Source organism: Serinus canaria, chromosome 2 (assembly GCF_022539315.1).
Source record: "Serinus canaria isolate serCan28SL12 chromosome 2, serCan2020, whole genome shotgun sequence".
In the NCBI taxonomy this organism is placed as follows: domain Eukaryota; kingdom Metazoa; phylum Chordata; class Aves; order Passeriformes; family Fringillidae; genus Serinus; species Serinus canaria.
In genome coordinates this window covers 100,352,468-100,424,556 of record NC_066315.1, presented here as the reverse complement: position 1 = coordinate 100,424,556, position 72,089 = coordinate 100,352,468, and the positions used below count along the sequence as shown (strand labels likewise).

Genomic DNA, 72,089 nt, shown 5'->3' with positions numbered 1-72,089 from the left:
GGTTTTGTATTTGTAAGACTGCACAGCAGACAAGCATGTAAGAAATGAGTTCTCTTGTCTGCATTTATCTGAAATTAAGATTTTACTTCAGGATCTAGAAAAGGCTGACTTTATCCTTCAAATCATACAAGAAGCTGGCAGATGGTAATTTACTATGATAGGGATTTAGTGTCAGAAATCAATACATTTGCTGAACTCTTCTTTATCTGTCTTTTAGTTAGTAACTTTAAGTACTATAGATAAACATGGGTGTTATAAGGACTTCTTTCTTTTTGGATGGCACCTTGGGAGAATAGTAACCAGTGCTTTTTAAACTCTTTCAGCTTTGCTGAGCCCTAACACAAGTTTGGGAAGTGTGTGATATGGCTGGCTGCTGCTGGACATGCTGAAATCTTTATGGCTCTGTCCAGCTGGAACAGAGTCCGTGGTACATGCTGAGCTCCAGGGTGGCTCACCACTGAGGGCCATGCAGCAGCCTCAAGCAGCCAAGTACCCCTGACCCCAAATGTGACACCTGGGGTGTCTTAGGAGGGGTCTGCAGGCCCCAAGTCTGTGGCAGGAGTGGAGAAATTTCAGGCTGAGGCTCCCACATCTTGAGCAACTCCATTTATAGCTACTTTGCATAGACCATTATTCTACATCCTGGGAACATAGAACAGCAGCCATTTCATTGATTTCACTATTGCTGAAAAGACTTTGGATGACTATCTGGTCTGGGACGGGGCAAATATAAACCCTGTTTAATATGTGTAAAAGAAATATATTGTGGGTGTTGTAAGTTGATTCTCTGAAGCTACCTACAGTCATTTTATTGGAGGAATTCAGGACACTAATGAAGATTGTGTGAATGTCACCCTGGAGCTGAAGGCAGTGAGTGGAGAAATGCTGACTTCGTAGCAGCTCATGTGGACTTTAAAGTAAGAGCAGTGAATAGGAGCATTTATGTTACAGAGGGTGCTCAGAAAAAAAGGGCTGGAAAGGTGTACATAGAAAAAGTATTTCTGTAAATCTCCCAGATGGCTGCATGTTGAGCTTTAGCTCTTAACTCAATGCACCTCAGGAAAACACCCCACAGCTCGAATGTGGTGGATGAGAGTAACCTGCCAGTGCATCTCCCTCTGTCCAGGAAGAATCGAGGAGAATCCTTGAGAGATGAAAGCAGAGGATCTGTGTTGGTTGATCTGAACCACTGCTGGCCAACAGCCCTGCTCTGAGGAGGAAGGAGGTTGGACTTGGTGACCTCCTGAGGGTCCTTCCACCTCTAAACACATGGTCTTCTGCAGACCACATGTGCTGACATGCTCTTAAAATGGATGTAGTCCTTTCCCACTCTGGAGCTTGTAACCAAATTGTAAGATATGTTTTTCAGCTAAATTCTGCAAGCAGGTTGAGGTCTGTCAGTACCTTAGCGAAATACAAAGAACATTTAACTGAGTAATTTAACTGCAACTGGTGAAGTTAGTGCAGATATATCCACAAAATTATCTTTCAAATGTAATAGAAATAATGTTTTTTTCTGGAGATGAGGATACCAGTGCCTTTTAACCACACATTTCTATCCTGCCGTGGAGCAGACTGGCTGCACTGTTCCCTGACACATTAAGGGCACGGATGACAGTAATTTTATGGCTGTGATTGCCCCGCTCACATAAGGTAAAGCCAGAAAGCAAGAAAACACAGTGCTATAAAACTAAAAATAGCTTATATAAGTTGAATCCATCAACAGTAGGAGAGAATTTCTGCTACAGACCCTTCTCTCCTGAAGTGAATTTGAAAGCTTCTATCATCTCCCAGAGGAGACACTGGCAGAGCAGAATATTGGTTTGGTTTATATTCACATTTTTCTCCCAGGAGTCCATCCTCCAAAAACAGTTTGTGAGCCAAGGCAATTTAACCTGGGAACCAGTGATTCCTGTTGCCTTGTTCAAAATCTGAAGAAAACCAAACAACAGCTCAGCCTGTTTTCTTTTTTGGTCACCACTGGCCACCGTTACACTGTGAGCAGAGGTGACTCCTTTGGCAAACCCCAGGAAGGTCCCTGTTCCTCTCCTGTAGTTCGCCCAGCTCTTTGACCACTGTGGTGCTGAACTACTGTAGCTCTGTGCAGCCCTTCTAATTGTGAAGGCTTTGCACCAGCTGTGAGGGTCTGGCCAGCTGGGCTGCTAAGGAATGTCCCACCTGATGGCCTTCTAGTCACTGAGGGTGTGCCCAAATGAAGGGGCTGAGGTAACCAGAAACTTTTTGCATCGAACCACGAGTGCAGCAGGGAGAGGTTGGGGTGGTGAGGGAGGAAGCAGAAACATCCCTTTCACAGCTGTGAGACACCAGCTGGCTCCAGCCCCTCACTGGATGTACTCTGAATCCATTGCTTTCTTGAGACCAGCATTTGAATCTAAGCCCACATAAACCTTTTTTTGCTGTGATACTATCTTTCACAACGTTATAAACTTCTTAGTGGAAGAATATGCCATGTATAAACTCCCTCAGTATGATTTTTTGCCCAAGTAATGGGCAAGAGAAAAAGCAAGTTCTGTTGTGAGGCAATTTGACTTAATTATGGAGTAATTTATGTTTAACAATTGACTGTATATTTTGCTCTTGCTTTTTTAGGTCAGCTGCTCTTGGCTCTTAATTACACTATCTGAGGCTTTGCAAATCACTCCCTTTCCATGTGTTTCAGGGAAAGATTATTTTCTAAAAACAGGCATTCAAAGAAAATAGGGAACAGAGACAGAGCACACTTGAGTCCAAACGGGATTAAGAACTCTCTAATAAAAAGCTCATTGGGTCATGACATAAACTAAAAAGCAATAAAACGAGCAGAGGACAGGATGAACATGTGTTCTATATTTTGATTATGTTAGGTGCACAGTGCACTATTTTTAATAGTGGGGTTGTGCTAGAAGGACTGGGCCCTTAAATAGCTGGAAGATTCCTTCCCATGATGGGTAGCTCCTTGCAGTTCTGCAGTGCCAAAGCCATAGTGACAACATTCCTCATCCTTCCAGGTGTTTTCTTTAAAGCCAATTTCTGAACTAATCCACAAAGCCACGTGTGCCAAAACAAGCCTGAATCTCTGGCTGAAAACTCAGTTCTTGTAGCTGGGGAGAAAATACCTTAGGATCTAAAAATTCCCACCAACATTTTTTCTTATCACTCTGTCCTGCTGTCTCAGCTGAAGTGGTAATAAGGCCAGAGAGCTCTGGAAGCTAAGCAAGGGGGATTCTAATTAAGAAAAAGCAAACAAGGATGAGATTCCTTCATCTTTTTCCCGATTGCTATGGATAGTCAGAAATATAAACCCTCCCAGCACAGTTTAATTTTCTCTTAAGTTCTGTGGAATTCTTTGGCTGCCTAAGACTAATTACCTGACATTGGCTATGCCACATAGCACGTGATTGGCTATGCCACATAGCTGTTGTACCCTGCATATCCTTGTTACAGGGAGAGATGAGATGAGAGACCAGACATCGATTTCCTCAGGCATGGGCTCAGGCTTGAACTGTGTGTGCAGTACAGATCTAACCAGAATCCTGGTGAGAATCCTGGGGTACCGTAATCCTGGTACCCCCACAAAAGCTGGGGTAAGAAATCCCTGCTATGTGAACGCACCTATTACCATGAGGGGAAGTGCTGAAAAAGAGGGGAAAGAAAAGCCACACTCAGCTGTGGAAAAGCCACACTCAGCTATGGAAAAGCCCCACTCAGCTATGGCCTTGCACACCTCCCGGATACCACGTGTCACGGGCAGGACTAGGTGGGACTGGAATGAGTCATGCCTGGTCAGGATGCTTTAAACCTCACCACCCAAGGAAACACAGTACCAGGTGTTAGTGTTAGTAACTAGTGCTCCCAGGATGAATATAAATAGAAATTCTTGGGAGAACATCAATTCAAGGAAATGCTTCCAGGTCAACAAAAAAAGCTGGATGGCTTTGCTTCACACTGCCAAGGAGCCAAGTCCACAGGAAGGACACATTTATGAATTGCTCAGGATAGTATCAGGCTCTCTCCTCCACCACTGTAGATAGCTGCAGACCAAGACAACACTTTAAAAAACGACCACAAATTCTCTCCAGTACAAAAGTGATAATTTGCAGGCTTTGCATGACCTCATATGAAGCTGAGTTGACTAATGTGCATTAGCCTGGCTCTGGGGAGTTGACAAGCACGGCTGACACAGTTATAACTCAGCCTGCCAAATGGAATGAAGAAAAACGAAGATTTAAAACTTTAATTAAAAATCTTGAGGCAAGTAAAATGCTGGAGAGAGCGGTAACTCCTTTGCAGACTTGTCAGATGGATATTTCTTTTGGTAGGGAACAGAGGTGCTGCAAGCAGGAAGGAGGGTGGAGATATGCTCAGATTTATCTGCAAATGTGTACCATATATTCTAAGATATTGAGGAATGGTTTTTATTAACTGCTCTTATGAAGGGAAAGATAGTGAAGGAATCTCAAGGCACTACCATTACACAGCTGTCTGATCTATGATCTTGATTCTGTTGCACAACCCTGCATAAAACTGAAATAAACAAACCCAATATGAAATGCAAAAGTCTTCTGGTTGTTCTTTTCTGGTATAAATGACTTTAGTGTGGGCAAAAGACAAGAACAAAGAGAAAACCAGACTTCTCAGATGAATGTGCTTGCATGACATCTGTCCCATTAAAATGATACTAAATTATGGTGACATGAATGTTTTATGAAGTATTAACAAAAAAAATTCCTGGAAAACCCGAAGGGACAGCTTGAATGTCCATTTTCAAGAATAAAGTATTCCCAAATAAAGCTGCCCTGTGTATTTATTATGCCCTTAAAAAGCATCCTATCTAGCCCTCTAAACCATGCAATATTACCACTGAGTCTTCCCTGCCCTTTTACAAAAGATGAAGCCACTGTGCTAAGATGCCAAAGGAAGGTGTCAGTAGTTTAGATACATATGCTGACTTGACCTGGAGGCCTGGGCTAGGCTAAAGAGTAGATGTCGATCCCTGGTGCTGCATTGGAGTTGTGGCAGGCTTTTTTTGCAGCTGCAGAGCAGACAGTGCTAAGTGCAGACGTGGCACCTTCAAAGGCGCAGGGCCACAGCCGACAGCGCTGCCGAGCACGGCACGGGCCAACCTCAGCTGAAAGCTGCTGGCTTCCTCATCTCTGTAGGGAACCACACACACTGTTATTGTTCATAAACCTGGAATTAACCCACTTGAGCTTTCTTCTGAATATTCCTACCTTGCTTGCTCTCATAATTTTCCTGACCAATAGCCCTTTTCAAGTAAAAATGGACAAAAGGCACCCTTCAAGTGTTGCCTTAATCTAGAAGTCTAGTGGCACTACTCGGGCAACAAAGCAGTTTTGTCTGCCAAAACTGTATTTTTTTTGGTTGAGTTTTGCATATTTCTCTGAGGCACTTCACATCTTTAACATCTATTTATTAACTTATGATTGCATTTCCCTGGGAGCTTCACTAGTACATAGCATTCCCCTAGAGATGAAGTCATTGTGTTTCAAAGAGATGAAGTCTCAAATTTTTGAAAAGCACAGAAAACCTTGCACACTTTGCTCTTTCTTGGCTAAAGGAAAGCCCAAGCACCAGTCTTTCTCCATACATTGAATCTGTATCAACTGCACACTCCAGGTGCTGCTGGAAGTCAGGTCCCAGAGGTAAATAAAGTTGTAATAGGGAATTGATTCATTAGAGTCACATTTTAAAGGGAAAACATCTTACTGAAAGAGTGTGTCCAGCAACAGATTGAGCATGACAGAGTGAAGGTTATCCTAGAGCACTTTTTAGGTTTCTTGTGATGTTCCAGGCCATGTCAGCCTTATTCCTAAGTAACGATCTAACCAGAATGACCGGTCATCACAGTCCTGCTCTGATATTTCCAGTTACTCTGTCACGTGGTAAAATAGCACAAGGAGTCCTTTGTTTACAAAGCAACACTGCTGAGGCAATTACATGTGAAATAAGTCTCCCAGTACTGCTATTATACACATTTTCTGTCGTTTAGAGAAGACATTTGTGAAGACATTTTCTGTCCTGCACAGAGAATGAATACTGCATTCAAGCCTTCCTTCATGCTACAAGTCCCTATATTATATTATATATTATATATTATATGATATTATAACTAACCAGGCAGCCTCCTTGGTGTTGTCCTAATTGGGAGCATTTTGTGATGATGGCCAAGCAGTTCCCCCATCCTGCCCTTCCCAGCCATGTGCTCTCTCACGCTGGCTGAAGAAGCTCCATGTGTGATAGCCTGAATCACTTGGTAAAACTTGCAATATCAAGAGACATCAAAGATGTTAATCTCCATTCATCAGCCAGTCCTAACGAGTATCTTGAGCCAGGTTAGAAAACAGCCAAGATAAATCTATATAGTGACCTATTCATCATCTGCACTCAAAAACTTCCATATATTTTACCAGAGGAATTTTTTTAAGGTATGTTCTTATCTAAGAGAATTCAAAAAGCCTTAAGAGATGACATATTATATGTTTTTATAAGCTCCCTGATTCTATATGAACACTTGAGATACAGTAATCTGTGAATTTATTCAGATTTGTAGCTCAGCATAAAGCTGTCTGGTTTTTGGACAGCCCTTTTGATTTACCATCCCGCGGTGAAATCGCTGCAGGAATTTGGAAAAGGTCCAATTCTATTTGTTTAAAGTCCTGATCATGTGGCTTTGGCATTCCTAACATATCCAGCAATCATTTGTTTTTAATTACTGTTCATTTCAAGCACATAAGTAATGAATGTGGCTACCACATCCAACTTACAGGCCGTGAAAACTCTTGGGCTGGGTGGAACTTTCTTCTATATAGAGGCTTAACTATAAATTTAACTCAAAATGTGAATCCTCTTAACTTATTTTAGGCAGGCCTTTATGAGTCTAAAATATAAATAAATAAAAAGGAAATGAAAAAAGCCTTAAATGAAAGATTCCACACAATACACCTGATTCACTTCAGAAGCAATTTCCTGGCCTCCCCAACCTCTTGGTATGACTGTAGAAACCTTAAAAAAACAAGTTGATTTAACGTTTCTATTTATTCATGGTGTCCAGTTTCCAGAGGAGTCTGTGACTTGTAGTTTTAAACTCAATTTAGCATTTAAACTCATTTTCAGCTGGGTCCCAGTGGAGCAACAATTAAAAAAGGAAAAGAGTTCAAAAAGGAAGGGTTATAACCTTTCAATGGTATGTTTGCCTGGACTTCAAGAAAAAAAAAGGAAAAAAAGCACTTCTGTTACTATTCTTCCTGCATTTGGCAAACAGTAGGTCAGAGTGCCTGTTGAGAACCTGTTGGTATAGGGATCTTCATGCTTAGGTGCAAACCAACAAACCCACATCCTGGAATCTGTCATGGCAGCTGAAGCAAAGGCTCATTTTTGATGGTATTGCTATTTATATCATGCTGAAAGCCTAGTAGCAGCCGGCCCAGCTTCTCTTAGCTAACCTGTCTCAAGAAACACACTTCTCTTATGCAGAATTTGGTCCCCTAAATTTGAACACTGTATTTTAGATTCACTACATTTTAAAGAGAAAAAGGGATGCTACGGTAGCAGAACACACAGGCAGAAAAATCATTACCTAAAATTACAGCAGGCCTGGACAACAATCTTAATGTTCTAAAGCTGTTTTAAAGTACATCTGACTGCTCTGACTGTAATGAAATTACTACAAGGTGGAAGTGTAGGCATTTACTATCTTATATATCAATCCAGAATAAAACACCTAGATTAGATCAGAAAAAAATACTCAGCTACAGTGATTTAAATCAAGATTTTGTCTCTGTTTCAAGCTGTTGGAAAAAGATCTACAACATTTTCTAGAACAGATACAATATAGCTGGTGTCTGATAATTTCTATCTACAGAAACCTGCAAGGAAGAAATCTAGCAAAGAACCCTCACAACCAAATCAGTAAAGTGAAAGCTGATGTAGTTAATTAAAGAAAAGCAAAATTTTGCAGAAGATTGTGCTGTGGTACATCTTCTGCTGCTGAAACTCTCTATTTTGGGAAGGTAAGTTTAAAAAGAAAACTCAAATTTGTCCTTGGTAATTTGAGACAGCATAAAAATGACAGAAATTACCACAGTTTTCATAAAGTTTTTCATAAAGCAAAACAGACTGTGGATTAAAATGATCCCTAGGCTAGGCTACAAAGCAATTAAAGGCAGATCACAAAATGCAGTGTTTCCTGCTGTTGCTGATAAGCTGTAAGTGATTTTTGAACCATTTGTGATGAGATGATTAAAAATGGTGCTAACCCATTAGCTGGAAGTGATGCTGTGGCAATGCCCAGCCGGAGCACACTGATGGCAGCAGCGCCTGGCAATGTGGTTCCAATTGCTGCCTGCCTTTGAAATGTCACCAGGAAAGAACTGTAACAGCCCTCCTGCTACAGGCCATCAGTGTCTGTGCTTCCTCTTTGAGTTTTATTTAGCTTACTACAGCTTGATTAATTCCCGATGAAGCTGAGGGCACCTTGAGGCCCCTTTGAAAATTGAATTATCAAATGGAATTAGAGCCCCATTCAAAATTCACCTGTTTTTCCTTTCATTAATGTGTGTGCCTATGTCTGCATCCGTGACCTGTGCAGTCCTTCAGCTTTTTTCCCTTTATGCTGCCCCTTCCATGTGTTTACCTTCCAATTTCCTTGTCTCCTCTTCAGGTTATGGATCACCCAACTTCCATATGCTGATATTCATATTTGATTTCCTCTCTCCTTGGTCCCCCCCACAGCTATAAAGTATCCACTCATGCTTGTTCCTCTTCTGCTGTCTCAGTTCTAGATGAAACTTTCCTCTCAACTGCTAGCCTACAGCCATGGTCCCAGCCAACCACTCCCACTTCTGCCTACAAGTCTCTGATTCCATCTTCAGAGTGGCCTTTATTTAGTTTAGTTCATGACTTTTTTTTGCATATTTGCAGTCACATAAACCACAGCAAAGTTACTGTTCTCACAAAGTAAGTTCTGTTATCTTCTGTTAATTAAGGCTGTAATCAACCCCCTGATTTTAGGTCACATCAGTGCACTTACTCAGAAGAACTGAGTGATTTGGGCTTTATCAGCACTATCTTAAAAAGAGGACACATGCAAACCCCCACACACGTACCTTGGCATTTTGAAGAGGAGGCTGGTAACTAGAGGGCCGATAGTACCTCCTCTGAGTAGCATCAGTGTGAATGTCTCCGAGGAATAGCTCCTCCACAAGGTGGTCTACATTGAGGGGCAGGTACTGCTTCTCCACACGGATCAGCTGGAGCTCGTGCATGGCAAAATTCAGAGCTTTGGTGCACTCACAGCCGTTCTCTTCTCTCAGCAAATCATAGCTCACATCCTGCTCCCAGGGACTATCTTCTGGGATAAATCCAGGACACGTCTGGTTCACCAGCTCACTTAATTTTTTGGCTACTGCTTCGTTGTGGCATATGATCTGTACGCTGCGGAGCTGATAGTCGGCCTCGGTGCCGCCGCGGATGATCCAGGACGCCTGCCGCAGGCGAATTTTGCCTCGTATGACTAAGGTGTAGATGGGGTTGGTGCAGCGATTGCCTCCGTAGTAGAACTGATAGGCCTTGAAGGTGTTGTTGTGGTAGAACCTGTAAGATCTTGTGATGAACTCTGGGCCCGCTCTAACCTCGCAGCTGTGGGAGGAAAGAAAGTGTGGAAACAAAATTTTAGCAAGGTGGCACATCGTGTGTACTATGGGCAACATGACCCACATGGGTCCACAGAGATACCTGGGTGCTTAAATCCCTCCAGCAGGAATAGGAATAAATAGGAACTAGGTGTCTGTGGCCTGCCAATTATCCAACAATTCCCTCTGCTGCTATTAATACACTGCTTCATGGTGATCTTATCTAAAGGCTTTATCTTGTAGGCTTAAATACTTTGAATCGTGTTTTGGTTTTGCCTTTTGTCTAGGGACCACCATGTGACTCAATTCTTTGTTGAAAATAGTAGCAGCTTATTAACATCTACTGCTCCCTTTTGCACGGTAGATTTAGCAGAATGACTGATAACATCAGAAAGTGAAATCTCATATGTCCAGGGAACAGCAAAAAGAACTGGCTTATAAGCTGCTCTAGAAGCTTCTCTGTGTAACTCCACAATCTCTGGTCTGCTATGGATATTCAGGATCATATCCTGAGCTTTTCCACTCAAAACTTCAACAGGGGTGGCAGCTATTGCAAACTTCTGATTTTTAATGCAAAACTTCCTCCCCACACTTTATTTTTTATGGAAGTGTAAATGGCAGTTAAGTTCCTTCCTGTAGGAAGCCCCTCTGTGCTTTCAAACTTGTTCCTCTTGTCCCCTCTACACTGCTTAATATAAACAGAACTGTAGAATTGTTAAGGTTGGAAAAGACCTCTAAGACCTTTGAGTCCAGCCATTAACCCAGCACCACAATACTCAGCACCAAGCCACATCCCAAGTGCCACATCCACACTTTTGAACACTTCCAGAGATGTTAACTCTTTTGAACACTTCCAGAGATGTTAACTCCACCACTTCCCCGGGCAGCCTATTCCAATGCCTGACCACTCTTACAGTGAAGAAATTTTTCTTAATACCTAATCTAAACCTCCCCTGGTGTAACTTGAGACCATTTCCTCTCATCCTGAAATACACTCCTTTCTGTTAAAAAAACCCGAGTCTTTCCTACTTCAAGTCACTTCCAATGAGCTTGTGAATATTGCCTGCTGAGACACAGAAAGCAAAACAGCTCTCTGAAACACAAGTCATCAGGTATAAAGAGTAACAGAACTAGTGAAATACAGCTTCTTAATTTCTTTTGCTAATAAAACCTGTGCTAGACCCCTGCTCTGAAAACAAGGACCCATTCAACGGATCTAATGCATGGAGACAAATATAGTACAATGTTATGTTTGAAGGAGCATCCATTTTGGCAGCTTGGTAGGCTCCTTCCTATTCAGAGAGATTTAAAGATATTTCACAGCATGCTGTTAAAAATCCAGACAATAAATTGATTCATCAAGACAGCTTTATGGCCCGCTATTTTAATGTACATAATGCTGCTCCTTCTCCTTTTATGCATAAACATATAGAGAGCATCTGGAATCTAGAGCATCACCATATTAAAGAAAATATTTCTGCTGTTGAAAGTGGGAATATACATTCTTCCCTCTTGCCTTTTTTACCATCTTCTCTTCCCCATCCCAAGCATCTTGTTTTATCTTTCCTTACCCAGTAGAGACCCAGTGGCCCTCAATATTGGGAGGCATCTGTACGGTGATCCGGGCTCCATTGTGAAGGTGTTTCAGCATATGATGGCACTGTGACTCCTTGAAAGCCCACCAGGTACTCTTCTCCAAGGACCGAGGGTGGGTCCTGCTGTCCGGGTGCAGAAGAGCAGAACTTTCTCCCAGCCCTGTGACAGAAAGTGTAAATTATATCATGAGACCCTGATGAGTAGGGCTTCCATGTGGTAAAGGACATTGTGACCATCTTGTGTTGAATGACACTTGTTCATATTGCTGTGTGTCTGGGCAAGTACTGTTTACCTTTATTTTCTCATATGAAAACAAACAAACAAACAAATAACGGGAAGCTCTTCCTTTCTGTCACACCACCCATAATCCACTAAATAAATTTATGAAATAAACTGGGGATAAGAGCTCGAACTGAAGTGCTGTGTTTCCACACCCAGGAGATGTGGCTCTGAAACTGAACTTTATAGACACCTCTGTAATCTCTGGTCAGGACAATCAAAAACCTAGACTTTCAAACTTTCAGAAAGTTGCGTCCAGATCCGGACACAAACTTTGCGGTTTCAGCCCACCTCTAATTTGAATGCTTCTATAATAAACTTGCAAATAAAGACTACTCTTTAAAGTCAAGGGAAAACAGATATTAAAAGCAAAGCCTCTGCACACAGGAAGCCTCTGTGATGACTGAGGTGGTCAATTAAAGGCAGATCCTTCTATTTTTATTTTAAAGGGGAAAAGGAATTTCAAAAGCTAACTTTATCTCCAGCACTCAGTAATTTTGGTTTCTAGTAATGTATACATACAAAATCTACCAGCATGCTCTCTACCAATATTAATTGAAGAAAATGAATACATAGCTTCAAAAGGAATGTGCCTTTACTCTTTTAGACACAGCCTGCTCTTAGATATGTTGGAAAACACGGATCAAAAGAAAACCCCACATCTAGGGGTTAAAAGGTGACAAACATGAACCTCACATAACATGTTGGAAACTGTATTACATTGCCAGAAGGAATTTAAGCACTAGAGGGCTACAAAATGGATAAGGGGTGGGGTGAAGGGGCTGTTTGAGTGCCTAGGAATTTGGGGCAGCCATCTCAGGAAAGGGATGTCTCACTGTAAGATGCTTCCAGGGCCAGGGTCTGGGATTCATCCCCCCTATTTTCTGCTGCCTTCTCAGCTGACCTGGATAAGAAATGGGGCTGTTGGGGATCACCAGTGGGAACCACCCACTACAGGATCCTATGCTTTATGCCCCAGGCCCCATCTGACATTTGGGCACATGCCTAGTGTTAGGTAGACACTTTCTTAAGTCTTTCCCATTTCCTATTAAAAAGGAAAAAGAAAGAAAAAAAATAAAAAAGAAAAAGAAAAAAAAAGAATAGAGAAAAAGGTGATTCATTATGTTGGCTAGGTCTTAGATCTTCTGGAATAAACTTGGGTAACTCCTGGGAAAATGGCATTGCCAAAATTATAAATACATGTCAACCACTTAAAAACAGCAATTCCTCAGCTAAACAGAAGCAAAGACTTGTCCAGGAGACAGGGTAAAAAATGATCAGAAAGAATACAATAAATACTTTAACCTAAACAGTGCTCACCATTGGACAACATTAGGATTTAATGAGATTAATGAACACAACCTCACAAAATCTTTTCTGGAAAATCTGATAGCTTTGTTATGTTGCAGGTTACAAACAATTCTTCAATGTGAATGAGAATTTATGGCCTTGCTTTCTTTAAGGCAATAAATACAAGAGATACTTTGATATTTGAGCACACTGCCTGAGATACCCTTACAGAAGCCTGATTTTCAGGGGATCAGTATTTCCTCCCTTTCTGGAAGTCAGAGATTTCTCAGGTATTTCAGCATTGCTGAGCAGAGTCACTCATGCTAGCACCAAACAACTCCCACTCTGCAGCCAGAAATGGTAGAGCCATGACAGGGTGATGCTCTGCTTGAACTGACTACATCTTTGGAGAGGCAGATTGACTAGGTTGGATCTGTCCTTCATGTCCATGCAAGGTGCATGGCAGAGGTTGTAGCCACCAGTGCTATCTTTCAACATGGTGTCTCCTGCAGACAAATTATCTCACTTTGAAAATTTGCATTTCCTTTTGAAGTTGTTAAGCACTGGAAATTTGCCACCAGAAGAAGGTTTTGAAGTTGTTCAACAGGCTATTTTCAATGCATATTTGTTGTACCACTTGCTTTTATGCAGCTGTATTTTGCCTAGTTCATGTCATATGACTCACAAATACAGATGCATTTAGAAATGATATTTATTCCTTTAGACATACTTGGGGATTTAATTTCTTCAAGCAAAAATCCTTCTTTGGGAGGACACCATCTTGTATGTGCACATATCAAAGAAAAAAACGCAATAACCACATCAGACATTCCCAATTATTCCCTGAAGGAAATAATGGAAAGAAGTTTTTGAAAAGGAGTCAAACTTTATGCAGTATTATACAGTGTCTTCTTTGATACCGCTCAGAAGCAACTGTGTCTCAGCTCTCCATGTCACATGAATGTAGTTCTGTCTGCAACTTGCAAATTATACAAACTGCAGCGAGGGAATGGAAGGGAGATTTGTATCGACAGGCCTAGAGGAAAGAGGGTATTTGTTTGGGACTCTATCCATCCAACTGTGACAAATGAAGGCAAGAACAAATTCAGGTAATCAAGAGAGGTATGAGAACATAATGATGGCTGCAGAGACATAGGGAGAGATGTAGAAAACACACACATAGAATGGTTTGGGCTGGAAGAGATATTAAAAATTATCCAGTTCCACTTCCCCCTGACCATGGGCAGGGACACCTTCTACAGGACCAGATTGGTCAAGGCCCCATCCAGTCTGGCCTTGAACACTTCCAGGGATGGGACATCCACAACTTTCCTACTGCCTCCTCACCCTCACAGTAAAGACTTTCTTCCTAAAGAAAGAAAGGATTAGCTTTAGATCTAATCTAAACCTGCCCTCTTTCAGTTTAAAGCTGTTCCCCTTGTCCTACCACTAAATGCCTCTGTAAAAAGTCCCTTTCCAGCTCTCTTGCAGGATCTCTTTAGGTTAAGGAAGTTGCTCTAATGTTTTCCCAGAGCCTTCTCTTCTGCAGGCTGAACAACCCCAGCTCTATCAGCCTGTTGCCACAGGAGAGGTTCTCCAGCCCTCTGAGTATCTTCCTGCCCTCCTTTGGACTTGTTCCAGCATGCCCATGTAATTCTTATGCTGGGGACCCCAGAACTGGACACAGTACTTGAAGTGGGATCTCCCCAGAGCAGAGGGACAGAATCCCCTGCCTTGCCCTGCTGCTCACTCTGTTTGAGATGCAGCCTGGAATGTTTGGCTTTCTGGGCTCCAAGTGCAAATACTGAGCTTCTCATCAACCAACACCTCCAAGTCTTTGTCCTTGGGGCTGTTCTCAATAATGCTAAACACCATCACAGAACCAGAATATCAGAATATAAAATACAGTATAAAACTGAAAGAGAGCAATGGGACCTTTACCTATGTTTGACTTGCTGGAGCAAGGAAATACTTAATTTAGTGCAAACTTCTTCCTTACAAAGAAGTCACTTCAACACTTTTGTAGTTCCTGACGTATGCCTGTAGATACAACTGCCACACAAAGGAGATGTAACTTCCCCCTGTACCATCTGCAGGTCAAACACTGAGACCAGTGACATGCTTCCCACACAGAGCAGTAAATCAAACACCATCTTCTGTGTTTTTCCTCGCAGCAGGTGCTCAGAGGCAGCGCAGTGCCCCCTGCTCCACCCTTGGCAGTGCACACGAGGTGTTCTGCAAAGCTGAGGAACTGCAGGGATGACTCACTTATTTTAAAAGGTCCATTTGGCCATGTTAAATGAGACATTGCTGGAAAGGCTCAAGGTTAAAACATGCATTCACAAAACTGGGAAAATATTTTCATGACTCTTTAGAAGCCCACTTTGGATAGTAGATGCAGTTGCAACATAGTTGGAGCCATTACTTTCATTCAGAGAGATCCAAGTCTGCTATTCTCTATAGCACTGACAGATGGTAGGTTTCAGTATCTCCACGACTGAGTATCTTAGACTCAGCTGAGAATACTTCAGACTCTCTCTCTGACTGACTGACTAAATTTTTGTGCGTTATGAAAGAATATTACCCACTTGTTAAAAAATAGAAACCCAAAATCCACCCACTTTGTTACTACTCAAAAGTCTGACAGAAGTCAAACAAACAAACAAAAAAATCTTTGCATGAATAATTCTGTGAAGCCTCTGGTTGGCTCTCACTTTAGCTACACCACAACTAGAGATTGGTGTGATTGTATTCCCCACCCCACAGCATTTGTTTTCACAAAGGAGCAAGTCCAAAAGGAAAAGGAAAATTCCAGAATGCACTTGAAATACCAGGTGGCAAAACAAAAGCATGTTATGCTTTTGTTTCAAAATCAAGCCCTAGCAGTGACACAGCTTTAGCATGAAACTAACTGAATACAGCATAAAAGAGGTGCTACAGCTCACTGGGGATCCCTGCCCAGACCCTCAGAGATGACACAGACCTTTGAGGGCCTGTGATCTCAGCTCCCACTTTACAGGGGCAGGGTCCAACATCCATCTGAGAGGGAAAGTGGAGGCCTGTACAGCTGCCATGCCAGTGAGACCTGGATAGGAGCATGCACCACACCAGACAGAGGGCTTCAGGCTCTCACGTTGACCTATAAACCTGTATCTGATGTGAACAACCATTCAAGATAAAAATAATTGTTAAGGGAAGATAGGTTACTTTCAAGTTCTTCAAAGATTTCTGCACATCGCTGCGAGTAAAATACAGATCTTGAAAGGGCAATCTGTTGGCAGCCCATTACCCAAACGTGTTTCAAAAATGGTTATGACAAAGCTCTCTGCCAACATTTCTGAAAAAAACTGCAAGCTGCAAGAATGAATGTTTTGGTTTTCTGAAAAATAGCATGCAAATCCTGTACAACTGCAACAAATATAATATGTAGAGTTGTGCTTGGACACAGATAGTTTTAATTTAATTTGTGCCTCAACACCCAGGCCAAATTCTGTTCAGAGCTACGCCAGACAGCAGTAGAGTAAAGCACAAAGTGAATATCTTAAACTATTTAGATTTTATCAGTTTAATGAACGCCTCTACCAGAATCTAAACCACGGCTTCGAACACGTCCAAGAGCAGCTCTTTAAACCAGTCTGAAAGCTACCAGGTGTTCAGCAGGTTCATCCTTTGCTAGATCATTGAAGAGATGTTACCTCAGAGTAGGATTCAAACCTGGCTTTAGACTGGGATTGCTCAGCAGGAACCACCTTTTTTTTTTTTTTCCTAATTTCTAGAGATGTAAATACAGAAGAACAAAATTTTATTACGAAATAAAACAAACTGGAGTGATAGCATAAGTTCAAAATAAGCAATGGCCTAATCTCTGACAGAAATATTTTAACATTCATGCTTTACTCCTGCAGCAACCTCTTTTCAAGTTAGAACTTGTCTGAAACTGGAGAAACCTTACAACAGATAAGGAATAATTGGCTGGATTAACTTTATAGCTCTCCTTATCTGGGCAGTTGCCCTGCACAATTAAATAAATAGACATTTGGATCATGCTCTTTCTTGATGTGGGATAGTGTCAGATAATGCCTATGACAGGCTTTTAGCTCCAGTGCAAGCTTACATAATTGCCATGGACATAATATAATGTCCTGTTACCAAGCCACGAGCTGTGTTTACCAGTGTTTTCCCTGCACTTGAAACTTCAAAGAGTCCTCGCAAGACTGGGGCCCAAATTAGCTACTGCAAACAAAAGGGTTGGGAAAGGAAAGCTGGGTTTTATGGCCAGGGAAGCAGACAGGACAATGACTTCCTTTCACATGTATCTGTTGCCTCTCTTGTGCACACAGTTTCCAAGTGCAGCTTTCGAAGAGGCAAAATGAATGCTTCAGAGCATGGAAGATCCTGAGGAGGGATCCAAAGTATGTCTGCATGAGACAGCTCAAAAGTAACCCCCTGAAAGCTGACAGGCCCAGCATGGAGGTCCCCTGCTACCCTATAGCTTGGTCCTTATTCAATGCCCTCTCTTGGAAGGGGTCAGAGAACCAAGAGCTAAGCAGTCACAGAGCCCATAACCTCTGCTTAGCTGGAGTTCTTAATTGGGATGGCTGCTGCTACGTGTGCAAGGTGAAATGGCACTGCCCAGAGTGAGGGTTTCTTTATGAAACCCTGAAGGGTTAAAGCCCATCTTCCTTCAGGGCAGTGGGAACTCTGTCCCTGACAGGAATGGGTGCAGCGCTGGGATGTCTGTGCAGTTCAGTATCAATGGCGGTTTGGTCTTGCCCTCCTTGCAAGAAACATCTGCTCTCTGTCAGAGCATCTGCTCCATCCTGCACCCACACCTTGGCACTGGGGTTATTCTTGCAGAACTGCCCCCAGCTCCCCTGGACTCATCATGTCTAGGTGAAGAGAGAGCTAAACAAACTCAGTACATCTAATCCTGCCCTCTATCAGCCCTAAATAATCACCTCAGTAATGAAATACTCTTATCTTGAATAGCTGAAGGTATTTGCCTCCAGTGTGGTTGAGGCAACTTTTGGGCCCCATTGTCTGCCAGTCTACTTTCTACAGACACCCTACAGAGCACAAAAAAGTTGCCCTCTCTGTTGATGACATCAACATCTTACCACTGTGTTAGCCCTCAGTCAAGCTACAAAAATGAGTGAAATGGAATTTATGCTGACAAAATTGTAAATAAAATTTAGTCCATCTTCTAACTCTCCCTGCGAATTCTCCAAGTTCTACACTAAGCACTGCGTCCTCCTATTTTTTTATTGTCTTCCAAATTTTGAAATGCATTATTTAACTGAGGAAACAAATGACATATGTCTCTAGCACAGAGCACAATATATGTTCATTTTATGGCTATGGGTATTTATATCTCCCGATACTTATTATTTTCCTGAAAAAGTTTTGAAATAAAACACTCCTATATAACTAATTTAAGCAACACTGCCAGAGAACTTTTAAGAGCATAAACAATTTTGCTCTGAAAAGCCTATCAGTCTTGTTTTTGTCATCTTTATTAGTTCCATTTCCATGATGTTATCGACTAATTGTTTTAAAGTTTCTAACTCATTACTCTAGCAGTAGCATAATCAGAAATACGCTAAAGTGTTTTTTAAGCATCTCTATTTATAAAAAGAAAAGGTTATGTTTACAAAATAAATTAGCCAAATTTGTTTTGAATCCACTTGAACGTAGCTCTTATTATTCAGGTTTTCTGGACTTGAATGATCTTAGTGTTTGACATCTGAAACTTCTGTGGCTTTTTGTCTAAGCAAAGAAAACAGTGATAATGGACAACTTCCAGCTGCAAACCTGTTTTTTTTTTTTTTTTTTTTTTTTTTTGTGACACTGTACATGCACAGGTTTTATTTTGATTAATGAAAACTAGTTTTTCCAAATTTCAACTCAGTGATGTTAAAGCAGGCATTTCTTAATGTAATGAAAGCAGGAGCTCTAGCCTTACAGGACATTTTAACTTGTGTCACAAAGCTTTAAGCCCTAAAAAGCCTCAACCACCCACCCACACTCACTCACTTTTAACCCTCGAATTGCCATATGCAATAGAAATCCAGAAAGAAAACACTGCATGCTGCAAAGAGGCTTAACACTGCAACCCCCTGGGATTGCTGGTTATTCTTACACATAAGCAATTTGGGATAGCTGCGGATCCAAGGATGCTTCTACTGACTTTATGGCATGGATGGAAAAGCTCTAGACCATGTTAAAGCCAACAAGGTAAATACATTTCCATGGGCTACATTTCAGTGCCATTGATATAATTTTCAAGTTTGTAAGAGGGCAGTAGTTTCCAAACTCTTGAAACTCTGATCCAAACTGTGAACTGCTACATTACCAAGGTACTTGTCTTCATATACAAGGCAGTGAGTTGTATCTTTCTACAAGAACTTTGGTTTATGTTATTTGGTGAAATATAACTGCAGATGGAAGAAATGGATGACTTTTCTTCATCATCCTCTTTTGGCAGTTGCTGTTTTGATCTGATCACTGGCCCTGATTTGTTTCCTGCTCCAGCCAGCATTCAGCTCTGCTCTGTAATTCCAAGCAGATGAGCCAGGGAGTCCAACCCTGCAATTACACCTCCTCTCTTTACCCTCTAACTTCAAGTCTCCCATTTCAACTTTTACATCTCAGATCACAGAGTTTAAAGAACACCTCTGGCGTCCTGTCAGGTCTGGCTCAGCTAAACATGTTTCTATGCTCTCCGGATCTCATAGCTGAGCTGTGAGAAGAGTATAAACCCCCTCCTGGGGATCAGAGCCTCCTACTCTTTCTTTCTCTAAACAAAATATACCATCAGAAGCCCATGCTCTTTATTATTTATTAAATACCATAGTGTGTGCTTAGCACTTGTACAAACACAGAGAGAGACAATCCCTGCTTCACAAAATCAACCCCAGGAATAGCTTTGAAATCCTTAACCCCAGCTCACAGATCTCCCACTGAATCCATGTAGGTCACTTGCATTTTAACAGTTAAAAAAATTCCTCTTTTTACAATTAAGCTTGGGGTCCTAAGAAATTTAACTGACGGACACTGGATGCTACAAAGGACTTCAGAATTAGGAACACTCTCCAAAATGATGCTGTAACCGAGTAGCTGGGGTCGCACTTTCAGAAGGACATCAAACCCAGATTTTTCAAATCTGGCTGCCAAATGTTAGACATACCTAAGCAGCCCATTAAACTGCCTCCTTTTCAGAAGTTTCTCTTGAAGAACACTGGCTTTCTGGAAAGATGGGTTATCTCTTTAGAGGCCTAAAAATGAATTTACAAGCTAAACTCTCAAGTTTAAATACGCTGACTTTTCTCACTAAAATTTTGTCTACTCTGCAGTTTCAGAGAGATGTCAGTCCAGGGTTAAACTGAGAGGCTGTCAAAGCAGGACTGTGTGTAATAACACCGAGAATTTTTGTTCTCTGCAGCAAAACAATTTTAGTTGCGCACAAGATCCGGTGCTGGCACACTTTGCTACCGAAGGCTTCCCAGGTAACATCTCCACGCCAAAAAACGCTTCCCGATAAGAGGAAGAACGCGGGCCCCGCAGGGCGTCTCGGCCAAACGTGCCGGAGTTCGGCAGCGCCAGCTCTTGCCGGAGGCGAGTAAAGAAACTTTGTGTGAGGTGTCCGGACCAACTGCTCCATCCAAGGAGTCCCAGGCTGCAACGCAATCCGCCGACACACGCTCGGGAGCGGGTCGCTTTCGGCATGGTTTTACCCACGCCGGCAGTGCCGCTCCCATGCGTGCTGCGCAGGGGTGCCGCTAACACGGGGGTCCGGCAGAGCCAGCGGGGGCTGCCCGCTTCCCATCCTCTGTCCCGGGCAGGCGGGACCCAGTGCCCGCGGCCACGACGGGAAAGCGCACCCACCCTCGCCCCTCTGCCGCTAGAGCGGCTCCGGGTCCCCTCGCAGCCCAGCCGCTTTCGGGGGCACCCCGCGGACCGAGACCCGCCGGCAGCCGCGCCGGCAGCGCACTCACCGTGCAGCAGCAGGGCTGGGAACAGGTACCGCATGAGGCTGCCGTACGGGACGGACATCTCCGCGGCTCGCAGCGCTCCTCGCCCGCTCCTGCGCTCCGGCCGCCGCCACTCCCGCCGCGCCGCCCGCGCCTCAGCGCCGCCGCGGGCAGCCCACGGCCCGGCGCTGGGGGGCAGGCGGCTGGCGGGCCGGGGGCCACGGGCACCCTCCGGGGTCGGCGCCGCCGCTGCCGTAGCTCCTCAGGGCTCCCGCCCCGCACGCCGCCGACCCGGCAGGGCTCCGGCTCGGCCGCCGCCGCTCGGTGCCCGAGGATGTCCGCGCCTCCGCTGCCGCTCCCGCGTCCCTACTCGTCTCCGCGCAGCGCGGGGACGGCTCCGCTTCATATTTCCCCTTACAGCAGGAGGAGGAGGAGTGGTCGGGAGGTGGGGACTCCCCCCGGGGCGGGGAGGGGGCGGCCCCGCCGCTGGGCTGGCGGCAGCGGCGGAGAGCGCACCCGCGGCGGGGGAAGGGGCGCTCGGGACCCGCCGGGCGGATCCGCGGGGGCGGCACGGAGCGGACACCGCGCCGTGTGGGCACCGGGCACCTCGGGGCTTTGCCATCGGGCGGCGGCTGGGATGTGCACGTGGCGGGCTGGGCATCCCGTGGGAGAGAGCGAGCGGCTGCTCCGTCCTCCCGCGGCTGCGGGCACGGAGGTGCCGGCTGTTCTGTGGCTCCCGGGGCCGGCCGGAATCTCTCTTCCCTGGGGGTGCGAAGCGGCACTTCGCCGTCGCGACCATAAGCTGAATAGAAAGAAAGTTGATGTGCGTCCTCTCTGCGAAAGGAAACCTCTTTGTAGTTACTGCTTTCCATGTAAATCCGGCATTTTATAAGCTACAAATGCATGTCAGGGATGCTTTTGGTGCTGCGCTCTCCTGCACGCATTCACCCCATGTCTCCTGTTGGTTAGTTTTGCTTTTTTCTCTAGTCTTAGGCCCTGGTCATGGAAACACGCATGGACTTGATGTACCTGTGAGTGACTCCTGCCTGAGTTTAATCAGGGGACTTTTCGTCTGTGATGTCCTCTGGATAGGGATGTCATATTTTCCAGTTTGTGTTTGGTCTTGTGGGCTCAGCAGTAGGGCCTCATGGCAAAGAATGTGTAACAAATTGGAAGAAATATTGGGAAAATCAACATAACTACGTTTTGAACAGCTTAACTGAGCTAAAGAGTTTACATGCTGCATGCTTAAAAAGAAATACAAGCAATGTTGATTCCTTCCAAGTCCCTTGAGAGGGAAGAATAAACTTAATCTTCCTCACTTATACAGGGAGGAAACTGTGACAGAAGCAAGTAAGTGGTGAGTCAGAGTCAGTGCACCAGTGCCTTGGATTCCCAGGGTTACACTTGCACCTTCAGACAAATGTCTTTCCAGCCAGAAAGGGTGGTTTCCAGAGCACTGGGTGTTGGTCTGTACAAGCCTGTGGTGATCAGATATCCTCTCAATGACCTGGACAGACATGGACAGAGAAAGGCAACATCCTCCAAGAAAGAGGTGTCCATGAACACGATCAACTAACACTGGGTAAGGCTGTAAAAATGCCTTTACCCCACGTTGGTTGCTCATCGTCTTCTCCTGTAGTTGCGACAGAGATGTTTGTCAGGTGAGCGTGTGAAGGGAGGTGATTCATGCTGCAGACGCAGTGCATTGGGAAAAATGTTGTGTATCCAGGTCAAAATTCTGATTTTACCACTTGTAACAATCCTACAATAGCAGAGACACCCAAGTAATTTTTCTTTATCTGCAAGTTCAGTAAATGAGTCAGATACAACGAGCAAGGAAAACAACAATATCCACCCAAAATACAGTACAAACATCTGAATCTTGAGGACCTGTGATATACTTCAGATCTGTGTCTGCTGGTTGCCTCCCCTAAGAGAAGTCACTGTCAGGGTTATCAGTAACATAATGATGGGTGTGCAAATGGGTGTTAGAAGGAGAAAAGAAAGGTGATGTGTGTGGGAAAGTGGAATGTTGGTTGAGCAGGTTATTACTAAGGGATCCTGCCTGGTGGAAGAAGCCAATCTGAAGAATCTCATGTGTTTGGCACACACATGGGTAATATGACATGTAGGAAGTCTCCTAATGTAACTTCTGCTATTTAACTGAATATAAAAGGTAGGCCAGTATCGCTGTGAGCAGTAATGAAGGATTAGGAGTTTGAATGTAATTGCATAAAAGCAGCAACATCCAAAAGGAGAGGCTTCTTATAGGCACAATCTGTTTTACCATCCCCAGATCGAGCAACATAAAAATTTGCAAAAAGATGAGGCTGAGAATCACCTGAAAAAAATTATTTCTTGCAAAAGGCAGTTATCCCAGAAGGTCATGGTTTCTCTCCTGGGAAGTGACAGCCCCCCATGGCAGCAAACAGCTTTTCATAAGAGGAAAGGGCAATGCCTTCACTGCTCCACTGGACGACTTTGTTAATTGGGCTCTGCTTGCGATTTACCATCAGCGCAGCTTCAGATGTGGTAATGAAATAAAATGAAATCAATACCCAGTGAGTTCAGATATGGGAGAACTTGCAAAAGACAACACAAACTATACTTTGTTTTTTTCTTGTCTTCTTTTTTTCCCTTAGTTTTTTGTCATTTTAAGGCTATGTATTTTATCAGCCTTCTGCATGTTATTTTTCTTTAAATATGCCCAGTCCTACTTGTTTCATTGCCGTGTCCCTCTTCAAAATGTGCTGTAATGAGAAGCAGTGACAAATAACAGCTCTCTGCACTTTGATCTAGGCAGCATGTCACATCAGTGCTCATTAAAAATGGCATTAACCAATCCAACCATGACTTTCTGAACTGGAGTTCCTGGCGTGTATACCTAATTTAGGTATAATGTAATATTCACAAAGGCATTTCTCATGCATATTCCCAAAAATACCATGGAGGTCAAAGCATTTCAAAAAGGAAGTCGTCATCAGAAGTTTGCACAGAAAGGAGCTGTTTTGAAAGAAAAAAATCAAACCCCAAAACTGATGGGAAATGTACTTTGTGGCTGAGGCCCTCTGCAAAAAGTATTAAAATAGGAGGGAAACTAACTTGTTGGACTTGTTGTGTGACACTTCAAAGATCTAGGCATATCAGCATAGCACTTGTCTAGGTAAAGTGCTGACTGGTTGGCTGGCTGCCAATGCCAATCTGGTGGTGAAAAATACTTAAAAGAGGGAGAGGATGGGAAAGAATGGAGGCAGCGAGTGTGTGGGACACTTTCTGCTGTGGGGAAGAATAGGATGGGCCAGCACAGCTAGGATTTACTAATGGCTATATTATGTTTTTAAACAGAAGGGACATAAAGATTTATTGAAAAGGAGTGGAGTGACTAATTCACAAAGAATCAAGTGTCTGTCAGATTCTGGTGAATTGCCTATGGCAAATTAATCAAAATAAGTAGAGAGAAGTTTTTTTACACATCCACCTTGAGTTAGAAGCCACAAGATGAGTCTGGAGACTGTTTGATACAGAGAAATATCCTCTATGTGGTTTCTTATTTTGGCTTCGGCTGCTTGAGGAAGAAGTTAATTTGTTTAATGATTTAAAAGAAATGGTGATTGGTTTGTTTCTTCTTTCAATCTGAACTGAAAATGCCATACTTTATGGGGTATAGCAGAAATAGGGTTTATCCATTACTTCCTCTATTTTTTTTAAGTATTTAGAGTAAGGTGTTTAAGCTGCTGATTTCTTTCTTATTCTTTGTTAAAAGAGTAATTGAAGGAACCTCTGGCAATATTTCCTAAATGTTTGGCTCCCAAGTTGTGCAGACTACTTGACCTTCCCCTACCAGAGATTTTTTTCTTCAGTGGAGCTACTGAAGACAGTGGATTTTATGGTTGCTTTAAGGGATGCTGAATCTGGGTTTAGTTTTGTCAAACGTGTACCTGTGGTAAGGCTGTCCTGGCAATTAAGGCTCTGAGGTGGAGCAGGTTACCACAGAGGTCTATCCTTTATTGCGATAACTAGTCTGATAAGTGTGTTTTGGAAATGAATTTATTTTAGTCACACAAGACACAATGCACATGTTAAAGTCCTGTTACCTGGAAACAAACATAGAAAGTATAGACCAAGCATTGTAAAATGAAGTTATTGTGGCCATTGTCTATAGGCTCTTTTCTCTTTTTTTTCAAATACACAAAGAGATATGCACATTAAAACACAAAGCCCATCTGCTAGAATAGACTTGATGGTTTCACAGAAATGAGGTGGTTATCTGAATAAGGGTTTTTTTGGTTTTTCTAGAATGGTTTAAGAAGTAGATGGAAATAAGGGTATAAAATGATGTAAGAGTAGACCCTACAGAGCTTGGGCCATCCCAGACAGAAAAAATCAAAGAAAGATGTAAAAAGCTCAAACTTAGCCAATGGTTTTTCATAAAATAAGCTCTCTCCTTCTTGTTTCTTCACTCGCTCCCAGCATTTAAAATGTGATTTTGATTTGACGATTCAGAGGCAAAGAGGAGCTTCTCTATGTAGAATTAATTTACTACAACCACAAATTTCATGGTGCTGTTGCTGTAACCAGAGCTTGAGAGCCAGGTCCAGCTCTCAGAGAGCTTGGCTGGGGTATTGCCACTGACCAGAGCGAGGCGTGGATCAGGCCTTGGGCGAGGCTGTTGGAAACACCAACTGGAACAGCCAGTGCTTATATGTTGGTGACATTCATCTGGAAGCACAGCAAACAGGGGCCAAAGATATTTCTTCACCCAGCCATCCTAAACCTCTGCAGCACTGCCATCCATTCATGGCACTCAAATACCATGAAAATGGGTGTGGTAAAAATGTCTTCATAAATGTTGTTTGAACCTCCTGTTGTTTGCACAACGGCTTAGTGATACTGTGACTTAAGGAAAAGAAAAGTACCTCAAACAGCTAAACCAGCAGATTCAAAATCTGTTGCAATCTGGACAAAAAATGCCCTTCTTATATCTTGTTGCTCTGAAGAGCCATGAAACGGGTCAGAGAAATAATGGTTTTGATTGCTGAAGACAAAGGAAAACTTCTGGAAAAATTTAAATGCATGTATAGTGCTATTCATTACTGCTTATATTTTGTCAGACTGAAATTGAACTTTGATTTTGATTATTTTCTTTGAGAAAATGGAAGTTTTGGCAATTATGTATAAACTATCTAGAGAAGCAGATTTCATTTCCAAACTGAAAAATGGAGTAATGTGATCTGACAAGCTTGTGTTTAAAAGTCTCAAGTCAAGTAGCATCTAATGCACCTGGGAGCTACTTTCCTAGTTTTTATTCTTCTTGTAGCTCTTTTGGGGCCAATGCTTCTCCAGGTTAATAACATCCTTTGGGAAATGGGATTTTCATCCCTTACAGAGCACTGCTTGCGGTCTTCATTTCACTTGGCAAACTTGCAACAGCGGATGGACAAAGAGTAGGAAACTGAACTTGTTCCAGGCAGCACTGTTAAAAATAGAGCTGTTCCCTAGCGGGGGGAGGAGGAAGCCCTCCTGCCCTTCTGACCACATCTGAGCCAAGTGGCCAGCTGGACTGGGTAGAACTTGAGTATTGCCTTGAGGGAGCAGGTGGGAAATTTTCTTTCATGGTTTTGTTCAGTGTTTGTATTTGGTGATGGGTCGCTTGCAATGTGCCTCAGATACACAAATGGCCAAACAGAAATTAAAAGTATGGCCCTGTTTTACAGTGCCCCTGGGTTTTTGTAACAGACTTTTGGTCCACTTGTATCCAGTCTCATTCTTGTGCTAAGGTTGGTTATTTCTCATGTCATGTTGCAGCAGCCACTTTCAATCTTGATCTTGCATCGCAGGTCTGACAGTCCTGGTGTTCTGCAGATATCTCAAACATACCCAGGCTGCAGGCAATTTTTCTTTTTTCATTACAAAGTCGACTTTTGTTCAAAGCAGTCACTGAATTTTGGACTCAGGCTTCAAATTCACTCGTATGTTCAAGCACAAGTGCATTTTATCAAAGCTCCTTCCCAAAGGGGGCTAACCAACACTTTCAGCAATGGCATACTGATGATGTCAGCGTGGCCACCAAGGGAACTATTGACTCCAAAGAAATGTAAAAGCATTTGTTTTCCCAAGTAATTTGCAAGTAAGGAGGAGGAAAAGAAGTAAGCAACAAGAAGTCTGGAAGAGATGATTTCTAGTTTTGGCAGCTGATGAGGAACAGAAGCCTGGGGCAAGCCTCTGCTCTGGTTTGATGTGCAAAGCCGGTGCAAGCCACTTGGTTTCTCAGGGCCTCAGTTTCCCTAACAGTGGGAAAAAGTAACTAATCTGTGAATAATGTCACCAACTAAAAGGAATATTTTTACAGTAAGAACTGTAACTTGGGGTGAGAGCTCACATTCAGATAGAATGACATTAATATGGCTTTCAATAAGAAACACCACAGAATGATGGAGGTTGGAAAGGACCTCTACTCTTCATCTGGTCCAGCTTCTCTGCTCAAGCAGGGACACCCAGAGCCAGTTGCCCAAGACTGTGGCCAGATGGCTTTTGCATATCTCCAAGGTGGGAGACTCTGTAACTTATACAGGACAGCCTGTATATACATTCTCTCAGGGTATTCCCAATCAACTGCAGTAAGTTCTGAATTCCTTCCATCATTTCCATCTACTTACCAATGTAAAAGATGTGTTATATACATATATTTGTGTGGGTGATGTATGTACATATACAGTATGTATATATGTATAAAATATGTCTATTTTCTATGTGCATAAAGTCTTTGAAACATCTGGATAATACATTATCCATGCATATGTGCTTCAAGTCCATATGCAGCCAGCCAGCTTGCTGGCTGCCTGAATTAAACTGCAGCCTTCCCAGACAGTTCTGTCTGCAGCTGTAAGGTGTTCTGTAGGTTACCTAAAAGCTGCCTGGTTCTGTAGAAAAACTCTTTATCTACTAAGAAAATGTTACCAGCATCTTCTTGGAGAGAAGCTCCAAGTTTCTCAGACCAGTGGCTAAATTACAGGTATTTTAGGAAATAAAAGGAGTAGAGAAGAAGGAAAGGAAAGGCACCAAACAGATGAATTCTAGCTGATTTCTTTCCTCTCCTATGTCTGTGCTTGGTACAAGAAATAGGAATATAACAGGCAGGATTTTGTAAGACAGGTCTGTGTTTTCTGTGGCTGATGCTATTTAGGGTCCAGATAATAGTGAGTGAGTAACTGCTCAGAGTAGCAAAGGGCTGCTCTGTCCCCTTTTGTGTCTTTGCCTCTCACAGGCAACTGTGCCATTCAGTTGCATGGCCTCTGTGTCCAGAGGATCACAGAGTCACAGAATCAGTTAGGTTGGAAAAGACTTCTGAGATCATCGAGTCCAACTTTTGGCCCATCACTGCCTTCTCAATCACACCATGTCACTGAATGCCACGTCCAGTTTTTCCTTAAATACTTCCAGGGATGATGACTCTGTCACCTCCCATTCCAATGCTTAACAACTTTCTTCATCAGGAATGTCTTCCTGATGTCTGACCTGAAGCTTCCCTGGTGCAGGATGAGGCTGTGTATGCCCCCTCATTCTGTTGCTGGTGGCCTGAGAGAAGAGGCTGATCCCCACCTGGCTACATCCTCTTTTCAGATGACTGTAGATGTGGTCCTCCCTGAGCCTTGTCTTCTCCTGGCTCAAGAACGCCAGCTCTCTCAGCAGCCTGTTGTGGATGTGCACCAGCCCCTCAATGTCTTTCTTGTATTGAAGGGCCTGGAACCAGACACAGGACTTGAGGTGTGGCCTCACCAGTGCTGAGTACAGGGGGACAATCACTGCCCTGGTCATGCCTCCTCCCTTCTCACCTGCCTTTTATGTTTGGACAAAGTTGCAATTATCTTGTGGCAAACAGCACACAGAGGTACTTTTTCTTCCTGCAATGGAAGGAATAGCAGCAGGACAGAAGCCCTTTATTCCATCCACTGTTTGTGGTCCTGGGAGCTCCAGCACCCCTTTCCCAGCCCTCCTTTCAGCCCCTTTCCCTTTGCACTGCTTCCTGACCTTGCACCAGCAGGGATCGAGGACCTGTGGAGAGTTACAAAACACACCTGGCAAAAGGGACATACTCACACCTGCATTGCCTTGTGTGGTAGGGTGCTGTGTATGTGGGATGCTCCAGGAGGGAAGCAGAGAGCAAAGATGTGGGCCATGGAGTAGGTAGCCAAGGTGTGCTGACCCTTGCACTGCTGTTTCTCTGCGGGACACATGTGTGCACAAATAAACACCCCATGTGCAGGTGACCTGTGGAACTGTTTTTCCCACTGGAATAATCACAGCTACTCCAATTATAACCACGCATGTGTGTGACTTACTCCTGACAGATAATTCAGCGATTGTAAAGCTATCAAGTTACTAAAAATATCCCCTTCAGCCCACTCTTTGATTACTGAAACTGTTTCCCATCACATTACAGGAAGAAAAAGTGCATTTGTTAGTAATTGTCTGACATGAAGGCGTCTACACAAAGAGTTCTGTGGTCATCATACAAGTGTGGTAGACTCCCTGAGATATCTTTAAAGGAGATTTTTACAGAGGTTGCCTCCATTGTGAATCAAGGAGCAAACAGCTGCTGCTGCTTTCATTTTGGTCTCTCCCAAATCTGGAGAAAGCTGGTGTGGTCAAAGTGAGCAGCTGGTTGATAGGTCTGCATTGATGGATGTCCTGGGAGCAGAATTTTCCTCTGAGCATTGTTGTGTGTGACAGGGGAGCATGCTGCCTGTGATGAATGAAACTGTTCAGAAGGAAGAGGAAGGGGTGAAGTTCATATCCATACATGTCTTGTGGATTTTCATTCTTCCATAGGGGGCACAGAGAGACACGTGCAGTGAATGGGAGCGGACATTTCACTTAAAAAATGTAAAAAAGTCTTTCTCTAGCTACTGCCTATTTTTATAATTGAATATTATGAATGTAGACAGTAACATGGCTAATAGTTTCTGGCAATGCCACAGGGTCCACATTCCTATGGGCTAACACCTCCAAGGAATATGGGAGGAGGGGAAGAGGAGTACAGATGGTTGGATGTAAAGGGCCCTCTGCAATGTGCTCCACTGCTCTCAGGCTCCCTCTCACTTGAACATTAAGACTGGGAAACCCAGAACTCAGAAGAAATGAATTTGATTGCTTACATGATTTGATTGCTTCCATGGTCGGCCATTACCAAACTGTTGTGACTCATTTTGTTACTGTCTGACATGAGTCTGTAGCTATTTGTGAACATCCCAAGCCTTATTTGACATGCTTGTGCTGGGGTTTTGGGCATGTTAACAGTATGGAAGCTTGCTCTGAAGAGCTGTGCATTCCTTATTCACTGGCGCAACGCCCCAGGTGTAAGCACTGGGAATGGTTCCTAGCATGATATCCCGGGAACAAAAAGAGATGCATGGCAGTCCTTAAACAAAGGATGGCAATTAGCCCACATTTTGCCAACATAAATGACCCACTGTGCTCCCTTCCAACCATACTCATTCTGTGATTCTTGATGATGACAATATTTATCCTTTTACTTGTTATCTTTTCATTTTCTCAGCAAAACACTATCACCAAGTACCAGGTTGTTCCAGGTTTTGTCCAAGTTTGTACAGTTCAGAAGTTTTCTATTGCAGTCAGTGGGAGTTTCGCCTCTGATTTCAACAGAAGTGGGGTAGGTTGTAGGGCTAGTGACAAACCCTTGAGAGTTCAGTCTGAAAGCAAGAGCAAACAACTAGAAGAAATCTCTTAATAATTTGCATGTTGAAACTTACATTGCATAAATGTGCCATTAATATCATTAATATCTTCCTGGAGATAAGATGCAATGAACTTCTTTGAAGACGAATTGCTCAACTCACCCTTGGCATGACTTCAGTGGAATCTCACCCACTTCTGACAGTGATTGATTTCGTCTGGAGCACTTTCCTCTGGGAGTCCAAGATGTCTATCTTTTCAAATCCACAGAACTTAACATCAGAGAACTCAGAAGCAGGACTCTCAAGTTCCAGTACTAGCTCAGCCATGAACTAGCATTATGCTGGTTATCTCATTTAATTTCTATGGGCCTTGCCTTAATCATAAATCTCATAGGCATACTTATTTCTTGCAAAACTTATCAGAATCTCGCTTTGAAAGGTGTACTCATGAAAAATTTAAATATCCACAAATTAAATGTTTCTAAAATAATTTGCAAGCAGAGAAGGAGATTCATTCCCACAAAAAGGAAAGGAGATGTTCCCTGAGGCTGTTGTATAAATTTTTGGTCGTGTCTAATATGGTAGAATAGCAAAGAAATATTCTTGGTGTGTTTGCAACAGAAAGGAGGCTCTGTCCTCAGCTTTCTCTGTTGTTGTATTGGTGCTTGTCTGTGTGTATGAAAGTTAAAAGCATTACTTCTATAGTAGGAAAAGTGGCAACAGTCCAGGCTTGAGCATGAGTTGTGATGGGCTGCATTTAAAATTTGTCACATTTGACATGGAACGAAAAGTTCTCTATGCAAATGTTAGTTTTAGAAAACAATGCCAACGTTGTAATCCTTTATGTTAAATGAACAACTGGGTTTCTTTAACTCACTTTTACGCCTCCTTGATGCTGGCTCAGATCTGTTTTGGGTCTGAAGTGGCTTTAAGTGTTCATTTTCAAAGTCCGAAGTTTTAATATTTTGGAGGCTTTGAATCTTGCCTCCAAGAAGGTATGAATGAGAGTGGGAATGGGCACACCTCCATAGTCTCAGTGTCAAGCAAATTTGCCTGCATTGCAGCAGTGCAACATGGACTTTAGAGTGGAGTCCTTTGCTTCTGTACCTCCTGTCTTTTCATGCCTTGAATTTATGTTGAGCCTGATCCTAAACTCAGGCTCCTTTTTCTCTCCGTGATGGTAACACCAAGGGGTCCGTGGTCTAACCTGACCTCTTGCTAAACAGAAGGGCTTTATTTAATAGTGCAATCACTTGCTGCTGAAGTTAAAAGAACCATTACTTGTCTAAACAGTCTCAGACACTTGGACACAGAAAGACAATTCAAAACATCCACAGGCAAAAAAATATTTTATTATAATGATAGAGGGAGTGGCACCTCAGAGATATGGTGGCATTTAACACTTAGAGAGATCTGTTAACAGGAGAAGTTTTATAAGCTGTTTGTGAAGAAATATTTATCTGCTGGTGAAGGACACTTAATAAATCGCTGCAGCTGAAGAAATGCTAGGTAGAATGGGGTACAGTTTATCATACAAACTACACTGTATTCTGTTACTATTTCTGCTGCATGTGAATATTAGTGTTAAAATACTTAAGGTGTATCTTAAGGTCTACTCATATATATATATATATATATATATATAAATACATACAAACACACACACACACATATATATATGCATCTATGCCAAATCCTTTTATGTCTGAACTGTAGATTGTGTCACAAGATTAAACAGCTTGGTTTTGTAAAACTAAAATAAAACATCTGTTTGGAAAGGCCCTGGCATTGTAAGAAATTTTTTGCAGGCTGGATCTGCATTCAATGAACATTAACCCACATAAGTTTTTATAATTATTTCAACTCAAATAATCTTATCACATACATTCAGAAACTGAAGCTAAAGAAGCTGTTGAACTTAAGCAAAGACTTCTCCTGAATTGCAGTTAAGTTTTGTAGCTTTCTCTATGGTAGTCTGTTGTTTTCACTGGCTTCTAATTTTCTGTGCTGCTTTAGTCAGCTCCCTATTTTAAGGTGAAATATGTTTTTCAATGATTTAAGCAAGAAATTATTAGTTTTTCACCACATCTGTGAAATGCAAGTGGAAAATTTTGCCTTACTTACCACAAAATTTTGCCTGTGTACCTAGTGAAGAGACCTGGGGATAAAACAGGGGATCTGGGGATCATAGCCCTTCTTATACAACCAAGCATCTCTAAGAAATATTTATTAAGCATAGAGAAAAATGTTACTCCATCCTGAGGAATTAAAATTAGTGAGCATTTAAAAAATAATCTACATTCTTTATCTCGGGTCTTACAATCAGGTCTTGGTAGCCAGCTTTCTGAGGATGCTCCACAGTGTTTAGTCTACAAGACATCCTTACTTCTCAGACTGAAATGATTCCAGATTCTGTTCAGTTTTGTTTCCTGGTGAGCATAGGATATATTTATCCATCTGGGACAATCCCTTTATGATCTACCATGGAGAAACACATTGTAATTGCCATGCTTTCTTACTGGCTGCCTGATGTACTGCTCAGCAGCAATGGGACAGCACAGCGGGTGGAGGCCTGCTTCTCCTCTGGAAATCAGATCACTTCATGTTGCACCATCATTTCTCAGTCCTTTCTGTATTCCCCTCAGATAAGATAACTCAGTTTTGAATGCTTGCTCTGGGAGCAGGGCAAGGACAAAGAAAACTGTTGTCTTTTCATCAACATACCACAATCTGTGTCAGAGCACAGAAATGCGGGCTCTGAAAAGTTTTTTTACTTTATCTGCCTGAGTAGAAATGAAAGCAGAAAAATAGCAAATTGCAGTTGTGAAAAATGTCACAGTTTTCCAGCTATAATTGTCCCTCAGTAAAATGCACAAACTGGGAAGCATGAGGGATCCAGCTGAGTGAGTGTTTCGGCATGGAGCAGTCTGGGTGTCAATGCCGTGTGCATTTCCCTTTTGCAAGTAGGCTCAGTGAGGTGGAGGGGCTCTTGCAGCCATCCCCACTTTGTACAACTCCTCTTGCATGGCCTGTTGCACCCTACCTCAGGGCCTTGGAAAGATCATAATTTACAAGCACCTCCGAGCTCTTAGTGGTCTCCTGTGATTCTAGGAGTAAGGCTGTTCAGTCTTCCACACAAGGCTGTGGATGCAATTGTGTTGCACCAGGTCCTGGACCTTTTAGATGTACAGGTATAGAGGAAACAAACACAAGTATAAGCTTTTAGAAGAGCAGAGATCTAAATGCATACCATATTGTTCTACACAGGCAGGTGGGGGTCCTTTAACATCCAAACAGTTGCACTAGGCTTCCAATGCTTGCCCTCCTATCCCTGTTCTTGTGTTCCCTCAACCACACAGACTAAACATTCCAAGCACAGAATTGCTGTTTTTCAGTTTTAGGCCCCTTTCTTTCCCATGTGCTTTGTGTTTTGGTGAGGCGACTGGCTACGACTTTAGAGGCTGCTTATTAGTGTCCATGTAGGCGTAATTTAACTGACTTTTATTCCAGTCATGCTTTTATTTGAAAATTTAAAATGTAATGGTGCAATGCTAAAAAGAAACAAAGAAAAAGAATTTAACACGTGATCCCTTTCAGAAAAGACAAATTATTCTATGAAATGGTGGACCACTGCGCAAAATAAATCAGGCTATTAAAGAAACAGAACTAAAAAATAAAACAAATGAATAATAAGTATCAGTCTCCAACAAATACTAATCTACATACTAGGGACCACAGACAAAGTTTAGGCTCCATTCTTGCATGTTCTTATGTTCCTGAATAATCTAATATTTATGGAAATTGTCTATACCTGTGTCTGGAGGATGTGATTCTGTGTGAACAACTCTGCTACTTGGAATAAAATGATGTATCCATTTCACTGTTAGAGCTGTAGGTAAGTGGCACTAAAGCACTGAATTAAATTAAATCAGATTAAAATGTTCTCATAATAACCTTAAGGAGTAAGTAAGCCTTATCATGTACATTCAGGAAAAGATGAGGCACACCATAAATTTTCATGCACGTACTCTGTAGGCCAGGCAGCTAAATTAATTTTGAGTGAGGTCTGTTGCCTGTAAGTGTATTGGATCCAACAGTGGGGCACACGTGCTTTTAATGTGGAATGAAGCAAGATCCCATATCCACATAGTTTGTTTCTGATGAAATCTCATCTTATGCATTTGTAAACATTGCTATTTCTCTCCTGGAAGCTGCTAACATTGTGCATAATTTCATCCATTTCTCTCATAACCATTTCTGACACAGCACGTACTTGGGCACGCAGCACATGCACACGTAGCGCTCTGCGAGGCCAGAGCAGCCGTGCTCTCACGGAAAGATGGATTTGCTTTTGCAAATAATAGGGATTTTGGGTTATGGAGTGGCCAGCACATGTGGAAGGGGCAGAGTTGTGCCTCTTGGTAGGACACAGGCTGTCCCCTGAGGACACCGTCCTGGGGCTGCCTGTTCCTCCTCTTGGCTGCTGGCACCTCCGGGACCAGGACTACCCTGCTCTCCTGGTGGGAAGGTCAATCCAGCCTTCCTGGAGATGGGGTCTGTAACTTAACATACAGGTCCTGAGAGAACTGAGCCTTGATTTTCTGGTTTTGGATGTTTATTTCCATCTGGAAGAGCAGTTGCTTCTTCTGGCCAGCACAAGCTGCTCTCTGGTTACCTGGTGATCCTGACCAGGGAATGATCTGCCCAAGAAATAAGTGCTTCTCAGCCCAGCCACTTTTTAGCATGAGGACATCATGCCCACCTACCAGTGTAGTGGTAAGAAGGACTGGACAAGGATTAAGTGGTATTCCAAGGGACATACTCCTTGGGAAGAAAGAAGAGGGATGCCAAGCACCGTGAGTCCTGGGGTGCAGGGAGTTCCAGCTGAAATGGACTTACAGTGCATCATGTCAGTTACATTTTAAATGATTTTTGTTTGACACCTTTGTTGTCTTGTCAGTTTTCCAGAGCTGAGTACAGAAAGGTAAAAATATTGATGGTATTTTTAATCTTTTTTTAATGACCTTCTTCTTTTCAATGGGAAGAAAAACATAAATAAAGATAACAAAGAGAAGATCAGGACTTTTCTAGTCCTTTTGAAGTAGCAAATGTCAAAGCTTTTAAAAAGCAATAAAAAAAGGAATCAGTTGGGATTGTTTAAAAGACACAAACATCAAAACTCTGTGTTTACAAAAATCACATTTTTTTTGTAGAAGAAAACCCTATTTAATTGAAAAAATGCCTGCCATCATGTTGACTGAATTATACAATGCTTTGGTGACAGTTGCAGAAATGAAACACATAAAATTTAGTTCTTCATGTCAAGCAGGTCACGTTGTCCCATACTTTTCCAAGCAGAGCTAATTTTTAGTGCAGGATGTCTCACTAGCATGAAAGGCCTATTTTGAGAGCCTTCTGAAAAGTTGACATTTGGAATGAGTCCAGGATAAGTGTTACTGACCCTTTTAAGGCTGAATATTTATTAAGTAAGCCCAGAGGATTTTTAACTTGATCCTGTCAAATTTAGCAACAAGATTTTTGTTGGATGTTCTGTTGTCGCTGTGTTGGTGTTTTTGCTCTCAGTATGTATAAATAAATTTAATAGTATCTTTTTTGAACAAATGCTGGAATGTTTGCCTGTAAGTAGCCAAGACAAAATGTTCACAAGCCAGCCCTGAATTTTTAATCACATTTAGACAAGCTTGAAAATACCATACTTCATCTTGACAATCAAGTATATTTGCTTGTTTCCTCCATAATATCTCAAGCTTTCTCTGAAATGAATTTTTTTAATGGCTTTTCTTTACCTTGGGGGATGAGATAATCCAATGTAGCTATTGAAATATCTTATAGGCATTTATAATGTTTATCAGGAGATTTTTACCCATTATTTTATGGGCTTTTTTGTTTGTTTGTTTTCTTGTTTCAGGTTTATATGTTTATATTTTGCTTTGGCTTTAAATTTACAGATTGGGTTCAGGCCAGCCTATCCCTTGGTCATTTATCCTCTGACAAGTTGTGCTGATTAAGTGCCCAAAGCATGGGGCATCACGTGCTCTGTGGATTAATTTATCCATTTTCTTTACACCTTCTTTACTTTGCAATGTAAGCACCAAAAGCTGTTTGTCATGAAACTTGTGCAGTTCTCCTTGACATCAGTGCAGTTGTGTTTCCTTGTCAGTTGCTGGGATGCTCCTCAGATGACTCCAGAGAAGATTTATCTCAAGAAAGGTCCTCCTCTGTGGCAAAGAGGAAGGACTGAAATGTTGCAAGCAGGGTGCTGAAAGCAACCTGTTGTTCTCACAAGAAGAGGGTTGGCAGATAACTTGAATATGAGATGGTTTAGATGCTAACAAAAACCTGTCACTAGAAGTGGTTTTCAGCATCAGAGATAGAAAAGAGGAGTGTAGGAATGGCAGCGCTGGTCAGACCAGACACCCATCTAACCTAGAGTCCTGTCTCTGGTGTTGGTGAGCCATGGATGGCCAGGAAAAAAAAAGAACAGAGCTCAGTGAGCAGTACTTGCCTGGTGTACTCTCCTGCCAGCCAGCAATTTGGGGCTCAGTCTCCCCTGAGCTGGAAGTCGCATCTGTAAAATGCAGCGGTCCCCTGCAAACCTTTGTTCTGCGAATTTGTCTGGCTGTTTGCTGAAATTACTGGTATCCACAGCATCCTGGGGCAAAGTGCTGCAGAGTTTAATAACACGTTGTGTGAAAAGCCTCTGCCTTTCCTTTGTTTTCCACCTGGTGCCTCCTCTCTGCACGCAGTGCCCGGTTCCTGCCCTGAGGGTACAGAGCTCCCATTGTGCCCAGTCTGCTCCCCGTGACTCACGTGTGTGATTTATGGACCTCTGTCCTACCCCCACTCGTCATTTCATTTCCAGTCTATTCTCTTTAGTGATTCCTGGTGGGGAAGCTGATCCACACCTTTGATCATCCTTGTGACCTTTTCCTGAACCTTGCCCAGTTCAAATATATCCGTTTTGGCTTCAGAGGAACAAAGCTGCACAGGGTATTCAAGGTGCAGTCACATGAGAAATAACGCAGTGGCATAATAACAACTTTCAGCCTTTTCTTTAAAAACCCCACTGTTTTATTTTCCTTACTGATGGCTTCTTGCTACAAACCCTGTATTTATGTGACAATATCCACATAAAGGATTGTACTCTAGAGGAATAATTGTCTCAGAGATCATAATTTTATATCAGTCTGGAGAGCTAGGCTAGAGCAGCTTGGCTGAAACATAGCAATAAAAAATAATAAAACAAGATGGACGGGATGATTTTTTAAGAATACAGAATGAAAATAAACTCTTCTAGGGATAGTCACCAAAATTTTCCTTTCACATTTTTTTCAAAATGTTTATTTGAAAGTTTTCTATATTTGTCTTTCTTTACTTTGTAAAGAAATATTGTAGTGGTTTAGAGATGATTCAGAAAGTTTCAGGCCAGGACCTTTCATTCAAGCCTTGCAAAAGGCTTTGAACTATTGAAATAAAATTAATCTAGAAGATCACAATGAAGTGTTTGCAGTAGAGATTGTACTGAGCAGATCCTTGGACTTCTTTGGCTATGTCAATGAAGTGGTCAGTGAATAAATTAAAAGGAGTTAATAAAATTTATTTAGACTTTGAAAGACCTTTAACAGCAGCTATTAAAAAATTAAGTAGTCACTGCTGTTGTTATTGCTGAAAAAGCAGGAAGGAATAAATTTCTATTGGTGATCAGTTTTCATTATTACAAAATCCTAAGAGCAGGGTCTGACAAGTTCCTGTGTTACAGCCAATGTTTCGTGTATACAATAATGACTTGGAAAGGATGGTGAGCCCAGAGGCAGAAAGTCAGCAGATGGCCCCCAAATAATTTAGACGAGTCAAGATGAAAGATGTAGATAGGAAGACAAAAACTGGGAAAAATTTGGTGAAGCTTAAGAAATCTAGATAAATGAACTACTCATAGCAAATGAAGTTCAGTATGGCTAAATGCAATTTATAACTGCAGTATTAGTTATAGAAACAACGGAAAAATACAGTGCAAATATATGGAAGTGCTCTGTATGCTGTAGACAGTCCCATGTTACAGCAGCTCAAGAAAACATTGAAAAATATCTGCTCAACATGTAGCTACTAAGCTGCTACAAGTAGCATATGCAGTAGGGAAAGTCCTACCCAAAGAAGAAATAAAAACTATTCATGTAGTCAAATCGCTCCTTTTGAATTTAAGAAGTCCCTGAACCACATGGGTTTGGAAGACAAAACATTCATAAAGAACATAATTTTGAAGATGTTGCTTCCCTTTGCATAATTATAGTCTTGGTAACTAGCTAGAAAATGTTCTGACTGGTGAAATCTCTGACTTTGACTAAATTAGGTTAATTATCATTATAAGTTGTTTGAAGATTATAAAGATAACCATCTTTTGGTCTACCAATGCTCCCTGTAAGTTTGAGAAAGTTCTCACATCACAGCCTTAATTTACTTAAGGCTTGTGGAGTTGTTTCTCTTTTGTGACTGACCTGTGTAGCAACATAATCCTGTTGATTGCCAAGTTAGGGGATAAAGCCCATTTAAAATTTGTTTTTCCTCAATATGCAACTTCGTGCATTTCTGCCTTGTACAAGTGTTTGAGCTAGTAAAACTCAATATCATGAATATCCAGAAAAAACAAACATAAAGGAGGAAAAAACAGCTGGGAAGCATTTGTTTAGGAGGTTGATCAAATATTTACACACTTTTTTTTTCCTTCTGCCCAGTGTTCACTTTCCTGTGCAGGCACAGAAGTAGTTTTCTTTATGTGGGCAGTGCTTTTCCTGTAGACAATTCGACCTGTTTTGCAGACAGCAAGCAACACATAAACTTAAATTACCTTGGTGTGAGCTGCACTGCACTAGCCTGTGCTGTGAGGCAGGCAGAGCATACTAATTAGAAGCCCCCCCCCCCCCCAAGTTTTGATACTGTGCCAGTATTGAATCAAAGAGGAAATCAATGGCAAAAGTGGAATTTGACCAGCAGACTTGAATCAACATTTTCCTTGCAATGAAGAATGTCCTAGATCTTTCTGTGGCTGCAAATGGCCAGGTGCTTCAGCCAGACCCTCTGAGTGATTCACTGGTCAGGGAGGGATTGCAGCACTCCGGTCAGAAGTCCTGTGGTATCTTACAGACTCCTTCCAGCTTTTTCTGATGCCAAAGGAGGTATGTAAGGCACCAGAGCAGCCACTGTGGCTCGTACATGGGGCACTCAGTGAGTTGCTGCCTGTCTCTTCTTTCTGTTTCTTTCTTCTGCTCAGGTAGATTTGCTGCAGCTTGAGTCACATGGATTCCATTTGTCAGTTTCCAGGGCTGATGCAGTATCTTGCCTTACATCTTGATTGACTTTTCACTCTGTGCTTTTTGCTCTGCAGCTGCTCACAATTCTTTAGTGTAAGTTGTCACAGATGCAAACTTTGACTCACATGCTTGCAAAGTGAATCAGTGGCAACATCTGTTCCCCCAGAGGGATGGGTGCACCGGCCTCGAGCCACCCACAGCGGCAGTGCCTATGGAAGCTGGTATTTCCTGGCTTGCATTCTGGCAGGCATCTTCATTAAGGGGGAGAAGAAAATCAATCCACACTTCTGTGCTTTTGTGCAAAGGTGTGAGGATCTCTCCTGTGTTCAGAAAAGCAGGGTCAGGGAGAGGGAATCATGTGGCGTTACTACTAACAGGCATCTGAAGTTTTCAGTTGAATCCAAGATTCCCTATGTGGTTACTGCAGCCAGAGATGGCATTTGGAATGTGTGGCAGATGTACCAACACACTGTAAGAAATATTTTTTATTAAAAGAAAAACATTTTGTGGCATACATTTTCCTCTCTGTTGCTTTAGTGGACCTGCATGCCTGTACCTTAAGCTGGCCTGTGTGGATCTTCCATGGAGAGCTGAATGTGGATCCTTGTGGGATTCTACCAATCTACAGTGACATCTGCAGTCTGACAAATGAAACATAGTTGGATTCTGGGCAGAAGAGGAGATACCAAGAAGAGGAAAGCATGTGTGAGGCTGATTAGGCATCAGTTTCAGTCCTAATCATCACCTGGTCTGTAGTCCTTCTGTGATTAGATGCATATAAAGATCACCTCAGAAAAAATTCACGTTATTAAAAACTCTCAGACTTCAATGGTAAAATGGAAGAAAACCATGGAAGAAAACCAGAGATGAAGGGACACAGAGTCAGGAGCTGAGGCATTGTTTGATGAGGAAGGATCAAAATGAAGGGAGGTTTACCAGAATGGCTTAGTTTCCCCTTCCCTCTGTTATTAACACAAGGAACACTGCAAATTGTGGGTGAAGTGACTGTGAAAGAGTCATGGCAAGGTGTGGTTTCACATTATCTTTGTGGCTGTACTCCCCCATTGAAGTCTGGGTGGTCAGTGGGAATGTGCCTTTGATCCTGAGAGATCACAGGCTGGGCACCCAGGCTGGCCAGGGTGAGACATCTTGGCCTTCTCGTATTTTGAGGGTTTAAACTTCTTATTTCTATAGTTTAAAGGACGGAGTGCCTAATGGCAAGACAAGTATTCCCCTAGACAAAATCTTGGGTGTAAATCTCTCCAATCCTGGTGTGAGGAAATACAGAGTAGGCAGCCTGAGATCTCTGTGGTTTGCTGGCAGCATCTGTGCTGAGGGAATCTCAAGGGAGTTGCCTCTTTAGCAGACTCTTAGAACACCGGGTTACAAACAAGAGGTCATGGTACTTAGGAGGTGGCTTGATGGGAAGTTGATTGCAGGAGTAGGGCTGGCAATCAGAAGTGGGGTCATGAGCCTGGAAGTGCACTGGGAAGTGAGGTCACGAGAGGGAGAAGCTGAGAAACTGCCCAAAGATCTGTGTTTAAGTGCACTGCCACCCTTGGCCTCTCTTGCATGTTCCCATCTCTGTGTCCATAGTGCTTCTAGCAAGGATTAACAACCCACTTCCTGATGCACGAGGATATTCACTTGGATCCCATTTCTCTGGTATCCTTCAAAACACTTGCCAGCAGGCTGACAACAATCTTCTTTGTCAGTGTGAGGAAAAACCTGGGAACTCTGTGATCAAGTTCTCATTTTCATGGAAGCAACAGGAAAGGGTTGAGCCACAGGGGAGACATTTAGAGTCAAAGAATAGAACTTGCCTCAGCAAAGCTGTGATGCATATACACACAACATCTAGTAGGGCTTAGAAGTCACAGCCTCGAAGCACCAGGCCAGATTCTCTCTGAGAATGATCTTGCATAAGAAATGAGACTTAATGGCTATTTGTAATTTAAAAAAAAGGCTAGTTGTTTGCATGTGCTGTTCTCATGAGCCCTGTTTTTTCTCAGTCTGAGTAAAAAGAAAGCAAAATAATCTCTCATATTTTCCTTTGTTTTCCTATATATTAATAGAGAAACTAAAATTAAGCATGTAAAAAGGCTAGTGACATGCTTAATTAGTATTAAAGCATTAGAAAGGGAGATGGCAAATTGTTCTATGCAAGCAATAGAATAATTTTATGTGCTATCCTGCCCAATATTTTTGGCACTGTAATTTATGTTTTATTGGGAACATCTTCCTGAATGTGCAATAAGATCCTTACATGTACATATTAACAATGTCCTCTTACAAGGAGGCCTTAGAGGGGGATTTTGTGATCTTTAGGAGAAGCAAGCGAGATGAGGGATTTCCTTAGAACTGCATTGATCTGTAAACAAAATTTCTTTCCATATCTCTGAAAATTTAAATGTCATCTCTTAAGCATAAAACAATAGAAGTATCTCAGGGTTTGCTCATTTTGAATAATTATTTTAATTGAAATGCTGGATTGTGTTCTAATTCCTACAACAAAATGTCTTGCAGGCACAGAGAAGAGGAATTATTTGTGGAATGCATCATCAGCCAAGTCTCAACACACACACTGGAAAGAATTGGCGTAGGCTCACCTGGTTTTGCATGCAGAGGAGTCTTGAAGTGGAGGAGTTTGGACTGGTTTTTCTTTTTAATTCTTTTCATTAATGCTACAAAACAACAGATGCAAATTTCCCATTGCCTGCTTGCTTTTCACAGTAAACTAGTTGGGAAAAGGTCAAGAATAGAACGTGAGCGTAGGATCAGAGGAGGCTTGAGGAAAGGAACGTGAAGAGAGAGGAGAGAGGCAGCGTGAGGTAGAGTAAGCTAGCGAGGAGCAGGAGAGGAGAGGAGAGTTAGGAGAGGAGAGGAGAGGAGAGGAGAGGGAGAGGAGGCGAGGAGAGGTAGAGGAGAGGAGGGCGAGGAGAGGCTGAGGTAGTAGAAGAGGAGCGGAGAGGCAGGTGCGAGGAGACGGCGAGTAGAGGAGGCATGCAGGAGCAGCGGAGACGCGAGAGCGCTTCTTATCTTCTTTCGTATTATCTTCTCTTCTTTCTTCCTTCTATTCTCTTCTCTTCTCTTCTCTTCTCTTATCTCTCTTCTCTTCTCTTATCTTCTATTCTCTTCTTTTTCACCTATCTTACAATAATCATATAGTCTTCTCCTTAATGTACTGCTTAGTACTCATTTTCTGGTTGCAGCAATTTCTTTTGTAGTCTGGAATTCTTACAGAGGCTGAGGAAATGAGACCTACCAGTTGGAATTGATTGCAGGTGTCATTAAGTCTATATGAAGAATTGATTTTGTTTCCCTCTAGTGATGAGGTAAAAAAACCAAACCAAACCAAACCAAACCAAACCAAACCAAACCAAACCAAACCAAACCAAACCAAACCAAACCAAACCAAACCAAACACCACAAAAAAACCAAGCAAACAAACAGAAAAACACAAATGAAAATTATCAAGATTTTGGTTTGTATTAAAATAAATATGGACTTTTAAACTTTTTTTTTCTCCCCAAATAAGAATGAAAACTCCCCAAATATATTTTATGTCAAATGAAACCTTATGTTTAATCCTAAATGAAACATTTATTTTCCCAAGCGTTTACAAGAAAAGCAAAGGAAATGAAGGGATAGAGTCACAAAACTGGAAAGTGAAATGGACAGTTGGACAGTTTTAGCTTAGTGCCAGAGAACTGTTCTGTCACTTTTCAACTTTGTATAAATATTTATTAGAAAACAGAAATGAGCCCAGAGGACTGTTACAACTTGCAGGCTACCTTCACCTCCTCCTTTGTCTATTTCCCTTGAAGATTTAAAAAAAATATTTAACAAAAAGTAGACTAGAAGGCAGCATCTTCACTCCCATCCTTTCCTGAAGCACAGCAGTGGTAAAGACAAAGGGTGAGTTCACACACACCTTCTTTGCATGGCATAACATTTAACCACTCCTGACATGTACAACTCACTTTTCCTGTGCTACCAAGCCCCTGGAGCACAAAGCAGTGAATTTTAACTCAGATCTCTGTAGCAAACATCCAAACCATCAGGTTTTAGTGGTGCTCCCTCAGTCACTTCTGCTGAAGCTCTTCTACCCTGTTTTTTAGGGTTTTTGGGAGGTAAGACAACTAGAGGAAGTGAATGTGGCTCCCTACCCCAAGGGGTAGGATGTTCAGCTGGAAGGTGAGAAACCTGCAATTCAGGGTTTTTAAAGTTACTGATTGCTAGTGAAATAAGACAGCCTGGCAGATTGAGGTAGATGACCTGCCCTGAGCAAGAGAAGAGTTGATATCATGGGTGAGCTTCTGGGAGGTGAGGGCCATTGGTTACATCTCCTCTGGCAGAGGAGGAAAACCAGTGTTTTCTCACATCCAGCTGTGTTTTCCCTCTAGTATAATACTAGCTGAAAGTATACCACAACTGATACTCTCCCAAGTCTGCTTTTTTAAACTTTTCTTCAAGCCAAAATGATTTGGTGAATTTGACCAGCCTGCCCTTTGCTACATATATTACATGGCAGGTATCCCACCAAATAAAAAATGTCCTTGAACATGTGTGAATTTACAGTACAAGTCCAGAATAAACAGTGGGCTGAATTAAGTCGTTAAGGTGAAATTCACCTTTCCTTTCAGAAAGCTCTAGAAATCAAGACTATACATGGCATTTCTCTCAACACAAATGGAGCTGTAGCAGAGTAGTCTATAGGCAGCAAAGAAATTTGAATTGTAGATTTTATAGGGTAGATACCATATCTTCTAGGTATAGTTTTATGCTTGGTCTAAGCCTTTGACTGAATAATCTTTGCTGAAGTTGCCTGCAGCGTTTGGGTGCCTGTAGAGAGAATATTAAATAAGAGGAAACAAAATACTTTACATGTGAAGATGAGCTGAGAGAGGCCAGGTTTAGCCTTGAATAGGTTTTCCAGAATTGTACGTTTCTGTGGTAGCATATTCATGAACAAGGAACCTTCTTGTGTTTTCCTGATACAGACAAGGAAAAAGTCTGAGACCAAGCCAGTCTCTCTGCATGGAATCAAGTCACTCCTCCCTTGGATTGTGGAAGCTTGCAGTCTACTTCCAATTCAGCTGTAATTTTCCAATTTACTGTATTTTTGTAGGAAAGGGTACCTGTGTATGTGACTTTGTTTATGCACAGCAAGAACTTTTGTTGGCAACCTCAGCTTATGCTCACAAAGTCTATTTAAGTTGAGCAAGCTGCATTAATAGCAGTCAAGCATTAGTGTTCAGAGCTTGAGGGTAATCAAAGGGAGGCAGTGAAAAACGAGGTTTTTTTCCTACACAATTCTTTATTAGAGCTAAAAAATGAAAAGCAATTTTGAAAAAGTGAGAAAGTTTCATTTTGTCTATAAAATGTCAGGATAACCAGACAAAAATGAAAAGGGAGAATCAAGCTCTGACCCAGGTGTTCCATAAAAGATCTCCACTGAATTTTCCCTTGGGTAGCTGAATTGAGGATGCTGAAACAGATTCTTTCTACACTGGTGACACCTAAGTGACCAATACTTGTTTGTATTTGTACTTGTCCTTGTTTTGCCAGGACTCAGCATCAGGACTTTCTTGTGGCATTAAAATACAAAATTTCAGTTTATTTCAGAACAGAAAAAGACAAAAATGATCTTCTACGCATTTTGCCACTGTGGCTAAGTAAATACATATAATTTACTTTACGTTTTATATAGTACATATGCATAGAATATATGAAAATTTATGCTAAAAGTCACATAAAAAGTAATTTTTAATTATACTATAAAACTGAAAATAATTTCGGATTGATCAAAAACTTTCATTTGACATAAAGTCAAATATTCAGTTTCCTTTGTAAGGTTTTAAACTCTTTTTTAAACGCCTTCAAAGTAATTGGACAACTTTAAAGTAAAAATGCCATTTTAAACAAAAAGGGAAAGAATACTGAAAATATAAAATGAAACACTTTGGCCTGTCATTCATCTTTCTAAGAGCTCATTGTCAAAACTGTTAATTAAATTTCATCTATCCTTTCTCTGCCCCCTTGCAAGAAGTGGTTTTCAGCATGTGAAATACTCACTGAGCATAAATAACCTAATCTACCCTAGAGACCTCATGCTGCACTCCTTTCTCTAGTTTGCACATTTTATTTGCCATTATTTGCATGCTCAAATAGCTGCCCTGATGTTCACTTACCCACTGAGCTGTGCACAGAAGTGTACAAGGCACACTCCTCAGAAGTTTTAACAGAAAGATCTGTGATATCAATATGCTATGATTGCTGCAGAATTTGAACAGCTGCCCCAATAAATCTCCAGAAGTGCAGTGAGCAGCGCTGACAGAAGCTCCAATAATGCCATGCTACCCTGCTTCCCATGGGTTTTCCTTTCCTGCCTCCTCACGGTCAGCCACGCTGGTGCTGCTCCATCTGCTCAACTCCGAGATGAGTCTGTGTGCTTGCAGAGGAAATTGGATTACTTTTTGCACATTTACATGCTTGTTTTCATTTCTTCTGTCAAAAACATTTCTGACCTGGGAAAGAAGGAGTTAATAAAAATAGGCTTTTTGCTCTTGAAATGTCAGCCGCAGCTTCTCATCACCCCATGAAAAGCCCTCTTGTTTCCTTGCTCAGCTCCTCCTGAACTTCAAACAGTCCTATAATCCCTTTGACCTTAGAAGGTCAAAGATATATAAAATGTATCATTCTTTGTGTAAAAGTGCATTAATCATTCTTACCTAGCTTTTTATTCTCTTTTGAGGGCCCTGTGATATTTTAATTCTTGAGCCACCTTCTAGCATTAACATATATAACTTCAACTCTTTTCTTGAGCAGGTGAAAAGAGGAGAAATCCTTTCTGTCCCTCCTTTTGCAAACTCACTGAATAGAGGCATATAATTTATTTTAATGATTAATTTAATTGCATAATTTAAAACATTAATATTAATTCAAAATGCACATATGTATGTCCAATTGCACTATAAATATTGTTTAATTAAAGAGTGGAAGCAGATATTTAACTATGCTGCTCTCAATTTCTATGAATTTAGCAGGACTTGAAAGTTCTGGGAGTAAATTCTGATGTCAATGGAAATCTGGAATTTAATTTAGGTCAATGAAAAAAACCCTCTGGACTTTCGGCTGAAGACAGAATTTGTTTTCCTTGAGGAGCCGTATCCTGCAGTGTGGAGGGAAAGGGAATAGCCAACATGAAAACCCCTCTAAAAACGAAGCAACTTCAGACAAACTTAATTAACTGTGTGGAGCCTGTCAAAGGTCAGGGCGAGCTCACTGCAGGAAATGCAAGTGCAAGACTGAAACATTGGCAACGAGAGGGTGAGGGCAAAGGCAAGATGAGCCTTTCAGGCAGGCACGGCTCTGTGCTGGAGAGCCAAGCCACCCGTGTGTGAGGTGCCTGCCAGGGAAGAGCTCCTGCCTCCTTGGGTCCTGCCTTTGTCTGACAGAGTGTATTGATGCCAGCAGGCAGCAATTGTCACAGAACAGAATCACACATCACTCGGGTCATCGTGCACATGTGTGCTCCTGCATCAGGCCCTCAGTCAGAGCAGGCAGAGGAATGGGCTGGATGGAGGAGGCTGGGGAGAGCTGGGCTGGCACTGGAGCTGTTTTGGGCCTGACTTGTGCTTTCTCAGCTACCCATGCTACTCTTGGAGGAGCAGCTTTCTTGAACTGAGGTACGTGTTCACTAGTACTTCAGTTTTCTTTCCTTTTGTTTGTCTTTCTTTTTTCCAAGTAAGATTGCTTGCCAATGGGTTGGCAGAACAGTTTTTGACTCTAGTTCCATGAGCAATGTTGGGACTGTCACATATTTGGAGCAACTCTGCACGAGATGCTTGGAAAGGGAGGGCACAGAAGCATTTTGAAATGGTGAGGCCAGAAAGAAAACCACTGACTGCAGAACTACATCAAAGTGTCACAGCTGGGGAAAGCCCCTTGAGGTGATATCTACTACCTTTGTACTGATATTTTTTCCTGGGTAAACAGCGTTTTGTTTACTTAGCGCTTAGTGCCTCGCACTAAAAGAATAGAAGTAGCAACCGATTGTTGCGTCGATAAGTCAGAGAGGTCATGCTGATGGGCCCAGATCTGTCCCCCTTTTTCTTGACCCTGCTCTTGTAGGACTGCAAAACAGTCTTGGGGACATACAGGGGCACAGCAATGTCCTGAAATTTGGGTGTCTGACACAGCTGTTCTCAGTTTCCTTCAGCCTTCCTGGCATTATTCCAGACTCAGCATAAAGCAGTCACTAATCCCCTTAAACCTTTGGAACAGAACAACAAAATGATGAGAGAAGGACAGCTCAAAGTAGATGAGCAATCCAGGGAAAAATGCGCATTTTAAATGTGCTGTTCTTCCCTACAGGGAGTGGCAAAATGCCTCTCACTGATGGTTGTCTCCCTCTGGCTACAGAAAGGCTGCTTCTGACAGCTGTACAGTTCCCGGGCTTTTTTATCTTTCCCTCTCTCCTCCCCTTGCCACAGGTAGCAAGGGGAGCTGCACCAGCTCTGACTTTTTACCAGTAAGTTCTGTAAGCTGAAAATGAAATAAAATTATGGATTGATGCTGGTAGGGCAAGGGTGCACTACAAACAAAATATTCTCTCTGTTGACAGCATGAACGGATGAGCCATTGGGCTGCTCATGCCTGGGAAAAGCACGTTGTAAACCAGAGAACTGAAGTACTCTTGTACCTGTGAGAGACTGTAAAACTCTCCTGCTTCAGAACATGGGATCCTGCCATCAAGTCAATCTCAGACCATCAGCCCTCGACCCTGCAACAAATGTTGTCTTCCCAGTCCTTTGGCACTCGCCACCCTTGCAGCAGGGCAGATTTCTGCAGTTGTGATGGGTGCCCTAAGCTCAGAGCGACAGCTCCCTTTCCCCCTGAGCTTCCCTATTAGCCCTTTCTTCCCCCCAGTGTGGTGAGGTCCAGCTTCCTTCCTACTGCAGCTGCCTCTTCTCTTTTCCCAGTATCAAAACTCACAAATCCCACCACTGCCACCCTCAAGGATTTTAAATAACTTTAACAGGTTCTTTCCCTGGGTCATTTCACTGTGCCCTTGGGCTGTTTTTTGTTTTTATTTTAATCTCCTATTATCTTTTAATTTAATTTTATTTTATGAAACTTCGGCAACTTTTGTTCTGAAAGAGCTCAGGCCTCCCAGGGATGTGATCCATTTTAACCTCCTACCTTGGGCACTGATCCTGGCTTTCATCTACCCCCCTGCAATGCACTGCTTTGGCCACTCAGCCAACAGACTGTGCAGGAGGGGCTTTTCCCAGACAAATTCCCACATATGAGGTCTCAGAATCACACCATGGGAGATATGTATTTACTGTTCTTTGTCAATACCTACTTCTTTGCCCAAGCCACGAGGGCTTGCTGTCCTAATCCTGCTAAAGGTAATGGCCCAGCCATTACGAATCTCCGCCCGGCTCAGACATTTGATATTGTGCATGAATTTCACTAATTTACCTCCCAGAATTTGAGAGAGGTGGGTCCGTAATTTAAGCCTGATTTGTGATTCCAGCCCAGCTTGGAAAACCATTGAAATCTAACCCTCCCTGACGGTAGAGGGGACAGAACTCTCCTCCAGACTCTTGCAGAGGAAAGTACGTAGTTGCCTGCAGGTTTATGGTGTGTGTGTGTGTGTGTGTGTGTGTGTGTGTGTGTGTGTGTATGTGTGTGTGTGTGTGAAAAAAAAAAGCATAAAACTGAACCTAGGAACCATCAGGCCAGGTGTTTCACTCAGTGTTATGGGTTTCAGGGTGTTGGCAAGCTGTGATGCTCTTAATGGACGTCCCAGGTTTCCTGCTGGGACAGAGAAATGGTGCATTTAGATATTAGTAAAGAGCATTTCCAGATACACTTGTGAAGGGAAGAATTGAAATTGCAAGGGCTTGGGTGAAAGCTGAAGAATCTCTTGTTTATATATCTGGGAACAATGAATAGTTTATTCTGGGTACTTCAATGTGCAGGAGGGGTTCTGCTTTATCCCTCTCCTTTCGGTGGAAGCCCTGACTGCTTGCCTTGTCCTTGCTCAGATCCTTCCCAAAACAGAGAGGAGTGAACACAGCCTGAGATGTGCACCACATACTGAGCTCCTACCTGTTTCTGGTGAATATGAGGAGGAGTTCAGGAGAAGGATTTGAGGATTTAATTTGCTTTCTTTTCCTTTTATAGTGGAGCAAGTCTAGTAAGCCTGCCTATGAGAAAGACTTTTCATGTGTTACAAAAAAGCTGGCTGCATGAAGCTGACAGTTCATTGGTATCCAGGAAGAGGTCGATTTCTTTCTTTATAAACATATCAGAATAAGGCTATAGAAGTAATAAAACATTAAACCTTCACCTATGGAGTTTCTTGGACTCTCCATCAGAAGAGAAGTGAGGGAAAAAGTAAAAAATCATCAGTATGCTTGTGCATATGTACTGGATTATTTCTCCAGAAAGGAAAGGAGTCAGTCTGTGAGTATCTTTTGCAGGTAAGGAGGAAAATCACATTACTTCTAGCTGTTGGATTTACAAACACCCACCTTCCTTTACTAGAGAAGCCAACAACTTTCTGGATCACGCTGCTTCACAAATCTTAGGAGATGATTAAAGAAAGGAGCTAGTCGCGATCTAGAATTTATTAAAATTGGCTGTGACTTTGAGAAAACCTGCCTTTGTGCTGCCTGGAGAAGAATCTGTGCATAATATCTGCAGTGTTCTTATTTGGTTTCCTATTATTAGTCAGATTGATTTTTCACCTGTTTTTTCTTTAGTACTCTGTAATGGGAAAATTACTCTGAAAAGTCATGACTAAACTAACAGCACCTGTAGCCAATTTTGCTTTTGTAACTTTGAGCTGATTTAGATTGTGGTGGTAAGGAAGAGAACAGTACTTTTGCACCAGTCCCATTCCCAGATTGCAGAGATCTAATTCAAGCTCTTTGGGAGTGTTGTAGCACCCACATCTTGGGTGCTTCCAAAGAGCTTGGGACTGCAGGCAGGAAGCATCTTGCCTTCTTCACCCCATGCCACTGGAAAGGGGCAGCAGACCCAGCCAGGGTGTGGACAGGGAAGCTACATTTGTCAGTGGAGCTGGGCTTCTCTTGCTCGAGAAGAAGTGGTTCACCCTGAGGAAAAGGACTTTCAGTTCAGGAGATGCAGGCAAAAGGAAGGGCAATGCCCTCATGACTCCTTGGTGTACAGTCGCTCTGTGATTCTGCTGAATATTCAGATGGGTGACAATATGCTGTGCAAGATGGGATCAATAAGAGGATGGGACCTGCAGGAATCCTCTCTTGATCAACACGTTCGTTGGACTATGAAGATCAAGATGGAATTGGGAAGGAGAAGCAAGGTAGAACAGGAAAGTACCACAGGAGATATGACAAGACTGGAAGGGTAATGTGAGGCTTGAATGGTTAGCACTGCCTTGGGCTGACACTGTCTGCTGCCAGAGGATGATCTCTGTTGCCTTCTGTAACAAAACAGAAAAAGACATCTTTTACTTGGAGTGTGCAAGGTGGATCCAGAATATCTACTGATGGTTCAGGGCCTCCACTGCATTCACATGCTTAAGTACAGGAATGTAATAAGAAATGCAAAAAATGCAAAAAATGCCCAAAAAACCTGCCCCAAAGGGAGAGAATTTCTGATGTAGAAGAGATGGGGTGGCTTAGCAGTGAATGTAGGCTGGATATTGGTAGCCCTCATGGAGGACTCCAGAGCTAATCTGCCAGGTTGCTCTGCCCTGGCAGATAAAGCGTGAACAGAAGGGATAATTAAGAATGGATAATTAGGCTCCCCAATGACAGTCAAACTGGAATGAGGTTTAGAGGTGGGATGAAGGTACCGAAGTCAGAATCTGGGAATTATGCTGCATTTCACCAGAATGTCTGGTCAAGAGGGTCCTTAGAGGCTTAACCACAAAATTAGGGACTATAAACTGCAGAACAGATGAGATACAGTTTAAGAAATGTAAGACAAGCAGGTCAGGATTAGAGAAAGAAAATTAGCAAAGGTCAAAGCAGAAGTCGTTGAAGAAGGGTCAAGAGCTAAGTAGGGAATTACAAGTGAGGTTCAAAGGCCAAAACAAAGATTGAGCAGACAAGGAACACTGCACGCGGAGTGGTTATACATTGGATATACATATACCCCATAGCAGAGTCTACCTATACTGGATTAACTAGGACCAGAAATTCTGATTTTGTTCTGTGTCTCAGATGTGTCTCAGGGACCCAGCTTGGAGGCTGCACTTGTCTTTCTTCAAAGAAAGGAGTTTTATTTATCACAGACAGAATCCTCTGAGATTCTCCCTTTTCTAGACTCTACGAAGATTGAAAGAAAAAAAGCTGAGGCACGTGATGGTTGTTCCTTCTTCTTGTTTGAGGCAAAACCCCAAAATAATTTCCAATGTCGAAACATTTCTAATTTAGACCTTTCTAGACACTCAAGTCTAACTGTTGGAATTTCTGAATGACTTCTGTGGTCTGTGTGCCATAGGCTGTGATCACCCCAGTCTCTCTTGACAGTAAGTGTCAGGATGTTTTAGAGGATGTCACACCTTGTAGCACCTACAAGGGCTCCTTAATTGTTGCTGTGGATTATTCAACTTAGTATTCTCTTTCCTCTGAGTCAAAAACTGGCAAGCTGAGAGAAGAGAGTAAAGTCATTACCATTTTCTTTTTCTTTCAACAGGCTACAGACCCATATTATCAACTGCAATGAAACAATGCTGGAAAGGAATTGAATATTTTGGTGGAGAGTACTTGTATGAGCTTCAAAATCATGTGTGTTCCAGCTGAAAGATCAACATAATTTTGGTTTTAAAATGCTGACTCTGCTCTGGACGGCTGCTGCTATTATGACTTCATTAGTGTGGCACAGATTCTTGTCTCCCTCACCCTGGCTTTACTCTGAAGTAGCTCTGTCAGCTCACTGGAGATATATCTGACTTAATTCAAGACGAGAATCAGGACACAAATGTCATCTGCCTAACTCTTTCAGACAGGCAGGAACTTCTGGTTTGGATCTCTTTGGGTTAAGAGGAAAAAAAAAAAAGCAAAAAAAAAAAAAATTTAAAACCTCAAAAAGAAACATAACCTTTCCTTCCCCTCTATTTAGTGTGCTGGAGCTGCCCCACAATGAGACAGTGCATTTTCTATTTTTCCTTCTGGGAAGCAGCTGGCTCCCCAGCAGTGACGTGTGGACCCAGCTCAGTTTGCTGCTGGAGCAGGAAGCAGTGGGTTTGCAGGGCTGACGCACTTTGGCTGCCTCTGCCACCCTCCAGCCTCTGATGGCACAGGCCAAGCTCATGCAGACAGATATGACCTAGAAGGATGTTTATGCAATAAAGCAATGAAGTATTTGTTTCAGACAGCTCTGATGACACTGAAATTATATCACTAGAAAAGCATCTTCTCTGAAAATAATTGCAGCCTACTGCTAGATCTAGATTTTGACAGATTTTGAAAAAAAAATTTACTGCCTACATGACCTGGTGTGGGTGTAGTGCAAAATATCAAGCTAAAGCAGAGATGATGAGAATGACAAAACATTCACATGGCATGAGTAAGGTCCCAGTGCAGAAAAATGGCAGATTTGGGAGTTTGTTCTGGGTTTTCACAGAATCCATGAAACCATGATAACTGTGTTGTGGTGGGTTGTCCGTGGCTGGATGTCACTCTATGCCACCCAAGCCGTTCAATCCTTCCCCTCCTCAGCTGAACAGGGGAGAGAACATGTAACAAAAAGCTTGTGAGTCAAGACAAGGACAGGGAGAAATCCCTCAGTATGAAAGCCACGGGCAAAACACACTTGACTCGGGTAAATTACTTATTTATTAATAAAGAAATGAGAGTAGGGTGATGAGACATAAAGCAAAACCTAAAATACCTCCCCCCTACTTCTCCCTTTTTTCCAGGCTTAGCTTTAATCATAAATTCTCTACCTCTGTTCCCCCAGCAGCACAGGGAGATGGGGAATGGGGTTTGCAGTCAGTTCGTCACGTTTCTGCTGCTCTTCCCTATTCAAGAGGAGGGTTCCTTATGATCTTACTGTGCTCCAGTGTGGGTCTCCTTCACAGGGTGCAATCATTCAGGAACAGATTACTCCAGTGTTCCCCTGTGGGGTCACAAGTCCTGACAGAAAACCTGCTCCAGCAAAGGCTTCTCATGAGGTCACAGCCTCCTTCAGGCATCCACCTGCTCCAGTGTGGGGTCCTCCAGGGTCTGCAGGTGGATCTCTGAACCATCTCGGACCTCCATGTCTGCAGGGAGAAAACCTGCTTCACCATGGTCTTCACTATGGGCTGCAGGGGAGCCAGTGCCTGGAGCAACTCCTGCTCCTCTTTCTTCACAGACCTTGGTGTTAGCAGCTGCTGCTCTGACATATAAATTATTGCTCCTCTCTCTGGCTGCAATTTGCTCTTGTGTAGTAGCTTTGCCCCCTTTTATCTACATTATCCCAGAGGCTCTACTGTTGCTGATGGGCTCAGCCCTGGCTACTAAAACCTTGCTCAGCAAACTTGATAGAAGCGTACAGGTCCGGTGGTTTGCCAGAGGAAAAGAGATTGGAAATTTTTTCTCCAGTGTGAGCTCTTTGCTTGTGAGTACAGTTAAAGATGTTGAGAGAGAATTCTGTGTGACAATTGGCACAAAGCCCATTGGACCCAAGGGGTTTTGATTTCTTACACAGGCCAGAAGAAGACCTTATGAACTGTTGTCTTGCCAGGGCAAGTGACACAAACAGATTGCTAGTATAAACAGTGATTTATTGGTATTAATTAATTATGACCAACTAATGGCAGACCTACTAATTGTAGATACCAACCAATTATTCTTAAGGAAAAATACTACCCCTGCAACTTTTCTCCCACTGGTCTAGGAGAATTTGATCTGATCTTCTTTAGATGGTATGAGGCCCAAGGTCACTCCTAGACTTCTGACTGATGAATGGGAGTTGTTGAAGGATGTTGTTTTTATTTGGTAGTTTGGTTTAAACCAACATATGACATTGTCTACACACTGCCAGAGGCTTTGGAAGTGGAGTTTCTAGAGCCATCTACAAACCAGTCATCATAGTACTTTGCAGACTGTGCTGTAGCTCATGCAAGCCAGCACTTTACTACTACACAAAACAATAGGCTGAATTCATCAAAGTGATAGTGGGGTCAAAAGGGTAGAGTTGCCAAGGCATAACTCACCGTAGTCAAAGGTAATTTTAGTTTTATTTCCTTTTTGATTAATGTTTAAACGTTGATTAAAATTTTTCCAGGGGAGAACAATAGAGCTGTGGGATAGATGTTTAACTGATAATGCAAAACAATTAAAAATAAAAAGTCCCCCTAAACCTCTCAGCAGAACTTTTTCCAAGAGAAGTCCTTCATGTCAAAGCTAAACATGCAGCTCCCTTTCCACCTCTGTTGCTCTGCGAATGAGGGCTGTCGGTAAATAAAACTAACGTGTTGCCCATCTGTTATGCACAGCTAAAGGAAATTTAAAGACAATACTACCAGAACTCCCAAAGATACCATCTAACTCCATAAATAATTTATTTTTACAGCTCAGATCAAAGAGCTCGTGGATACTGGGCTCATTACGTCATGGCGTGCCCTTTGGAAGAAACTCCCACAGTCATGTGATTGTTTTTCCACTGCCCTCTGAAAAAGTCCTCAGGCTCAGAAGTTCCCTTTGCTCTGACTCCCTCTCCCGTCCCTGGGATTATGTTCCATATCAGTTATGCTGTGGCTGTTCAAACCATCCTCTCTAGATTAGCAAGGATTTTTACTTTTCCCGGATGCTGCTGAGATCTCCTGTTGATCTGAGGAAGGTGTTGGGAAACAGTGTGAATGGTGGACCATCAGCAACACCTTGAAGAAGGGACTTTTCACCCCAAAGTGTGACGCTTCAGGAAAATGTTGGTGCCATTCCTACTAGATAAAGCAAGGGAGGATCAGGCTTTGTGGACCATGCCATGGCCTGGGGCCTCAGCTCTTGTGTAGTGGATTAGAAGTGGTATCATGGTGTTATCACACATGGGAGACTAACACCTCTCGCAATATTTTTAAAGCAGGCCAGAGCATGCAAGGTTATGTGTCATGTTGGGTGATGTGTCTGGCGTGTCAAGCCACAAAAAGTGGAGAACAGGCTGCATGGAGGGGCAGACAAGTGTCAGCTGGGAATACTCATGATGGTCCAAGGCAAGGGAGCAACCAAGATGTTGGCTTTTCAGTGCTGACTGCTCTGTATCTATGGACAACTTAGAGTTCACAACCAGATGCAGATTAATGCAGAGAAGCCAGACAAAATCAGTCTTCTCATTCCTGCTTAAATGGTTACTACTGATTTTTCTCATGAAGCAAGGCATATTGCTTCATCTATATGGCAGCCATGGATAATGGCTGTCATGTTGTTCCCAAGGAATACTTTTTGGAAACTGGTCCTTTAAATCTGGCAGAGCAAAACATCTTTGGTTCTAACACAGTCATTTTGAGATTTGATCTTCCTCTCAGGCTGGTAAGCATTCTTAAATTCTTTTTCTTCCTTCTTTTACTTTGAAGTGTTGCTGAGGAAACTTGATGACTTTAGCACACTGCCTGTGATAACATTGATAAAAATAATCTCTGTAGCAGTCTGGAGCCCTCTAAGAAGCAGACTGCATGCACAGCTCAGGCAGCTTACAAAGCTCTGACAGTAGGAAAGCGTGGCCAGGGCCGGAGATGGGTGGTAAAACAAGCCCCATTTCTTGTAGCCTGTTCAGCCAGGAGGGGCTGGGGAGAATGGTCACACTCAGAGATTACTTTGGCAGCTCCTTAAGTTTCCCTGCTTGTAGCCACTTTTCATTCTCTGGAGGCTGAGGTCCCTGTTTGGTGGGCTGGGCAAATGTGTTTTGAATTGCCACTCAGGGTATGTCTGAGCACTGAGATGAGCACTAGGGCTGCTCACAGTGCAGATCAGCATGCATTCTGTTAGCTCTCTAAATTACAGGAATGGGACCACTTATTTTTGAGAAAGAAATCTCGGCTACACCTTCTTCTAAGCTCTAATTATTTACACATACACAAGAAAAGAGATTTTCCTCAACTTTACATACTTAAGGCAGTAGCTAAATATCTCAAGATCTCATTACTTTAACATACTCTTTGCTTTAATAACCTGCTTTAATTTATTTTTATTTAATGTATTTTACTGTGTTGGATCCATATCTTTTAAAAAGACAAGAGGAAATATGAGTAATTAGAAAGTAGTAACATCTGTACTGAATGATTCTTATTGCTTAATAAAAAACTTTGAAAGTGAAATAAAATATTAAGACTACCATGAAATACCTGAATGTGGCTGGTATAGCTTTTGCAGTCTATTAATAAATTTCACTTAGGTCATAATAAAATAAAATAACAGATGGAGGAAAGTTGGTTGATACATTTAATTTAATTCTCATCTTGGTAAATAGCTTGCCCAAAATGGACAGTTATGGTGTGAGAAACAAAGTGTTTTGAGAAATCCCCCTTCCTGCCTTGGCAAACTCCAAGAATATTGTAGCAAAATGTTTCCAAAAAGGGAGCTGAATTCATATCTTGTGATAGGAATTGCTTTATTTGCTAATGATATGCAATAGGACACAAAAAATGTGCCGTGTAATAGCACAAAATTGTTTCAGCGAGTGTGACTGAGGAGAAAGTCAGATGGACTTAACTTTCTTGAATGAATGACAAAATTCAGAGGAGGCTAGAAAGTAACATGTTTTTGGAAGAATCATCTGGAACTCTGATTTACCCTATCACCACAGAAAAAGATCTTAAACAAAAGCCAACCAACAGAGATAAGGGAGATCTCTGCAATGGGAAGAGAGAAGATCATTTTGGTTACTTGCTGTAGGTCTTGTGTGTCTGCCACAGAATCACCTAGACATGGCTGGAAACTGAACTGCATCCTGAGAGTTGGACTCTGACCCAGTATGGCATTTTTTAGATCCTGAAAATTGGTATTTGGGTGGTGTGGTGAAAGCTTTGCATTCAGCAGATTTGCATACTGAGAAATAGGATGTCAAACAATTAAATGCTCTGATACCTTCACAGTGATGTGGCCTCATCAGAAATACTGTGCTCAGTTCAGTCAGCCAAGCTGTTTTAGACTTTGTTCTGGAAAAGAGATAAATGCCTCTGGAGATGCTGAAATGGCCAGTTCTTGAAGATAAGGCTGTGGACTAGCTGGGGTGATTCCTCTGACACAGTGGTGCATTTCCTTTGTCTCTAGCATGTTAAATATTTAGGCAGTGACTGTTTCATTTCCTGAAGTTTCATTCATCTTGTTTAAAGATGCACTTAACTGATATTTAATAAAATATTGTGGATACTCTTGAATTTAATGAGTTGCCATGTCAGATTTCATTTAAAATCTTTGATTTTTTTGTCTTACATTTATAGCCTAAAGCTCTGTTTTTCATTTTGACCAGAATTATTGCTCTAGCTATTGGCACTGGGTTCCCTGTATTTACATACCTGCAAAATAAAGATTGAGCCAAACTAAATTAAAACTTAATAATAATAAAACCTCCTCAGAAAACGAAAACAACAACTGAGCTCCATACTTCACCTCCTCAGAAATCCTAAACCACAACACATCAGCAAAAAGTACCTTTTTTGCTTTATTACTCAAGGCATGTTTATGTATTTTGGGCCTGAAATGAATGGGCCCTTCTTAAATACGACATCTGTGTATTTTAAAGCAAGCTAAACCTTTCTGTGGGGATTATGCTAAATTGACACCCACAGAGATTACAGTCTCCTCTTTTCATGTGGAGAGGATGTCACCCCACGTGTTTGTTTTTGTATGTGAGCATAACCCATGCTCCTGCAGTGCCTAAAATAGGTGGTTTTCTGGGGTTGATTGAAGGATAACATAGCCTGTGTTGCTGGAACTCCAGGTCTCCTGGCATTTTCACGCATGGCTCACATCTAGGCAGTCATGGACACCTGTGTGTGCTATGTGCTGTACCTGCCTGTGGCCCTGTTACCATCATCTGTGGCTGTAGGTAGCCCTTAGTTACACCCACACCTGGATGGAGTGCCACACTCTGACTTGGTGATCCTTGTGGGTCCCCTCCAGCTCAGAATCTTTTAGGACTTGACATAAAGAGCTGGCACAGTGCTATGTTACTTCACCAGAACCCACAAAGCCTTTTGATAAGACAGAGCAAAGCAAAAGGAGGTATGTGCTGCCCCTGATGCTAAAGGGTTTGTCATGGAACAAAATGTCTCTTTCCTCTAGGTGGCTGACATTTTCTTTTTAAAATGCTTTATGTTTGAAAAGATGCTTTCTGTTTCCAACAAATTGTGGGTTTTAAAAACTGCTTGAGGTGAATAATTTTTTTCGCTAGGAAAATTTTTGAGATGTGTTCTGATGTTTCAAATTTCCAGGGCAGAAAAACTTGTGGTTCTAACATTTGAATTATGATTTTGTTCTGTTTGGTCATGTCCCTATTCTGTAGGTCTGTATACACAGGTATGTAAACAGAGTGGTCACCAGTAGAATAGCACAGAGGAGCAGGAACTCCATAGTTTACCGTGTGAAATCCCAGTCCCTAAGACCCCTCTTTATTTTATGTAACACAGCATTACCTGAAAAATAGAAGCAGGCATTAGATAAAGCTGTGATGAAGATGAACAGTCCATGTGAGAGTGCCTTTTGGAGATTAAGTTTTGGCATTTCCAATGCTCATATTTGCCTTTTTCTTAAGTCATAAACCTGGATCTTCTACTAAATTAAATATGTAATGAGAAAGTTGCTTACAAGCTTGTTGCTGATTTGAAGTAGTGGCTTTGTGAGTGTACTTTTGATCCTTTCTATGAGGCCTTTCAAGTACTGTCTGACAGGCAAACAGATAGTGCAAGCATATTTTTAAGAAGCAGATGCTCAGGTGTGCTCTGGTCAGGTAGAGGCAGTGAAATTAATTGGTGCATGTAGTTCTTCATGCCACATTCATTGTAAGATGTATTACCTTCTCTTCTTTTTATTGTTGATGTATTCTCTTGAGAAAAAAGGTCTTCTGGCATTATTAATCTCCTGGCTAAATCAAGAGCCTCGTTAAAACCAAGTGTTTCCCCACCACCAGACTCTGTTTAACTAAGTAGCTCATGGGAGAGGTTTATTCCCCTTTTATAGTGTGTTCAAGTGAGACAAAGGATTTGTGTGGCCAAGGACTAAGTGGAAAAGGCCAAGAAAGTCTTTCTATTATTGTGCCCCTCTGTAAACCAAAACCCCAATTGGTATATAAAATATTTCCCTTCTTGAATTCCAGTAAATCACAAAGTTTTTTCCCCAGTTTTCCTTTACCTCAGCACAGGGAATTTTACTTTCAAAGTAGAAAATGTTATTTATATATTTCTGTGCTTTCCTTCCCTTTCCTTTAATGCTTTTCCAGGGATTACAGAATAAGCAAACTCTACAAAAGTAGTTTGAGAAGGTTTAAAGTGCATTAAACTTCCCCTCATTTATGAAGGAGAGGTGATTGAAGTGAAACATTGATGGTTTTGGAGTTTACTCTTTCAGGGTTGATAATGAGATTTAAAATAAGGGTAAGTAAATGCTCCTTAATTAGGCACCTGTTATGTTTCCTCGTGATCAGTGCTCTAAGGGAAAAAAATGCCAAGTGGCAGTGACATTTTATACAATTTTGCAAAGAATATTTGTGCTCACCCCTTGCTTAAGAAATACAATGAGGCTGGCTTTAGTTTGCTAATAGATATTTTAAAGTCAGTTTGGGAAAAGTTATTCCATGAGGTAAAGATCCTGTTTGAAGTGGAAGCTGTTCATCTGAAGAAACATCCGTCACAAGACAAGAAAAGAATGATTTCTTTGTGACTGGGAAATCAATGAGACATCTGTTTTAATGTACAGGCCAGAAATAATGCAGTGAGTTCAAAAGGGAATCATAAAGAAGGCTGCTTTTTGTCTCTCCAGAGTCTGTAGGGTAGGATTCAGCACAGTGTTTTGCATTAGCAGGACTTCTTGAGTTTGTGTCCTTAACTAAGTGGTTGAGGTAGCCCTTTTGAGGACTCTGATGTTTAGGGCTATATGAGCTACTGGGGATTTGTGTTTACTGACCTCATAAAAGAACTTCATTTGGGCCTTGATTGTGTCCCTGTTTCCCAGACACAGATGGCTCAAACGGCTGATCCTGCCCCGTTCCTGGTGGGGAGCAGGAGCTGGAGGCTGTGCAGTCTCTGGGATGCTTGGCAGGAGGTCGAAGCACTGACTCACCATGGGCTTGCTCTTCCTGGAAACACCGTGCCTGGGCTGCAGGCTCCCCATTTGGAGGGGTGGTAGGACATGTGCAGACACCACTGCACGTGGTATGATTGTGTCCATTTGTCCTGCTTGCTTCCATTCTCTCCTCTGGAGCCCCTGTAAAATTTGTTGGGTCCCTGTCACCGGTCTTTCAAGTGCACATGCAGTGAATTCAGGTTTTCCCTTGCAGGCTCTTCTTTGCAGTCTCTTTAGCTTCCCTGAATAGTAATGGTGTGGGAAGCAGCCAAAAAAGGGTTACAACCACTACACATCTGCTTAGGCTGGAAGGACCCTCCCCACAAAACCCAGATGCCCTGAATGAGACCTAACCCCTTACTTGTGAGGTTTTTTGAGGACGAGAAGAAACGAAACACTGAGGACTCAATTACCCCAAGGCAGGTTGGATTGGTAGTGTTTTATAGTTCCTTGGTGTGCACACACTGTAAGATATGAGACCAAGAGGAACCCCCAGGCATTAGGTAATGGGCTTGTTAGAGCCTCACTGGTATCTGTAGTGTGGAGTCTCCTTATGCCAAAATCGGGCTTGCAGATGTCTGTTTCCAAAGGGAGGAGAGAATAGCAAGAGGATATGCAGCTCTGGCAATGTTTGAAATCTGAGACCAGTGGTCACCCTGGAAACAGCATGTTGAAAGTCTGAAAAACCTCCTGGCAGCGCGTGGGTGGAGTAAAAACAGTCCTTGGGTTTGTGTGTGCAATTCCAACAAGTTGTGCTCGGCAGGAGGGAAAACAGCTACTGAGGGGACACACGCATACGTTCTCTGGGGAGCCATCCTATCACCCCTTCACATAGAAAGCTGCTAAAAATGATGATGTTCAGGACATGCTTTCCCTTGGGAAGTGTCAGTGAAATGAATGCATTTTTGTTTCTGTCAGCACAGTCCCATGGAAAATAGTCTGTGGAGAGATGCACAGAACAATAAAATAAAATAGTCAAAGGTGGGAGAGCTGCGCCCTACCAAGGGCAGCAAAAAAGCCATGCTGTTCCCACTGAATAAGATGTTTGCCTTGCAAATTCCAGCCTGGCTGGTGACAGAACAGGGTCCCAAACCTCCTCATTCCCTGATGTCATGTGTGGAGGAACGAGGCAATCTGGCATTCGTGGGTTGGCTGTGGATTGATGCAGAGCCATGGAGTCTCCCCGTGCGCGGGAGCGGCACAGCCGTTCCTCACGCACGCACAGCTCAGCGGCCTGGCTGCTGCTCCCCACGGGACAGCTGGTGGTGACACTTCCCTGGTGTGCTCTTCGGGCTCCAGTCAGATGGATTCAGTGGTTTCCTGAGCTAGCAATGGGTGTCTTGATGTCTGACAGCTCATGAAAGACTTTCCTTCTATGAATTGGTCAAATTAAGTCTTTTAACAATGTGAATTTTGACATCCACAATGCTGTCTGACAATGATTCCCAATTTTAAGCAGATGATGCTTTGAAATAAAGCCTTCCTTTATTTACTTTGACATTACCACCTGGAAACTTCTTTTGATGCTTTTATTTCCTGTATCATTTGGTATATTGAAGTCTTTGCTCATATCCTCCTTCTCACTCACTAAGTAAAGAGTCCTAGTCTTTCAAAGAATTTTTTTTACAGAAGTTGCTTCATGATTTTTGTCATCCTCATTTGTCTTTTTGTGTGCCTTTTCTAGCTATGGTATATCCATTTTGTGATGGTGGGATGAAAACCATATTCAGTATTCAGCAGATAGGTGCACATAGGCTAATGCAATTGTTTTGATGTCTACTCCTTACCTGAAAGATTCTGGCATTTGATTTGCTTTTTTGATGACTATGGGGCAGTCAGGTAAATGGAATTACCTAGTGTGATACTAAAATCTTGTCTCTAAGGGGCAAGAGTGAAGTCTACATTAGGATTTGTTTAGTGTATACACATTTATTTACACTGAACTTCATTTGCCATTCTGCCTCTGGTGATACACTTCCTGAACATTCAAAATTACCAGATCCATTTGATCTCCTCTGTTCCACACTTATCGAATCCTTCCAGGAGCTGCATCAGCATAGTGATGTGACTTCCCTCTACAAAAGCTGCATGGAGTCTTCCCAACACATTGGGTTTATTCCTGTGCCTCCCTAATTATATACCCTGGAATAATGGTTACCAATTTACATGTGGTTCTGTGCAAAGGAAGTTCCCCAGCATTAAAATGTAGTGACTTCCCAGGACTGGTAACAGGAAGCTCTATGGGAATCACACTATTCAAAGGAAGCTGCTGAATTTCTGTGTGTGTAAAGTCAGTCATATTTTCCCACTTTTTTAGTCTTCATTCACCATTGCTACTAGATGGGGTGTGGGTGGACCTTACCGTAATTTTCCTATTTTTGTTGTATTGATGAGCAGCTTTGCTGGAGCAAGCAATGAAGATTGCAGTCCTGCATGTGTTACTTGTCAATACATCCCATGAAGTGTTTCTTTTCCTTCTCTTTAGGCTTTAACAGAAACAAAGATTGGAAATGAGGCGGAAATATTAGCTGAAAAATGCAAGTCTTGAGCGGGGATTTAAGTCTTGCAGAATGAGCTTGCAATTTCTGATGTTCACTGGGTTGTTTCCTGCAGGGACTTACTAAAGAAACACAAAAAACATACCCCTCTACAAAATTAAAGCCAGTTACTGTTTCTTGTTTCACTGTTTGATTAAAAAGAAATCAAACAGTGATGATGATTAAAAAGTAGCATCTTGCCTTGATTTGCCATCTTTTTGGAAAAAAAGGATTTTTCCCAAAAAACCCACAGAATTTCCCCAGGCTTGTGAACTCCCTTAAAGCATAATCTTTATTTGGCTTTGCTTTTTCCACAGACCTGGATAAAATATAGACTACACTAAGAAGAGTCTGTTTATTTGGTACCTCAGAGACTTCTTTGACATGTGTGAAAATGACCTCTGTGCCAAGGATGCACAAGCCTATGTGGAGATGAAATAAACAGGGAGAAAAAGTAATCTGAGTGCTTTAAACCAGTGAGAAAAAATGATGTGCACAGGAACATTAGCACTGTGTTTGATATATCAGCTTGTGCTCTGAACATTGCAGAATAGGTTCAGTGCAATTAATTTTCCTGCTATTTGTCCTTTATTTCTTAGTGAATCTGCCAGCTAGGAAAGGCAGAATAAATCTGATATTAAATTTACAATGCATGGAAAACACTCCCTTTCACACTTTGTGGAACTATATATATCAAGAGTTTATTTTATTTATGCATGCAACTAATTCCACTGAATTCCAAGTACCTTATGTGAGTAAATATATGTATGTATATATATATATATATATATATATAGGCACATTTGCAAAATCAAGACTTAAGGGCTAACTTTGTTCTGTGGAACCTAATATTTTTGTATCTGTCCTGTTTGTGTTGTTTCTTTTTGTTTAACAAATCATAATCTGTTATTTATATTCTGTGAAGGACTGTATTTGCATTCCCCCACAGCACATTTTATTGACTGTAGTGATTGTTTTAAGGAAAGTGTGTGTTCCCTTATTTTTCTATGGAATATGGCTTAGCTGGAGCATCTGGTTTCAAGTGAAGTATTTTCCTACCTACTTTTCCATCTGAGCTGACCAAGGTGTAATAAAGTTAAAAGCTGGGCTCAATAATAAAATGGGTCAAAGCCTTGAAGAGGACAAAAGCTGTGACTTTTGACCATGTAGTCCTTTGTTTAGTTGGCAAAATGTATCTGAAAACCTTCAATCTGAGGTGAACCTGAAGTAGTTTTGGGTACAGGTTTGGGTGACTTTGATTAGATGTCAGTAACTGTCTCTAAGCCAGTGGATTTTGATCCCTGCTCAAAACAGGAGTGATTTATCTACAGCTAGTTCAAACATGGTACTTCTCCATGCACTGTATTTTGCTTGACAAAGAAAACCCCATGGGAAAAAGATAAACTTTAGCTTGACTTTTCTCAGGGTTTCTTGTCAGAGACCTCAGAAAGGAATTCTTTCTGCAGAAATGTTCTCACCTGCCTCCCTAATTTACAGGGTTAATAGGATGTGTGAGCTCTGTGGAGAGTATGAGATCTTCATATTTGCTGATGGAACGTTTCACTAGGATTGCAGTGGCATCCTTTTTTATATGATAAACTTAGAACTCTTTATTCAATAAGAAAGTTTTGCAGAACCAAGCAGCAGTAAAACTAGTGGGATTCTGCTGAATTTTTTTTTGCATTCAAATTTAGAAAAAAGGTAGAAAAAGATCCCACTCTAACTGTAAAAACAAACAAAGGCATTAAAGCAATTTACAGTAAGATTCACTTTCTGGATTATCATTCTAGGCCTTTAGAATCATTAAGCATACTTTACAGTAAGAAAATCAATTTTCTGATATAATCTGTGCAAGGGTATGCAGCCTCCTGGTTTTGAAACCTGAAAGTTTTGGTTGAACACCTACAGAAGCAGAGAATCACAGAATGCTGGTGTTGGAAGGGCTCTTTAAAGATCATCCAGTCCAACCTCCTCGCTGTGGGAAGGAACACCTTTCCCTCCATCAGGATGTTCAAGGTTGCTCCTTGAACATTTCCAGTGGTGGGACATCCACAACTTCTCTGAGCTATCAGTTCCAGGGTCTCAACACCCTCACAATAAAGAATTTCTTCCTTACATTGAATGTAAATCTACCTTCTTCTAGTTTAAAACCACTACCCCTTGTCCTGTCATAACAGAGCCTCCCCATCTTTCTTGAAAGGCTGCAATAGCAGGCTCCTCTCTACTCATATCCAAACTTTCCATGCTGTTTACAATCTTTCCTTCTGTGGGAGGAGCTGCTTTCCCTGCTCCAGACTTTGCTGTCAGAAACGCCAGGTACACCATGGATGTGGTGCCACCTGCTCCACAAACACCAGGAAAGGGACAAGGTGCATTACCCTCCACAAGCTGTTGGATGCCACAACATGGCAGCACTTTCCAAGCTCCCAAATGGACCCTGGTATAGGGGTTCATTTTCAACCCATGTGTTTATTTGTAGGAGTGGAGCCTCTTAAGGAGCTTTATTGTGGCTGCTTCTGGCCTTTGTTGGATGGAAAAGCATTTGCAACAAATGAAGTTTTACTCTTCGAAAACATACATTTTGCCATCTTCAGTCTATACTGTTTTTGCATTGCACACTGCTCTGACTCTATAGGGAAGAGGTCTTTCAGTTGGTGGAAAAAATATTAATAAATGAATGATTTATAAATAAACAAATGGAGACTGCCTGAAGAGGAGTGAAGTTGTTTAAATTAGTAGATCACCAGAGTAGCAGAATTGTTTCTGGGAATAACCCCCTATTACAAAACACTTAACTTTTTCCACATTTCAACTTCTGGGTACAATTGTCCTTTAACACAAATTTGAGTCCAGAATACAGCGTGAACTCATGTGGCTTCATCTAAAGTGCTGTGGAATTCAATTGCTTCATGATTTTTCTTTTTTCAAATTGTTATTTCTTACCATGTGGGCACTATAGAATACATTTCAAATTTATTTATTCAAACTGAAATAAAAAAGTGGAAAATTCCTCCCAGCAGAGACTAGCACTGGGGCTCCACAGAAAAAGTCTTGATCATGTTGAATTAATGTCTTATGGATTTTTAAAAAAATTAATTCAGGTGGCTGACCTAGTATAAATGTAATTCTGGCTGAAGTTAGACACTTTGAAAGATTAGTGATTATATAGTCGAGCCTGCAGGTCTTAGGGAAAATTCTTGGCATGAAATGCAGAAAAACAGCTTTATAGATTACATGTCTCCTTTACACATACTGTACCACATAAGAAAAATCAATTCTGTACCTATTAATTTGGCCTGAGGTAGGCCTCAGTTTGGCAGCTTAGCCCATCTAATTTGCCAGCTTTACAACATGCTGGGTTTAGTTATTTTCTCAGTGGTGAGAATGCCTATTTATTAGGAGGAATAGAAAAGTACTGGGCTAGAACAGACTTTCTATGTCCATTGCCTCTTGTAATAAATTATTAACAACTTTGGGCTTATGGTCAGGGCACTGTTTCTCTGTTTTAAAAAAAATACTTTTAATTTACAGCTAAGAGATATTAGTAATTATTTATACCTTTTGCTGTTATGCTGATCTTGTCTGGCAGTGTAAGTAACTTTTATCAGTACCTGCATTTGGTGTTCCCTTCTCTTTGTTACAGATAGCATTATATCTGCTTTCAACCTCCTTTTTGTAGGGTGTATAAGTCAAATTGGTTTAGCTTAATCCATTTTAGGAATCCCCACCTGTTCCAGTTTGTTTGACTGGGTCTGTATGATATTACAGAGGTAGTTTCATTGAAGTGTTTTATAATGAAATCTGTATTTCTGCTGAATAGGAAAATAATTTTGTCTCCATATATATCAGGACCACATTTTTCTTTTACAGTGACATCATAGGTGTGGTTCTTGCTCTTCCTGTTACTGATTGACTCATTGTTTTTTCTGCTCCTCATCAAACTAGTGAAATCCCAGACTATGACAAAAAAATCTTGGAGATTTCTTGCTCCCTGACATTATGCTTGGCACTGCTGAATGCTGACTGATTTCCAGAGCTCCATGCCTCAAGGTCATCTGGTTCTTCTCAATGTCCAGACAGAGAAAAACTAAGAAATTCCTTCCCCTTGTGCCCCAACCCCAAAACAGTGCCATCACCTTCAGGGGTGGGCACCTTGGGGACCTGTCCTTACTGCCAGTGGCAGCTTCCTGCAGCATGCCAGGACACACCTTACCTATGGAAATATGGACATTGCAGGTGGGGCACAGGTCGGTTTGTAGGTAACCCACTCTGTGACACTCTGCTCTCTTGATTCTGATTAGGAATTTTAAGTCAGGGGCATGAGCAAAAATATATAGTTTCTTGAAGAAATCCAAGGAAACCTCCCCCCTCAGACCAATTGTTTTACTGTCAGCACATTCTTCTCTGTTGTTGCTTTGTTACCATCTTGCCATCTTACAACATTGAATTGTTGAATTCAATTCCCATTTTCTACATCATAGTCTTTTCCCATATGACACTGTAGAAAGAACTTTAATGAAGTCCAGATATAGGAAAACTGGTTCATTTATCTTGTCTGAAAACCTATTATTCTGAAAAGTTCAACTCTTGGTAAACCCATCTTACTCTTTACCCCCAGTTTTCCACTTTCTTCTGTGCCTTTAATGTCCGTGTTGACTCCAAAGTGTATTTTAAAACTGTGGATGAAGATCTGCAGTTCAATGGCTTTTGATTATAAAAATTAATACTTCTCTTTTCTTATAGACAAAGTTTTGTGTCTGGTATTTGCCAAAATGGTAGATTTAGTATGCCCTGTTTTGAATTAGTTGGCAAATAGAACAAAATGGCAAATAACCACAGAATCTCAAAGCAGAAGAATCCTGCTCCAGTGCAGAAACCACAAATAGACAAGTGAATTCTGGTCTTAGGAGGGGACTTAGAGTGGCTCACAACATTGAGTATTCCTATAATTATCCATATGCAGACGTATTAAATTGAGGCTTAACAACTCTCTAATTCTGTGCAAACCTTATATGATAAACAAAATAAAGAGTGAATAGGAAGACATTGTTTGTGGAGCATGGGAGATGACATCCTTCAGCAGACTTCCTGCTGATACCAATGAAGTTGAGTGTGACACAGCTCAGAAAGCACTCATCAACCCTGAGGGACTGTTATCTGCGTGGCCAGGAGATCTGTGTGTCCTCTTGTACATTCCTTTAACATTCCCATTCCCTTTGAACCCATTAGCCTTTTCCAACCAAACTTGGAAAGGCAGTAGTAATCAGAAAGATTTTGCAACTCTTGAAGAGATGGAGGAGAGAGAAATGTTAACTTTAACACTTAGAGAGAGGCCAGAGTATGAGCACTGGTAGCATAGGCAAAGATGTCTTGAATCCCCAGCACTGGCAAGAGTTTCAAGAGGACCTTGAATCCAAACAAGGAGGAACTAGAAGTGAGCTCATGTCTCATTAATCTTGTTTAGAACTGCTGACAGGGCCTGACTTTTGCTTTTAGCTTTGGGCATTCCCTGTCCTGTACAGAAGCCTCCTGTCAAGTGACCATGTTTGAGAAAGACCCTATTCAGAGTCATGGGATTGCAGGCTTTTGCTCAGTAAATGTCCCAAGTTTTTCTGACATGGCTGAGAGCAACAGCTCTGATGGGAGCTGAGCTGTGCTTAAAAAAAGAAGATCCTCTTATGGTTTCCACATCTGTCTTTGGCATGGGCCAGATAATTCAGCTAGTTAATTCTGCTGTTTTTCCATGTGCAGCTATGTGCTAGAACACCTGTCTGAGGGATGAAATAATGAATATCTTTGTCCTTATCAACTGCCTGGGTTTCCTCTGTGCTTTAGTGATCATACTGACAACAGATTATGGGGTCAAATTTTCTGATTTTTTCTGCTTCGGGATTAGAATATGCGAGACATTTAGGAAAAAAATAGCTTTACTTCATTGTAATCTAAAGATAGGGTTTTTCCTTTCTTATTCTTCCTGAAGATGGATGGATTTCCCACTTCTGTTTTCTCTGTAAATGACACTTATCATTGAGTATTTAATATCTTCTTTTCCTACCTAGCATGTCATAATCCGTGTTATCAGACATATGTCAGGAGTGTGGGTTGGTCAAAGAGGCCAGATATCAGTAAGTTTCTTATCTTCCTTCTCATTTCTTTTTCTTCATTTGTTTTTTGCTTACATTCTTCCTTTTTGCAGTCAAAAACTCTGCAATAACTGTGATTTGTGCCTGAGAGAACTCTGCCATTGCCTTTGAACAAGTCTGTAGATCTGTAGTTGTGATTGGAAGAAGGAAAGTAAAGGAGTTAAAGGATTGGGTTAACCAGGGGGATGCTTGGAGAATGGGTTTGGAGAAATGGCCTGAGGAAATGGGATTGAATTCATTACTTTCAAGCTCAGTACAGTAGTATTTGCTATTATAAATCTGGGGTAGTATAGTTAAGCAAGAGCTAGACAAACAGGAAAAAAAAAGAACAGCTCTTGCTGAAAAGTATCTCAGGATTGTTTTGTGTCACGATTTGAATAGAAAGTTGTGATTGCCATGTTCTTTCAATAAAAAGATGTACTTTGATTTGTAAACTGGATTTTGCCTGCAAGATGTGTGAAGAAAGTTTCTGCTCTGTTTCAGAATGGGTAGGATGCAGCTGGAGTACAGAGTCTGGCTTGGGGCATTTGAAATAAACAAAAATTACAGGGGTGCAGAAAAATATAAGAAATGTTTTTAAAATGGCTGAACTAAGAGAAATACTATAATATAGGAACAAAAACAACAAAAAAAAAAAGGTCCAAATACTGGAGTTACTTAGCTTAAGGAAATGGAGACTGAGGGGAGTTGGGATTACAGTTTCCAAGTGTTAATTGACTAGTGCAAAAGAAAAAGGAGTACCTCTTTCTCCAGATCTCTGGTGAATAAGGGTGATCTTCAAAGGTTTTAAAACTGCAGCAAAAAGGTGCAGGACAGATACAAGAAAAAACTTCTTGCAGAAAGGACAGTGGAGTACTAGAGGTATTTGGCTAGGGAGCTCAAGGCTGAAGTCTGGAGCAAGAAAGCTCAGACAAACACGAGAAAGGAATGGCAGTGAGAGGGTCCTGGGGACAGAAAGTGAATCTGATTATCTCCTGAGGTCCCTTTTGGGACTGTTTTCTCAGCCATTGTGGTTTTCCTGTCTTATAAATCATGACTAGCTCTTAATATAGCCCTCTATTACTGCACTGATGTTTCTATTGCTGGAGTTAAATGGGTATCTTAAGAAGACAGCTAGTTTAGTTAAATATGCCTCCAAGTCTGGCTTGAAAGTTGTTGGAGCTCACAGAAGGAGTATGGTCTTGAAAAACATGGTGTGGGCCACATGGGTGCAAAATACATTTTGATGCTGAAGCACGTAACAGCTGTGTGGCATCTCCTGACTGATCTGCTCGTGACCTGCAGTGCTTGTGGCTTAGTTACAGACCAGGATGTGGTTCTTGCCTATTTGATCATCTGAAGAAAGACCCAGGGAATACCATTCCTGCTTCCCCAGAGACTGCAAGCAGTATTTGAGGGCTCACAAAACTTTGATTGCTAAACAAGAGAGTTGACTGAAGAAACCTCTAATGTTTGCCTTTTAGTGTGGGATTTCTGACTAGCTCAACATTTAATAACAACAGTCAGGAAAAAAAAAGTTCCTTCTCCAGATATGAGGATATTGCAAAAACCAGCATAATCTTGCTTTGACCTTAACATACAAAGGAATTTTCTCTTTCTGTTCTGTCTCAATTAGATGTGCATTTATTGTGTATTAATGTCCTTTATTTTAAGTCATCAGGCATAATTGCTCATATAGCTGCTGTCTGATGAGCATGTGGCTACAAATCAGCATTTATTAACAGAATCAATAAATGATGCAGAACAGCTACATGACTGTGGTGAGAATTGCCATTGTCCTGTGTGCAAACAAAAGTTTCTGGGCTTGAGTCAGCTCTAACTTGCCCTGGCACAGGCAATACTGATTTCAGGTCACAAAACGAAGTTGAAAGGGGATAGACAGAACAACACTGCATGCTTCTGAATATGAGTAACTTTTCAGAGCTCACATGCCATCTCACAGTGTACAGTTTTTGGGAGCGAGAGAGTGTTAGTGGATGGCTTGTTTACATGGGTTTTAAAGGAAAAGCATCTATTTATAGCAGCCTCACTATAAACTCTGGAGAATCTTGGCTGTAGCAATCAGCCAGACCCAACAGTGAGTTGCCAGATAGTAGTAGACCAATTTCACAAAGCTGGCTAGTAGAAGAATGATCCTTTCCATCTTTCTGTTTGCCACACATGCACTAAAACACGTTATTTTTCTTTTAGCTCTGTACTTTTTTCTTTGTCCTTCCTGAGTGATTTCTGTGCTGAGGGACATTGCAGGCACTGCCAGCACTTCTGTGAGTTATTTGCTTCCTGTTGTTCATCTTGTCATGGAGCAAGCACATCTGGAGGAACATGCTGGGA

The 72,089-nt window shown here is 41.9% G+C and overlaps 1 protein-coding gene and 2 long non-coding RNA genes across 5 annotated transcripts in view; 2 read left to right on the top strand and 1 right to left on the bottom strand.

Moving 5' to 3' along the window:
* APCDD1 (APC down-regulated 1) overlaps window positions 1-20,934 on the bottom strand; it is a 27,688-nt gene extending 6,754 nt beyond the window's left edge. The window contains exons 1-3 of the mRNA XM_030233848.2: window positions 20,810-20,934; window positions 11,222-11,405; window positions 9,126-9,657 (exon numbers count right to left, since the gene is read on the bottom strand). Coding sequence (XP_030089708.1) covers window positions 9,126-9,657; window positions 11,222-11,405; window positions 20,810-20,867 — 774 coding nt within the window. The 5' untranslated portion in view covers window positions 20,868-20,934. The remainder of the gene's footprint in view (window positions 1-9,125; window positions 9,658-11,221; window positions 11,406-20,809) is intronic.
* Window positions 20,935-39,506: 18,572 nt separating this feature from the next.
* On the top strand, window positions 39,507-42,535 carry LOC108962099 (uncharacterized). The gene is made up of 3 exons (XR_001990617.3): window positions 39,507-39,674; window positions 40,347-40,557; window positions 42,336-42,535. It is a non-coding gene; the product is annotated as an uncharacterized LOC108962099 (long non-coding RNA).
* A 401-nt stretch (window positions 42,536-42,936) lies between these two features.
* On the top strand, window positions 42,937-58,181 carry LOC115484589 (uncharacterized). Of its 3 annotated transcripts, none has more exons than XR_007776957.1 (3): window positions 42,937-47,500; window positions 48,439-50,308; window positions 52,512-58,181. It is a non-coding gene; the product is annotated as an uncharacterized LOC115484589 (long non-coding RNA). The 3 variants fall into 3 exon arrangements; XR_007776958.1 differs by having other exon boundaries at window positions 42,937-49,438; window positions 50,010-50,308; XR_003945258.2 differs by having other exon boundaries at window positions 42,937-50,308.
* The last annotated feature ends 13,908 nt before the right edge of the window (window positions 58,182-72,089 follow it).